The sequence below is a fragment of the Oculina patagonica genome, chromosome 2, assembly GCF_052425735.1.
Source record: "Oculina patagonica isolate OP01 chromosome 2, crgOcupat, whole genome shotgun sequence".
Lineage (NCBI taxonomy): Eukaryota > Metazoa > Cnidaria > Anthozoa > Scleractinia > Oculinidae > Oculina > Oculina patagonica.
The window spans coordinates 14,804,819-14,865,766 of NC_135759.1; the positions used below are offsets into that span (position 1 = coordinate 14,804,819).

The window sequence follows — 60,948 nt, forward strand, 5'->3', positions numbered from 1 at the left end:
TTGATAAAGCAAATTTATGACGGCAAGAACAGACTCGGATTTCAAATTCAGTGTTGTAACTAGACTTGCTGAAGCATTATTAGTTCAATCAATCTTGGAATATTTATGATTTCAGATAATCTTAAACACAATCTGTGATGGATGGAAAACCCAATTGCATAATCTGTAAAGAGCCACTCGACCAAGGGCCTGACTCCGCTATAGTTACGCTAGGAGAGAAAGGCAGTGCAAGTGTTAACAGAGCAAGTTTAGAGCGTAATGATAGTACTATCTGCACCGTACCTGGGCAACAAGTTCACCAATATTGCCGCAAAATCCATTGCAACCCTAACAAAATAGCCCAAGCTAAAAGAGAGGCCGCCCAAACCCCAGACACGAGTATTTCCCACTCCAAACGCCGTTCAGCGGAAAAGAGCTTCAGTTTCAGCGGTGATTGCTTTTTTTGTGGAACGCCTGTCAATGTTGGGGAGCAAGGGAATAAAAAAGAGGTATTTAATGTAACAACCCTAGACATTAAGGATACTATATTGGCGACATGTTGTGAAAGACAAGATGCATGGAGTGACATTGTACAGGCCAGAATTATGCATGTACATGATTTACCTTCCGCTGATGCAGTGTATCATCAGACATGTAGTGTCAATTTCCGCACAGGGAAGCAAATTCCAAAGAAGTTTGTGACTGATGAACCTACGCACAAGAAGAAAAAAGTTGGCCGTCCGCAAGATGAGGAAAGAACGGATGCGTTCCTGCGAGTAGCAAGGTTTCTTCAAGAAAATGACGATGAGCAGATTAGTGTGAGTGACCTTATTGACTTAATGAATGATTTTATGGCGGACTCGGAAAGCACAGCGTATGGCCATACACACATGAAGGCAAAGATCAAGGAGCACTTTGGTGATCAAATAATAATCACTGAATTAAATGGAAGGGCTAATGTAGTCACGTTCAGGAGCACAGCAGAGACTGTTCTTCAAGAATTTCATGCTCATCAAAAGGATCATCCTGAACAGGAAAAACAATACATCATAGAAACTGCTGCCAAGCTCATTAAGAATGACATCAAGTTAGTAGACACTTCAAATGAGCACTATCCCACCGTAAATGAAATTGAAACTGAAGAGAAATGCCTCAACTTCCTTCCTGCCTCTCTCAAGCTTTTTTTAGAAGGGATCCTGGCAGGAAAAGATGTCGGCCTTAAATTGGCATCTATTGGACAAGCCATGATGCAAGCAGCCCGCCCTCGAGTTCTACTTGCACCACTTCAGGTTGGAGTGGCTGTACAGCTTCATCATCATTTTGCATCACGTTTCCTTGTTGACTCCCTCCACCGCCATGGATTTTGTTGTTCATATCAAGAAGTGCAGAAGTTTGGACAAAATGCAGCTGTAAATCAAGGAACTGATATTCCCAGCCATACTTCCGAGTTTGTTCAATATGTTGCAGATAATGTTGATCACAACATAAGAACCTTGGACGGCAACGATACGTTCCATGGCATGGGGATCATAGCCGCTGCTACCCCTGGAACAACGCAGAGCCAACTTGTTCCAAGGAGACGAGTTAATGCAGAAGATATTTCCACAGCAGGATGCATCCAAATACAGCACCAGGGCTTAGCAAGCCAGGAAATAGAGATCAAGTACAATGACATAGTCATCCAGAAAGCCCGCGATCCAACAGCCAATCTTGATATTCTATGGAAGACGTCACTCTTATTTGGTTTCTCTAGACCAGCTTGGTCTGGTATGATGCAGTTTGTTCATCGTGGTAACCACCCAGGTCAGTCCTCTGTGACATTCCTCCCAATGATTGACATGAGTTCAAGTGACCCTACTTGCATCTTCTCCACATTGAAGTTTGTAACTGAACATGCACGCAAGCATAACGTAACACCAATTATTACTTTTGATCAACCACTGTGGTGGAAGGCTTTGACAATCATTATGTCTGAACCTCTGGGAAGTGACCTTCGTGAAATAGTCCTGCGTCTTGGTGGATTCCATACTGAGATGAGTTTTCTCGGCTGCATTGGCAATCTCATGGCAGGATCTGGATTAAAAGAGCTTTTAGAGATGATTTATGCACCAAACGCAGTGGAGCACATCTTTACTGGTAAAGCTATCGCTCGAGCAGTGCGTGCACATCTTCTTGTAGATGCAGCTCTTAACACACTCTTGCTATCCAAAGCTCTTACAGTTCCCATTCCAGGAATGCAAGATACACCAAATGAGTCAGCGGCAGCTGAAGATGAAGATGAAGATGAAGATGTTGCATCAAACACGCCATCTACTGCAGATCCCAGACAGAATCCTGACCTTCAGGAAGCTCGTGCCCTGTATGATGAGTTAATGAACAAAAAAAAGTCAGCAGAAGAAATCAGTGCAGCTGATGTTCTAGACAGGATAAAAGGCCATCTCCAACAACAGAGGGATTTCATGAAGGACGACCGCACAGCATCGCTCTGGCTGCAGTATATGGATATGGTAGACATCCTTCGCATGTTCATAAAGGCTGAGCGAACCGGTAATTGGAGACTCCATCTACAAGCTTTGTCAGAGATGCTTCCCTATCTGGCTGCCTCAGGGCACAATCTGTATGCTAAAAGTGCCAGATTGTACTTGCAATCAATGAACAGCCTTGAGAGTGAACATCCAGATGTATACAGGAAATTTGAAGCTGGGTTCCATGTAGTTAGAAGAAGCAACCGCATGTGGGCAGGACTCTCGACAGATCTTGTGATTGAGCAAGTGCTAATGAGAAGCGTTAAGACAAGTGGTGGTCTTACAAGAGGACGTGGGATGACGGAAAGACAGCGACTAACTTGGTTGCTCTCCATGCCTGCCTGTGCTGAGATGAATCGTGTCATGTTGGACCTCACAGGTGTAAGTTACAGCACAGGAGAACAGAACAAGGATATGACCAAGTCTAGGCAAGCCCGCGACATGAAGGACACCCAGAGTTTGCTCTTTTCTCTAGCAGAAAGAAACCCTTTCACACCTCATCAAGATCTGATGAACATCATGAATGGCGTCCATGCTGACAGTTCCGTGAATGTGGAAAATGCTAAGGAGATTGGACAGACCATCTTAGAATCCATGACAGGAAAATCAGCTGTGGAATTCAAGTTTAAAAGAAGTAATCAGGTCATCACACTTAGCACAAAGTCATCTGTTAAAATTGATGGAGAGAAGATCCAGGTGGATCCGCAGCTGTTGTTTCAGCGTCTAATAATTGCCAGTAAATCACTGGATGACATGGAAGCCATGTTCCAGCATGAGCTATGCAGCTATCCAACAGCTCTGTTTGATTCCTCGTTCATGCTGCTTCAGCCACAAAAGCCAGTACTAGCAGATGCTATCTGGGCCAAGCTTCCTTCCGATCCTGCTGGGCCAACCGGTGAAGTCCAATATGTGTTGGATGGTGGTGCGCTTCTTCATCGCATCCCGTGGCCACGCGGATTCCCTACATATAGGGACATCTGTGATTTGTACTGCAACTACGTGACTCGGAAGTATGGTGCGGCAATTGTTGTCTTTGATGGTTACACTAGCAGTTCCACAAAGGATATGACACAGCAGAGGCGAGCAGGAGGGAAAACAGGGACAACCGTCACATTTTCTGATGATATGAAAGTTACCATGAAGAAAGATCAGTTCCTGTCAAATTCAAGCAACAAGCAATCCTTCATCAATATGCTGAGCAGCTATCTGCAGAAGAGAAATTGCCAAACACATCACTCCCAAGCAGATGCTGATCTCCTCATAGTACAGACATCTGTGGAAAGCGCAAGAAGGATAAACACCGTGCTTGTCGGGGATGACACCGATCTTCTTATCCTATTGTGCTATCACACGGAATTGGATGCATTTGAGTTATTCTTTCAGCCGGAGCCAAAGGCCAATTCGATAAAACGGCGGGTCTGGAACATGAAAGTGGTGAAGGAGACGCTTGGTGAAGAGGTATGCAGCAACATGTTGTTCATCCATGCAATCCTTGGATCTGATACCACTTCTCGCCTCTATGGTATTGGTAAGGGCGTCTCACTGAAGAAGTTCTTCGCCAGCCAGCATTTTCGAGATCAAGCACAAGTGTTCAACAACACATCTGCCTCCAAGAAGGATGTTGTCGCAGCGGGTGAAAAGGCACTGGTTTGTGTTTACAATGGCAAGTCTGACGAAGGACTGGATTCTCTTCGATACCGACGGTACTGCGAAAAGGTAGCCACCAACACTTCGCAAGTTCAGCCACAGAGCTTACCTCCTACATCAGCAGCAGCGAGATATCACAGCCTACGTGTGTACATTCAAGTCCAACAGTGGAAGGGGGTTGGAGAAACCATGTCAGCAGAAGAATGGGGATGGAAGGTCAGTGAAAGATTACTTCTTCCTATCATGACACACTTACCTCCAGCACCTCAAGCCCTCCTTCAAATTGTGAGATGCAACTGCTCCACAGACTGCAGCAGCCTTAGATGTACCTGCAGAAAACACAACCTAGAGTGTTCAGCTGCTTGTGGTCAGTGTAGAGGCTCAGGTTGCACCAACTCTGTCCAGCCGGATGACTGTGAAAGTGAAGTTGATGACGATGATGATGATGTTTGATTCATGCATCCTTCCCAATTGACACTGTCTGCTAAGGTGTCTAGATTATAGCTTTACTTTATTTCAATTAAGCCGGTGATGTTTCCATCAATGAAAAGTAAATGAGGAAAGTTGTTTTGTATTTAGTCTTGTTGTCATGCTGATTTTTAAAGGCTTATTTGTAAAATTAGAAAAGTACTAGGCAAAAGGATTATAATTCGTGATTCATTTGTCCTACCCAGTTGAATTAGAACTTGTGAGGATGTCTGGATCATTATCTTTCTTGTTTGAATGACATTAGTAAATTTGCGATAAAAGAAATACATCTAAGAGTAGGTTATTGTATGTAGCCTTGTTTTCATGCTGTACCAATAGCGGTATGATGTATAAGTAAAAAATTAAGTCACTTCCCCTTCGTAGATTTTTCTAGACTTTTGATATGTTGATCGGGACACTTTTCTGAGATGGATAGTGAAGAAATAAATTCTGTTGCAATTTGTGATGGGTCTTATCAATATATTGACTGGACTACCTGAAGGTAAACAAAAATTGGTTCGAGTTAGCGGGAGGTTCGAGTTATCGGGGTTCGCGAGTAACCGAGGGTAAAATTACAGTAAATGTGTGACGGAAATCCAGGGGAAATCGAGTTTGGTTTGAGTTTGCGAGGGTTCGAGTTATCAGGAGTTGACTGTACCAGAGTCTCCTTTCACGATACATTTGTATGGCGGGTCGCTGGGTTCGGAAGGTTCGGACGCCCATTGTCTGAAAAGGTCTGGTAAGATAAGATAAGAACTTTAATAGTCAGCTCCTCACAGGGCTTTTCAGTAACTATTTATAGTTACTGAAATAAATTCTAATACTAAATTCTAATATTTACAAATAAAATTGAAATTAAATTAAATACATTGTAATGATTAAAATTTTTAAAGAAGATGATTCCTAAGGTTTGCTTTACATGTAAAAGAGTTTAGAGATTTGACGTTTCTGATTTGATTTTCAAGGCAGTTCCAGAGGTTTACGACTCTAAAGGTGAATGTTCTTTAGCCTGCTGCGGTCCTGAACAGCGGAATTTGTAAGCTCTGGTGCTCAGTGGCGGGTTTCTCGTCCATGAACATCAGACCTTTTACAAAACTTGTTGCTTTTAAGCTGGGTGTTAAATTATTTAAACATTTTTACGTTAATACTGATTCTCTAAATCTCCATTATTCCGCGGAATAATATAGCATATGACCCGCTTGTAAAGAATTTGTACTTGCGTTGTACTGGCGTTTCGTAAACCTTTCGCCTGTATTCCACTCTTTTTTAGTTTTCAGACTAGAACAAATGGCAGAGCGCGACTTAAGTGTCATGGTCAGAAAAAATCAAAGAAATCAAAGAAATATTGGCCACAGCCAAAAACTCATACTTTGTCAGTTTGAGGGCCTAGGTATGTAACTGAAAGATATGAAGTTAGTTTTTCGAAATATTCAAATTTACGGCAGAAAACCACGAATAACGGTAATCGTACCGGAAGCTCAAATTTCACTTCTCGACAATCCGAAATTTCACGCTTTTCAGCTTCTTGCTACCCAGACGTTTCAACCGCTGTAAACCTTTCCTTACCTTAGTTGCATAGATTGACTCTTCCTTTATTGAAATATAGTTAGTATTTTTATCTCTGATTATTTCTGAGCCAGCTGAGCCTCGATTAAGTAGACACATTTTTCTCATTTAGGAAAAAGGCTAAAATAATCCAAATTCAGTGAGGAAAAAAGCTGACCGGTAGTGCTTCAAATCTTCTGATATTTTAGCCAAAGAGAGTCCAGTCGTTGAATTTTAGGTTTATGGTTTCAAAAGTGTAGGATCTAGTAGCAGTTTTTAACAAAGCTCGATCAAAGGTCGACAAAATTACAATTCCGCGGCTTTGAAAAGAACAACTGAAACACGTGACACGAAACACGCAATAGAGTAATTTGTATATTTTTTGGGCAAAGACAACACGGTAAAATTAGCTTTGAAGTTTTATACGTTTGAGACTTTAGGAAAATAGTATTTATCCTAAAGATTGCCTACAATAGAAGAAATACCAAAATAACAGCACTTGAACTCTCCCTGATGTTCGTCACGCACGAGCGACTTGGAGCGGCGAATGACAAAAATATTTTCCATTGATTCAAAGTAAGCCATATTCTGAAAAAAGAAAAATCTATTTTCTTTAAACTTTGCCCACAAATCTGTCTTAACTAAAAAACGAAACAGCTTTCATATTTGCAAGTATCGTAAGATATATATTTTTTTTTATTCATTTAGACCACAACCGGCCTATTTTTAGCAATGGGACAAGTGAAAATCGAGTCACCGCTTCAAAAATTTATGCTCTAACTTTAGAAATTGTCTTAACTCTCCTGGAATAAATTGGACCTCTACCTGTATAAAGTACACAATTTTGATTCGTTTAAAAGAAACTATTAATACGAATATTTTTGATTTGAAGTCTACTTGGCCATTGACGCGAACGGCTCAAAAAAATGGCACATTTTCAACGGATCACTGCGCAAAAGTCCAACTACTTCCGCATTACATTTGTTTCCATACCAACTAAAAAGAAGTCAAAGAGTATGGAAATGGAAAAATATGTTGTGGTTTAAGCGAGCTTTTAGTGCAACCAGGCGGCAACTTGGCTTATGTTGCGAACATGTTTTGTTTACATTGCAACAGCGGGCAGTTGCTCAAGCGAAAAGAATTTAGCATAAACAACACAATATTTCGTAAACATTGTAACTTTACAAAACTTTATATCAGTTCACACAATAAAACATCATTTAAAACTCGAAAACCTTAGCAGCTAGCGAGTCAGCAAAAAAAAATACTGTCGCCTACCTACAAGCCGATGAGACAACAAAATTCATTGTCAGGTCCGCCATGGCCATGTTATTGGATTCCACATTTCTTTCTGGTTTTCGTCAACCATAGTATCCGCAGAAAGTTTCAAACGGTAAACATAACACACATAACATAACATTGAACATACCACATGATTGTGATAACTTAAACAAATGAAAGAAAGTTGCGGGCAACACATCCCAAGAAATCAAGCGATCACAACAGATCGGCTTGAACAGTTGATTGAAAGTTGCGTCACGCAATCTAACCTGAATCCAACTGCCTTATGGGCGAACTGAATAATTATTGTCCAAGAATCGGACTGTCCAAAATATGGGCTGTAAATATTTTTGACCGACGTATTTGTTTGATATCTTGTTTTCGACCACTTCCTTCCTACATCTGGATGCTTCCAAATTTGAAATTTTAGGCTCGCTTTTCAAATACAAAAAAACCCGCTTTTTCAAAATAATAAATTGTTCTGAAAAAACGATAAAGGTAAGTAAGAAAGAAATAAAAAGTGGAACAAAAATAGGTCTTTGCAAACCACGCCGCCACGCACTTGTCATCCATACTTTGTTGTTGTTCTCGCGAAGCATTATCAACTTACAAAACAAATGGAGGAGTTGCGCTTTTTGTTTCACACTTCAAAGTATAGAGGAAGTTGCGGCAATCGAAGGGGATAACCGAGCTCGTTCGTCTTGGAGACTGCAATGATCTTATAGCAAACCATTTAATTTCGTGGCATTTCTGTTAGAGCACGAACTAGTTTTTGCAAGAGCAGGTGTATTTGGATTGTCTTCATCAAAGAAAGGCGAAATTATATAAGTCCCAAGCATCGCCATTCTAGTTTTTCATAGGAAATATTCAAAACAGCACGGGCCTTTCTAATATCCCACTCACCGTGGTGATAAAAAAGCCATTAGAAGCAGAGATGTGCTAAATGTGCACATGGCCGACAAGATCAGGTTTCTAAACGTATCTCACATTACGGTAGTATAAGCTTATAGATTTCCTTTAATGGCTGAGTGGAAAATTTTTCTAGGCAAAAATGTCTTGTTCACTTTTTCGTTGGCTATATTTTTAGTGTGGCCAGAAAATGTGCAGGGTTTTTCTATCCTTCTGATAATTTCCACCCTACTTCTTTCTCCGTAAGAAGGAATAGATGATGAGGTCAATTGAGCTCTATTACACCCCCCCCCTCCCCCCTTAACGAACCCGCCCAACCGGGGAATGAAAAAACCCGTCCGCGAATAGGACTGTTTGAGTTTTCTTTTAGCTAAATACGTTTTCAGCTTAATACGTAAGCTTCGTTTCTAATAAACATACCAAAATGGTGCACACGAGGACATATACATCTGTTAAAAATATTTAGAGCCGATATTTTGGACAGTCCGATTCTTGGACAATAATTATTCAGTTCGCCCATAAGGCAGTTGGATTCAGGTTAGATTGCGTGACGCAACTTTCAATCAACTGTTCAAGCCGATCTGTTGTGATCGATTGATTTCTTGGGATGTGTTGCCCGCAACTTTCTTTCATTTGTTTAAGTTATCACAATCATGTGGTATGTTCAATGTTATGTTATGTGTGTTATGTTTACCGTTTGAAACTTTCTGCGGATACTATGGTTGACGAAAACCAGAAAGAAATGTGGAATCCAATAACATGGCCATGGCGGACCTGACAATGAATTTTGTTGTCTCACCGGCTTGCAGGTAGGCGACAGTATTTTTTTTGCTGACTCGCTAGCTGCTAAGGTTTTCGAGTTTTAAATGATGTTTTATTGTGTGAGCGGATATAAAGTTTTGTAAGGTTACAATGTTTACGAAATATTGTGTTGTTTATGCTAAATTGGTTTCGCGTGAGCAACTGCCCGCTGTTGCAATGTAAACAAAACATGTTCGCAACATAAGCCAAGTTGCCGCCTGGTTGCACTAAAAGCTCGCTTAAACCACAACATATTTTTCCATTTCCATACTCTTTGACTTCTTTTTAGTTGGTATGGAAACAAATGTAGTGCGGAAGTAGTTGGACTTTTGCGCAATGACCCGTTGAAAATGTGCAATTTTTTTGAGCCGTTGGCGTCAGATGGCCAAGTACACTTCAAATCAAAAATATTCCGTATTGTTTGTTTCTTTTTAACGAACCAAAATTGCGTGCTTTATACAGATAAATGTCCAATTTATTCCAGGAGAGTTAAGACAATTCCTAAAATTGGAGCATAAATTTTCGAAGCGGTGACTCGACGTTTTTTCCTATTTTCAGTTGTCGCCATTGCTAAAAATAGGCCGGTCGTGGTCCAATTGAATGTAATTCTTAAAAAAAATATTTCTTGCGATATTTGCAAATATGAAAGCTGTTTCGTTTTTTAGTTAAGACAGATTGGTGGGCAAAGTTTAAAGAAAATAGATTTTTCTTATTTCAGAATATGACTTACTTTGAATCAATGGAAAATATTTTTGTCATTCGCCGCTCCAAGTCGCTCGTGCGTGACGAACATCAGGGAGAGTTCAAGTGCTGTTATTTTTGGTATTTCTTCTATTGTAGGCAATCTTTAGGATAAATACTATTTTCCTAAAGTCTCAAACGTATAAAACTTCAAAGCTAATTTTACCGTGTTGTCTTTGCCCAAAAAATATACAAATTACTCTATTGCGTGTTTCGTGTCACGTGTTTCAGTTGTTCTTTTCAAAGCCGCGGAATTGTAATTTTGTCGACCTTTGATCGAGCTTTGTTAAAAACTGCTACTAGATCCTACACTTTTGAAACCATAAACCTAAAATTCAACGACTGGACTCTCTTTGGCTAAAATATCAGAAGATTTGAAGCACTACCGGTCAGCTTTTTTCCTCACTGAATTTGGATTATTTTAGCCTTTTTCCTAAATGAGAAAAATGTGTCTACTTAATCGAGGCTCAGCTGGCTCAGAAATAATCAGAGATAAAAATACTAACTATATTTCAATAAAGGAAGAGTCAATCTATGCAACTAAGGTAAGGAAAGGTTTACAGCGGTTGAAACGTCTGGGTAGCAAGAAGCTGAAAAGCGTGAAATTTCGGATTGTCGAGAAGTGAAATTTGAGCTTCCGGTACGATTACCGTTATTCGTGGTTTTCTGCCGTAAATTTGAATATTTCGAAAAACTAACTTCATATCTTTCAGTTACATACCTAGGCCCTCAAACTGACAAAGTATGAGTTTTTGGCTGTGGCCAAAATTTCTTTGATTTTTTCTGACCATGACACTTAAATGATATCTCATATTGATTTTCGAACCTACTTTTTTAATATTGTTGCCATCTAGTCTAAAACTTAAGTTTGGTGTTGTTCTAAATGGGTATATATTTTCACTTTCTATTTAGCAAATGATTATCAAATCAATATGTCCTAAAACAATTCGAGCAGAGGGTTTCACCCACACAAAAATTCATTCATTACGCCCACTGTACAAGCAATGGGCGTAAAAAAATTGGTGAGTATTGTGAAATATCAGTGTTTTACCACAGTTAGCTGTAAGTGATGACGCGCGCTTATCAACCTGCATTTTGCTTTTTACTATTTTTGTCCATCTTTACCATTCCAAGCATTTGGGGAATCAGCCCGCGCGCGGACTTGCGCGTGCAGCACGCACAAGGTTAAATGACGAAACAGTCGAAATAGAATGTCGTCACAAACGACTGAACTCAATTTGTTCAGAGTCAGTCGACACAGATGGATATAAAGATGAAAAGCGAAAGGTCTGTCCTTTGCAATTTGTTTATTTTCATTTGTCTCTTTATTCCTTTTATTTTAACGAATGCGGTGATGTCGTTTGTGGAGAAAGCTTGTGTGTATGTTCGAAGCGATTTGGAAAAGTTTAATGATATTTACGGAGATAACATGCCCGCCGAGCAGCACATGGATCCCGCATTTATAGAGTACATAAAAGGCGAGAAAACAGTAACAAGGTATGTACTGTCCACAAAGAACAGCAGAGATCGTTGAAAGTCGCCGTTTCAAGAGCACAGCTCAACAAACCAACAGTAAGGAGACCTACAAAGGAAAGAAAAGCACATCAACTAGCAAGCAAAGAAACAAACAAAAGAAGAATGAAAATTCGACCACCTCCAGTGGATGAACTAATCTTAAGAAGCTCCATTGCGGTTTGCAGAACAGAGAATGTTGACCAGAAATTTACAGAAGCTCTTCGGGAAGAAGTTTCTGGCATAAAAGTCGCAAACTATCGAGAACACATCAGCTACGAAAGAGTTAAAAAGAAAAAGCAAGATCCACCACCACTGTCTTTGTATGTTGAATGCTGTGGTACATGCGTTGTTATTCGTGCCGCAGAAAATTCATGAATATGTTCAACGCGCACTGGGAGAGTTCAGTAATTATTACGGAGATAGCATGGCGGACTTGCCTTATACGGAGCCCGCTTTTGTGGCTTATAATAATAATAATAATAATAATAATAATAATAATAATAATAATAATAATAATAATAATAATAATAATAATAATAAAAATAAAGATTTATATAGCGCCATATCCATGGCTAATGGCGCTTTACAATAAAAATGTTATTAAAAAGTGAAATTTACTTAAAATATTTACATCAGTGATAAAAGGAAAAACTAACAAATAAAATAGCTAAGCTGTAAAAATGGAAATAAAAACTAAGAATCATTAAAACCTTTAAATGAAAAACTAACTCATTAACTAACTAACTTAACTAATTAACTAAGTGACTAACTAACTGTCAGACTAAACTATCTAATTTACTGGTTAACTGACTAACTAAAAGTCTAATTATAAAATTTGTTAAAAAGGTATGTCTTTATACAAGTCTTAAAATCTGATAGCGAGCCGCTCTCTCTTATATAGTTCGGGAGAGAGTTCCATAGGCTATAGGTGCTACAAAAGAGAAGTACCTTTGGCCATAGCTTACTAACTTCACAGATGGTATATATTTTTAGTAAGTTTTTAGACGAGGATCGTTAACTCCTGGTTGGTGTATAGGGCTCTAGCATCTCAGTAATATAAATTGGGGCCTGGCCGTTAAGCGCTTTGTAGGTTAAGAGTAGTATCTTGTAGCTTACCTCAAAGGTGAAGAAACTGCGCCCTCTGTTTGCAGCCCGCACAAAACATTTTTCAAGTCAGGTTAAAGCCACGTTAGAACATTGCAGTAAACAGCGAGATCGTAGAGAGGAGCCAACATCCAGAACAAATCGAGAAAGTAACCGACGAGGAGCAATTTACAATAACTCAAGCAATAAGACGTTTTTCCTCTGTCTTCCTATAATGTCCTCTAAACTAAAAACCCACATAACAGGAATACATATTTGTGATCAACTTTGACCATATTATAGGAAAGGAGTGATTGATTGACATGTCAAAAAGATAAAACATTTGTCTTCAAGAATTGTCAGATGTCGGATATTTTCAGATTTTTCTTATACGAATGATCAATTAATTAATTGGGGGTCGTTAATTAGTAAAGAACTCATTACGTTCAACCGCGCATCGCACGTGAAATGACGTTACCTATAATAGAAAGCACACGATTCATTTTCTCGGACACGATTTGTATGTTTGTTACCCATTTTGATAATAAATGGCCTGGAAAACTATTCGTCAGAGGAAAGACTCTGTCATGATGAAAAGATTCCAAAAAATTGAAGGCTAAGGAATTTTTTAGAGTCTTTATCTAAATATTTTCCCCAGGGAACCATGCCCCTTTCCGACCAGTTGACAAGGTATACAACTCTTCAAAAGGTAAACCCATTTGAAAGGGACGTTGAGCAAAAATAAGCCCAGGACGGCACATTTCCGAAATTCTACGGTGAAATAGCTTAAAATGTAAAAGTAAAGTCAGTGAAATTATTGCTCAGAACAGTCGTGATCAAAGATCTAGTCTCCACCATTGTGAAAAGCAAAACGTAATCTATATGTGGATAAGCACGTGTCCCCTTCTTCAACGATCGAAGCCAATTTAGAAAATCTATGTTATAAAAAGAAATCCCTGCCACCACCCCAGATCAAAACCGTAACCGCTAAGCCCGCGAAAAATAGCCGACGCTATCCCTGTACCTGAACAATGCGTGAACCTTACTTAGGCCTCATAACTGCCTTTACCAAGCCTGATTTCATCTAATAATCAGAGCACAGTTTCTACCTGGTGCAAGACTTAAATAGAGCAGATGTGGCATTGTCCATTCCTAAAAGCTTGGTTACAAATGATTGCACCTTTCGTTAAAAATTACATCGACCAAAATACATTGACCGTTATACGAAAGTGAAATGGGGCGGCACTTACTTCTCAGAAGGCTTAACATGACTGGCGGCGAAAACTAAACAAGAAACAGAAACTGGCTTTTAAATGCTAGCCTTAAATGCTAGCCTAATCAAATTGTAAAAAGGTTTCGAAGAGGTGATTGGCCTCTTAGAGAAATCAGCTGCGAAGGTGAAGACCGGTCGTGGTATAAATTGCCTCAAGGGCACAATAATTTCCTTTGGCACGGTGTATATCAAAACCCAATAAACATTTGTGTGCAGCATTCTTGTGACAGGGGTGGGGAGGCGAGCTCCCTCCCCTCCTACGAAAAAGACGGGTACGGAAAGCATGTGGGAGGCGACCGGACAAAAGAGCGAAAAATGTTTGCTACATAGTGCATCATTTTTTAGTGGAAAAGGTACGGGTTCAGATCCATCCGGATCCCCCTAAAAATTTTTCGTGTTGTCCTCTGCGCAAAGGATGGAAACTTCTTTGATAGAACTGAGAAGTTACACGTTTTCTTGTTTAGGGACATCTATGTAATTTCTTTCTTTTCTGCTTAAAAACCCAGTGCTACAGTCGAGATTTTTTTCCTCTAGCCGTTTTTGAAAAGCAAGGATGGAACGAGAACTAAGTAATCTGCTAAACACACATACTACAAACTTAATTTTAGAAGGGAACGTTTCCTACGCAGTGTAAAAAAAATTTCATGGCTCTGAATGCTTTAACAAAATAAAAGTTTTGTCTTTTAAAGAACGAAAGAATCGAGTTTGGTTAGAGGAATCTAATTATTGTACTACTTACAACAACAACAACAACAGTTTAATAGCATTGCAGTGCTAAAAATAATTACAGTGTAAATATTTCGGAAAACATACCATACACATTAATCTATAACTTAATTCGATGTAGTAACTATATTCTGTGCGTAAGTTTGGACCTATCAGTCTACACTTACTTGTCATCATCCACGCGAAGCCTTTGAACAGCCACAGGCTTCCACGAGTTCTGGACACCTTTCATCACAAGGTGAGAAACTATGTCTCGTTGTCAAAATCTGTTCTTCCTTCTAACAAGGATGTCGTATTTCTTTGTGATCTCGCAAACCAACAATGGAAAGCAAAAAAAGTTCATCTCCAATAAGCCAAGAAACACATTCTAAAAAAATATCAAACACCTCTGGAAATGTTATTTTCTCGTCCACTCATGGTTTGTATCAAATTATTTCAACACAACAAAACCAGAACAGAAGGCTACAAAAGTTAATGTCTTGTCAGCATTCTAAAAATGATTTTAAAAGATACATGTAACTGTAACCAAACAAAAGTAAAGATCTTCTTTGCTTTGGGATTTCCACCTTGGGCGCCATGACAAGCATAAAGTAGTAAACCTCAAGCATGATGCAATTAAACCAATTAACTTAACATTATTTAATCAGTCTCACTCGTCACTAGTCTTTTTCAAACCCTTCTCTTGCGTTTTTGCACTTAAATTACCTAATAATATAAAACCCCTTTTCGAAGTAGTTTTGTACAATAGTAAATACTTAATAAAAATTTATCATGGAAATACCCGTTGATCAGATTAACGGGGTTCCACTATAGTTAAGAGCAAAGTAGGTCAATTAGCTACAGTCATGTGATTATTGTAGTGTTCAAGAAGTAAAGCTCGACTACCTAACTCCTCCTGACAAATCCAACATTCAAAGTAGCCTGGCTTTGAGTTGAAAGGCATCTCTCTTGTGTGGGAGATTTCATGTATTTTTAAATTTCCTCCTTGGCTAAAACGCTTGCCACACTGTTTGCATTCATAAGGCTTCACACCAATGTGGACTCTTTCATGTCTCTTTAAATGTTCTGCTTGATTAAAGGCCTTGCGACACCGTTTGCATTCATAAGGCTTCTCGCCAGTATGAACCCTTTCATGAGTCCTTAAACTTCCCGCTCGCCTAAAACACTTGCCACACTGTTTACATTCATAAGACTTCTCACCAGTATGAACTCGTTCGTGTCTCTTTAAATTCTCTGCTCGATTAAAGGCCTTGCGACACTGTTTGCATTCATAAGGCTTCTCACCAGTATGAACCCTTTCATGAGTCCTTAAACTTCCTGCTTGGTTAAAACACTTGCCACACTGTTTACATTCATACGGCTTTTCACCTGTATGAACCCTTTCATGTCTCTTTAAATGTTGTGCTCGATTAAAGGCCTTGCGACACAGTTTGCATTCATAAGGCCTTTCCCCTGTGTGGACTCTTTCATGAGTCCTCAAACTTCCTGCTTGGCTAAAACACTTGCCACACTGTTTACATTCATAAGGCTTTTCACCAGTATGAACCCTTTCATGAGTCCTTAAAATTCCTGTTTGGCCAAAACACTTGCCACACTGTTTGCATTCATAAGGCTTCACACCAATGTGGACTCTTTCATGTCTCTTTAAATGTTCTGCTTGATTAAAGGCCTTGCGACACTGTTTGCATTCATAAGGCTTCTCACCAGTATGAACCCTTTCATGAGTCCTTAAACTTCCTGCTCGGCTAAAACACTTGCCACACTGTTTACATTCATAAGACTTCTCACCAGTATGAACTCGTTCGTGTCTCTTTAAATTCTCTGCTCGATTAAAGGCCTTGCGACACTGTTTGCATTCATAAGGCTTCTCACCAGTATGAACCCTTTCATGAGTCCTTAAACTTCCTGCTTGGTTAAAACACTTGCCACACTGTTTGCATTCATAAGGCTTCACACCAATGTGGACTCTTTCATGTCTCTTCAAATGTTGTGCTCGATTAAAGGCCTTGCGACACTGTTTGCATTCATAAGGCCTTTCCCCTGTGTGGACTCTTTCATGAGTCCTCAAACTTCCTGCTTGGCTAAAACACTTGCCACACTGTTTACATTCATAAGGCTTTTCACCAGTATGAACCCTTTCATGAGTCCTTAAAATTCCTGTTCGGCTAAAACACTTGCCACACTGTTTACATTCATAAGGCTTTTCACCTGTATGAACTCTTTCATGTCTCTTTAAATTTTCTGCTCGATTAAAGGACTTGCGACACTGTTTGCATTCATAAGGCTTCTCACCAGTATGAACCCTTTCATGAGTCCTTAAACTTCCTGCTTGGCTAAAACACTTGCTACACTGTTTACATTCATAAGGCTTCTCACCAGTATGAACTCTTTCATGTAGCCGCAAATGTCCTGCTTGGATAAAATACTTGCCACAATGTTTACATGCAAACGGCTTCTCCCCTGTGTCAGTTTTCTTTTGCTTCCTTAGTTTTGACATTTCTAAAAAATTTTCCGCACGCCTCAATTCCTGGAAATAGAAACAATGAAAAGTGAAAGTGGTTCCAACATATAACATCAGCTTGTCACGAAGGCATTTACTCCTTTATTACGGCAAGTAAATAATCTCTAGTCATACAGTGCCTGGCCACTTAATAGAATTAAAAGAGCATTGTAGTCTGAAATTCTATTTCCATCGCGTTATTTCAATAGATCAAGCAAATCACTGTGCATGTAGAAGGGTCATTGTTCTCCACACAAACAAAGAATAACGGACGCTATTAGTAATTTTATTCCCATTCCCTACTCTGTTCATCCTTCTAAAACAGTTGTCACTAAAATGGTACCTGCTTGTAAATTTTCTGTTTTATTCAAAGCCGTCTTGATCACCTCTTTTAGCTTTAAGTCGAAGGTAAATTAATATTTTGGTAATGACATTCTTGTCAGGTATATACAGTCTAAGGTGTCATATACTGTATCGAGTTTTGTGATAAAAGTATTGCATATGACATGGTGGATTGCCAACGAGACCCTTAGTACTGAGGTGGCTATAACTATGTCACATCCAACAAGCGTGAGTGAAAAAAAGGTAATATTTCCATCGTGACAAGGTGTTCCATACCACCATAGCTTATCCTGGTTTCTGTAGAATTAACAGACTGGGAGTATTTCTATTCTTCCTTGAATGAAATGCTAGTTCATCACAAGCTTATAGCCCTACCCAAGTATCAAATTTGCCAGCACTTATGTATACAACTGGCTGGAGAGAGGGACTGTTGGACTTCCCCACATAAACAGACTGCTGGGTTGTTGCTTTATTTCTGCGGTGTTCTTGCTTAATTTCTTTGTATAAAGAATTTCAAAAAAAAAATTCAAAAAACAACTCTTCCTTTAGACAACCATCTTTTTGATGGTTGTCTAAGAGTCAAGTGAATCATAAACCGTTTCTCTTAACCTAAGGGGAGAGGGGGAGGGTTATTAAGTAATATTTAATGTTTATGTGAGTCACCATGGTACATTCTAGGAAGGTAGTTTATTGGTTCTTCAACAGTACTCACCAAAAAAACTAGTCTATTGTGAAATTCATATTTAGAAGCTATGTAATTAAGGGTCACAGTCAGTCACTGTATAAAATAAACAACAAATCAATAAAGTTAAATTCTGTAACATTTCTGCAAATTTAAACATCATGCCAGCAAATTGAGGCCAGCAGTTAGCAATAGACTATAAAAAATGTTAATAAAAAATATGGCAAAAATAATATATTACATTGTGACTGTTATGTTGCTAAGCATCAATCAGACTTTAACAAAAATTCAAAGATACTTTCTAGACTATTTTTCTTGTATGTTTCTAACTTTCCATTCTGTGCAAAAAATCTCAGTAAATCTCTGTCATGTAGATAGATTAACCTTATAATTGAATGTCTGTTAACATTAAAATTATAACTTTTATGACACCAATGTACAACTGTTAAGATTAAATGGCATTAAGAAATCATGGTATGCCAAGCTTGGTAGAAATATGAAAAAGATGTTAATAAATCAGGAACAACTGTCCTGCAAACTACTCAGTTGAAAAAAAAAATCAAAAAACTCAGACAAAACCATATGTATGACCTTCTGCACACTGACTGAGCCAATACATGTACCTCAAAACAAAACAAGGAAGAGGGTGGTGGCCTAATTGTTAGTTGCCTGGACTTTGAAACAGGCGGTCCAGGTTTGAGCCCTTGCTGGGATCACTTCATCATAGTCCCTTAACTCTCCACCAAGGAGTATAAATTGGTACCAGTGAATTTATTGCTGTAGGTACCCTTTTATAGACCAACATCACATCCAGTCACTTAATGCTACAGAAACCGTGATAAGCTCTGGCCTGATGGGCCACTAGGATAAAATGCAGACTTCAATTTTTGCCAACATATGAACTTTTTTTTCCAATTATAAGAAGAACCAAACTTGATTGTGACATGCTGAAATTTGCCATGTTCAATTTTATTCCAACAAATATACTTTCAAATTTTAGTCAATCAATGAAAATTGATGATAATGATGGAAATTGACAAACATTAATCATGTAAAAAGTCAAAATTTTCCATCATTTATTGGTCTCCGATTTCCAAATATTAGTTGATTAATAATCATTGAATGTTATCGATTGATATATTTCATAAAATTGACAATTGTACATGTATTTAATGTCAGAAAACATTCTACCAGGATATCATCGACCTCATTCCCAGGGCCTCTCTCCTTTTCCTCCCATGTTGTTGAGGAGAGAGACCCTGGTTGTGGCTGGTCAGATGACCAACAAAAATCTTGGTTAAAAAAGTAAGTTAGTGGGGAGGGGTAACAGAGTCTTTTTTCGTCCATGTGACAAATCTACTATGCCAGGGACAGAGGGTTTAAATAATTGTTCCCTCCCGTCAGCAGGCTTTTTTCATCGGCGTTAGGTTTCCAAAGTAAAGAAGAAGAAGGGCCTCCCTTATTCTAGGGTCTGGATGGTCGTGCCCCCCCCCCCCCTTATCTGAAGGTCTGAATTCGCACTGGAGATTGTAGCAAAAATCTGTTCATAGAAGGAGTGAACCGAACAGCGTTTCTTCTTGCCGTGGCCAAAGCGCTGCACAGAGAGTCACTGCCTCGAGGAAATTCTCCTCATTTAGTGTGTAGTCAATTAAGTTCTTACTTCTCACAAAGAGTTGTACAGGAATACCAAACACGCAATAACATTTTCAACTTCGCAACGAGTTACTTGAATTTCAACTTTAAGCCATAAATTTTCTCACAGAAACTAATAGAAATTCAAACAGTGTACCTACAGCGAGGTTTTCCAAAGTGCTAAACAACGAAAAAACAGAAAAGCTAACTTTTTTTAACCTGATCTTGTTTTGAAAAACAAGATTACGCAATCTATCCCTAGCAAGCGCGCACTGCAAATTACAAACTGACTGATTGGAAGCATTTTTAAACAATTACCTGCCTTTCTTCGTCTTCATCGAGATGAACTAGTGTACAGCAAAAGTTGTTTGAACTGTGCAAACGGCAAAAGAAAAGGTTTACCGCTGATTTATTGCAGAAAAGTTTTGAATTTCGATGCGTTCGTGAGCAAAACCCAATTCAGCGCAGCGACATCAAGTTTATGTTTTGAGCCAAATAGTCTGTTTCACTTTTAAGATAATACCGACGTTGTATCCAAAAAAACACAACACTTTCTGAAGACAACTGAATAAGAAAACACACTTGGACTATCAGCTGCCTTTTTGAACCAAAATCTTCAGACAGTTTTGTTTGAGGCCAGCAGTTAGCAATAAACTATAAAAAAATGATAATAAAAAATATGGCAAAAATAATATATTACATTGTGACTGTTGTGTTGCTAAGCATCAATCAGACTTTAACAAAAATTCAAAGATACTTTCTAGACTATTTTTCTTGTATGTTTCTAACTTTCCATTCTGTGCAAAAAATCTCAGTAAATCTCTGTCATGTAGATAGATTAACCTTATAATTGAATGTCTGTTAACATTAAAATTATAACTTTTATGACACCAATGTACAACTGTTAAGATTAAATGGCATTAAGAAATCATGGTATGCCAAGCTTGGTAGAAATATGAAAAAGATGTTAATAAATCAGGAACAACTGTCCTGCAAACTACTCAGTTGAAAAAAAAAATCAAAAAACTCAGACAAAACCATATGTATGACCTTCTGCACACTGACTGAGCCAATACATGTACCTCAAAACAAAACAAGGAAGAGGGTGGTGGCCTAATTGTTAGTTGCCTGGACTTTGAAACAGGCGGTCCAGGTTTGAGCCCTTGCTGGGATCACTTCATCATAGTCCCTTAACTCTCCACCAAGGAGTATAAATTGGTACCAGTGAATTTATTGCTGTAGGTACCCTTTTATAGACCAACATCACATCCAGTCACTTAATGCTACAGAAACCGTGATAAGCTCTGGCCTGATGGGCCACTAGGATAAAATGCAGACTTCAATTTTTGCCAACATATGAACTTTTTTTTCCAATTATAAGAAGAACCAAACTTGATTGTGACATGCTGAAATTTGCCATGTTCAATTTTATTCCAACAAATATACTTTCAAATTTTAGTCAATCAATGAAAATTGATGATAATGATGGAAATTGACAAACATTAATCATGTAAAAAGTCAAAATTTTCCATCATTTATTGGTCTCCGATTTCCAAATATTAGTTGATTAATAATCATTGAATGTTATCGATTGATATATTTCATAAAATTGACAATTATACATGTATTTAATGTCAGAAAACATTCTACCAGGATATCATCGACCTCATTCCCAGGGCCTCTCTCCTTTTCCTCCCATGTTGTTGAGGAGAGAGACCCTGGTTGTGGCTGGTCAGATGACCAACAAAAATCTTGGTTAAAAAAGTAAGTTAGTGGGGAGGGGTAACAGAGTCTTTTTTCGTCCATGTGACAAATCTACTATGCCAGGGACAGAGGGTTTAAATAATTGTTCCCTCCCGTCAGCAGGCTTTTTTCATCGGCGTTAGGTTTCCAAAGTAAAGAAGAAGAAGGGCCTCCCTTATTCTAGGGTCTGGATGGTCGTGCCCCCCCCCCCCCTTATCTGAAGGTCTGAATTCGCACTGGAGATTGTAGCAAAAATCTGTTCATAGAAGGAGTGAACCGAACAGCGTTTCTTCTTGCCGTGGCCAAAGCGCTGCACAGAGAGTCACTGCCTCGAGGAAATTCTCCTCATTTAGTGTGTAGTCAATTAAGTTCTTACTTCTCACAAAGAGTTGTACAGGAATACCAAACACGCAATAACATTTTCAACTTCGCAACGAGTTACTTGAATTTCAACTTTAAGCCATAAATTTTCTCACAGAAACTAATAGAAATTCAAACAGTGTACCTACAGCGAGGTTTTCCAAAGTGCTAAACAACGAAAAAACAGAAAAGCTAACTTTTTTTAACCTGATCTTGTTTTGAAAAACAAGATTACGCAATCTATCCCTAGCAAGCGCGCACTGCAAATTACAAACTGACTGATTGGAAGCATTTTTAAACAATTACCTGCCTTTCTTCGTCTTCATCGAGATGAACTAGTGTACAGCAAAAGTTGTTTGAACTGTGCAAACGGCAAAAGAAAAGGTTTACCGCTGATTTATTGCAGAAAAGTTTTGAATTTCGATGCGTTCGTGAGCAAAACCCAATTCAGCGCAGCGACATCAAGTTTATGTTTTGAGCCAAATAGTCTGTTTCACTTTTAAGATAATACCGACGTTGTATCCAAAAAAACACAACACTTTCTGAAGACAACTGAATAAGAAAACACACTTGGACTATCAGCTGCCTTTTTGAACCAAAATCTTCAGACAGTTTTGTTTGAGGCCAGCAGTTAGCAATAAACTATAAAAAAATGATAATAAAAAATATGGCAAAAATAATATATTACATTGTGACTGTTGTGTTGCTAAGCATCAATCAGACTTTAACAAAAATTCAAAGATACTTTCTAGACTATTTTTCTTGTATGTTTCTAACTTTCCATTCTGTGCAAAAAATCTCAGTAAATCTCTGTCATGTAGATAGATTAACCTTATAATTGAATGTCTGTTAACATTAAAATTATAACTTTTATGACACCAATGTACAACTGTTAAGATTAAATGGCATTAAGAAATCATGGTATGCCAAGCTTGGTAGAAATATGAAAAAGATGTTAATAAATCAGGAACAACTGTCCTGCAAACTACTCAGTTGAAAAAAAAAATCAAAAAACTCAGACAAAACCATATGTATGACCTTCTGCACACTGACTGAGCCAATACATGTACCTCAAAACAAAACAAGGAAGAGGGTGGTGGCCTAATTGTTAGTTGCCTGGACTTTGAAACAGGCGGTCCAGGTTTGAGCCCTTGCTGGGATCACTTCATCATAGTCCCTTAACTCTCCACCAAGGAGTATAAATTGGTACCAGTGAATTTATTGCTGCAGGTACCCTTTTATAGACCAACATCACATCCAGTCACTTAAGGTGGCTCGATCGGATTTTTGAGCGACGATACCTCTCAACTTTGAGCAACTTGTACGTCACCGTAAACAATCTGACTGAAAATCGATCAGTACAGCTGTACAAAAGAAAGATGAAAGTTTCGAATGAGATAAGTTTCATCGAATTCGGAGTAACCCTAGCAACATAATGACGTCACCACCCATTTTACACGAGACCGATTTTCTTGTAATAGAGGGATAATTTTGAAAAAAAGGCTTCTAGATCTTGGACTTGACATAGTTTTCTCAAGGTCTGCAAAATTTGAAGAATTTCTATGAGAGCGTTTTCGAGAAAATTTTAGATGAAGTTTTCAGGTGCTAAAATACAACAAAAACAAAGCAGTCTTAAAACACTATTGAGAAAACGTTCACAAGGCCCGATCAAGTAACATTTTGGCCTTAAGTGAATCTTGTACTTTCTAATTACCTTGGGAGAAAATCTCAGAGAAATCGTTTTATTTGATTTCTTGAAACATCGGCTTGAATATGAACTGGTATGAAGTGTTATTTCGCTCTTTTGTCGAAAAAGGGCCTTCGCTTACTAAAATGATCGCAAAATAAAAAGCGCTCGATAGAATTTTTTTAAACTTGGCAGTCAAAAAGAAGAATAAGTTTGTAATGAAATGTCTTATTTTCAAGATAATTGAAACATCTTAAGGCAGTTAATTCAAAGCCTTAATTCAGGTAAACATTGCGCTGTTTTTCACCCTACATCGGAATCGCTGCCTCATTATCTGTATCCATTGTCTCAAGCCGCGTGCATTTGTAAATTCCAGTAGATCATGAACCACTAATTATTTATTACTGGAGATTTTCGTGACAATTCTGCCTTGGCCTTGAAACTGTTAGGAGACTGAAGATAATACAAGTACTTTACTAGCCTATTCCTCGTTGTTATTGCATTTTGGCTTGTTAAATTAGCTTGTTTCTGTTCAGTTTTCGGAAAAAAGCGGCTGTTTTACATATTCAAGATGTGCTGAAATTTGCAAATGCACGGGGCACGACACAATAGAGACTTATAATGAGGCAGCGATCCGATGTAGAGTGAAAAACAGCGCAATTAATGTTTACCTGAGTTAAGTCTTTAAATTAACTGCCTTAGAATGTTTCAATTATTTTGAAAATTGGACATTTCATTACAAACTTATTCTTCTTTTTGACTGCCAAGTTTAAAAAAATTCTATCGAGCGCTTTTTATTTTGCGATCATTTTAGTAAGCGAAGGCCCTTTTTTGATAAAAAGAGCGAAATAACACTTCATACCAGTTCATATTCAAGCCGATGTTTCAAGAAATCAAATGAAAGGATTTCTCTGAGATTTTCTTCCAAGGTAATTAGAAAGTACAAGATTCACTTAAGGCCAAAATGTTACTTGATCGGGCCTTGTGAACGTTTTCTCAATAATGTTTTAAGACTGCTTTGTTTTTGTTGTATTTTAGCACCTGAAAACTTCATCTAAAATTTTCTCGAAAACGCTCTCATAGAAATTCTTCAAATTTTGCAGACCTTGAGAAAACTATGTCAAGTCCAAGATCTAGAAGCCTTTTTTTCAAAATTATCCCTCTATTACAAGAAAATCGGTCTCGTGTAAAATGGGTGGTGACGTCATTATGTTGCTATGGTTACTCCGATTTCGATGAAACTTATCTCATTCGAAACTTTCATCTTTCTTTAGTACAGCTGTACTGATCGATTTTCAGTCGGATTGTTTACGGTGGCGTACAAGTTGCTCAAAGTTGAAAGGTATCGTCGCTCAAAAATCCGATCGAGCCACCTTAATGCTACAGAAACCGTGATAAGCTCTGGCCTGATGGGCCACTAGGATAAAATGCAGACTTCAATTTTTACCAACATATGAACTTTTTTTTCCAATTATAAGAAGAACCAAACTTGATTGTGACATGCTGAAATTTGCCATGTTCAATTTTATTCCAACAAATATACTTTCAAATTTTAGTCAATCAATGAAAATTGATGATAATGATGGAAATTGACAAAAATTAATCATGTAAAAAGTCAAAATTTTCCATCATTTATTGGTCTCCGATTTCCAAATATTAGTTGATTAATAATCATTGAATGTTATCGATTGATATATTTCATAAAATTGACAATTATACATGTATTTAATGTCAGAAAACATTCTACCAGGATATCATCGACCTCATTCCCAGGGCCTCTCTCCTTTTCCTCCCTTGTTGTTGAGGAGAGAGACCCTGGTTGTGGCTGGTCAGATGACCAACAAAAATCTTGGTTAAAAAAGTAAGTTAGTGGGGAGGGGTAACAGAGTCTTTTTTCGTCCATGTGACAAATCTACTATGCCAGGGACAGAGGGTTTAAATAATTGTTCCCTCCCGTCAGCAGGCTTTTTTCATTGGCGTTAGGTTTCCAAAGTAAAGAAGAAGAAGGGCCTCCCTTATTCTAGGGTCTGGATGGTCGTGCCCCCCCCCCCCCCCTTATCTGAAGGTCTGAATTCGCACTGGAGATTGTAGCAAAAATCTGTTCATAGAAGGAGTGAACCGAACAGCGTTTCTTCTTGCCGTGGCCAAAGCGCTGCACAGAGAGTCACTGCCTCGAGGAAATTCTCCTCATTTAGTGTGTAGTCAATTAAGTTCTTACTTCTCACAAAGAGTTGTACAGGAATACCAAACACGCAATAACATTTTCAACTTCGCAACGAGTTACTTGAATTTCAACTTTAAGCCATAAATTTTCTCACAGAAACTAATAGAAATTCAAACAGTGTACCTACAGCGAGGTTTTCCAAAGTGCTAAACAACGAAAAAACAGAAAAGCTAACTTTTTTTAACCTGATCTTGTTTTGAAAAACAAGATTACGCAATCTATCCCTAGCAAGCGCGCACTGCAAATTACAAACTGACTGATTGGAAGCATTTTTAAACAATTACCTGCCTTTCTTCGTCTTCATCGAGATGAACTAGTGTACAGCAAAAGTTGTTTGAACTGTGCAAATGGCAAAAGAAAAGGTTTACCGCTGATTTATTGCAGAAAAGTTTTGAATTTCGATGCGTTCGTGAGCAAAACCCAATTCAGCGCAGCGACATCAAGTTTATGTTTTGAGCCAAATAGTCTGTTTCACTTTTAAGATAATACCGACGTTGTATCCAAAAGAACACAACACTTTCTGAAGACAACTGAATAAGAAAACACACTTGGACTATCAGCTGCCTTTTTGAACCAAAATCTTCAGACAGTTTTGTTTGAGGCCAGCAGTTAGCAATAAACTATAAAAAAATGATAATAAAAAATATGGCAAAAATAATATATTACATTGTGACTGTTATGTTGCTAAGCATCAATCAGACTTTAACAAAAATTCAAAGATACTTTCTAGACTATTTTTCTTGTATGTTTCTAACTTTCCATTCTGTGCAAAAAATCTCAGTAAATCTCTGTCATGTAGATAGATTAACCTTATAATTGAATGTCTGTTAACATTAAAATTATAACTTTTATGACACCAATGTACAACTGTTAAGATTAAATGGCATTAAGAAATCATGGTATGCCAAGCTTGGTAGAAATATGAAAAAGATGTTAATAAATCAGGAACAACTGTCCTGCAAACTACTCAGTTGAAAAAAAAAAAATCAAAAAACTCAGACAAAACCATATGTATGACCTTCTGCACACTGACTGAGCCAATACATGTACCTCAAAACAAAACAAGGAAGAGGGTGGTGGCCTAATTGTTAGTTGCCTGGACTTTGAAACAGGCGGTCCAGGTTTGAGCCCTTGCTGGGATCACTTCATCATAGTCCCTTAACTCTCCACCAAGGAGTATAAATTGGTACCAGTGAATTTATTGCTGCAGGTACCCTTTTATAGACCAACATCACATCCAGTCACTTAAGGTGGCTCGATCGGATTTTTTAGCGACGATACCTCTCAACTTTGAGCAACTTGTACGCCACCGTAAACACGTGAGCAAAACCCAATTCAGCGCAGCGACATCAAGTTTATGTTTTGAGCCAAATAGTCTGTTTCACTTTTAAGATAATAACGACGTTGTATCCAAAAGAACACAACACTTTCTGAAGACAACTGAATAAGAAAACACACTTGGACTATCAGCTGCCTTTTTGAACCAAAATCTTCAGAAAGTTTTGTAAATTTCATTGTATTTCGCCATCATGTACGGCGCCATTATGATTTGTAAGAAACCATTATTTTTTATGTCCCTTCCATATTCTGGAGAAGGATTTTTGCTCATCGTGACAAAATTAGTTAAAAGATCCACCCCTGCTGCAGTATTTTTTACCGTATGTGACCAGCTGCAACCAGGGTCTCTCTCCTCGATGACAAGGGAGGAAAAGGAGAGAGGCCTGGGAAGGAGGTTAGGATATCATATTCTTGGTTGGCAAGTGATGTCATTGCCCCCATGTTGGTTGTCACTAACATGACCACCAACATGGCAGCCACCCGGGGGGGGGGGGGGCACTCCCATACAAGAGCTGTATAGGTATGTGCCGCTGTGAAGGGTATAATTTTCAAGCAGTTTAGTCTGGGATAGGGTATAGAAATGAGAGAGTTTTGGTCTAGGGAAACTGATTGGTGGTTTGACGAATTAAGTTCAGTTAATAGGAATAGAAACTCAGAAGAGAACAAGGCTCTACTTAAGGTAAATAAAATCATTGCGGCATCGTTGTTGACAGATGGTTTTCCATTAAAACACTGATAGTGATACAGTTCTAAAAAATGCAAGTCTGGGATAGGGTAGGGATTTTCGGTGTCTAGTCCACTATAGGGTTGCAAAAATCAGCTGAACATGGTCTGGTATAGGGCAAGGGCTTCAAATTCCCAGCGACACACCCCCACCCAAAAATAAACAGGGTACCCCCCCGCCCCTCCCCCCCAGGGACAGCCATGCCACTATCATTTGAATCTCTCAGGGTTGGTTGCAAACCTTAACCATCAGTTCTGTTAGCTACATGTGAGAAAATATTCAGAGCCTGTCACACTGTCCCCAATTAGCGTCAAGATGTTTCACTTCAATTTCCTCCACAGGAGTAGTAAATTTACAGATTGTGGAAAGATTTCCGTATAGCCCCATACTCTGCATACGTAATTATGCATACAAACTATTCCCTATAATCCTTCACTTTAATACGAACGGCAGTCTTGAAGAGAACTTCACAAAGTTGTATGTATAATCAAGTATGGGGTTATACGGAAAACTTGCCAAGATTGTAAATGAAAGAAGCAAACGAGAAGTTTCATTCTCCAACAACACTAAACTGGGCGAGCTGTCCTTAACCAACTGCGTAACCCCATACTAAATAATGCATACAATTTGTCACTCTCGTTCTATTCGTGAGTGTCGTTCGTGTGTGAAGGATTGATTGTGTGGAATAATGTGTATGCATAATTAAGTATGGGGCTAGCCACAAGCTTATAATTATAAAGGATGCTATCGATGTTCAATAGGGTGCAATCGCTAAATATAACGATCGAGGCTCAAAGCCTGATCTAGTTTAGGAATTCTAGCACCCGAATACATCTACTAAGCAACAAGACATTTCTAATGTTATCTTACCAGCACTAGAAGAAGCCTTTGCTGTTTTATACTTGATCAAAATTCTTGTGCGGGCAACACAGATCGACACGAACGACGCTTTAGGTTACGTGACTGATAACGCTAGTTCCAGTCTGCTAGCAAAAGAAATATCTCCGCAGTATTTGGATTGGACTCCGGGATTTCATCTTTCGGATCTTTTTCTTGTTCCAGTCTACCGACCACCCAGAGCAAGAGAGCTGTCTTTTCTGTATCAAGCGGTCTACATACCTTTTCTGTGATAATAAGCTCTTGTTAACCAAGCAAGAGGTCTGTATGGGAGAATTTCCACTCACGGTATTTGTTAGTGTAACTTTCTCATCGAAAAAAGATCAAAAATCACTTCCGCTCGCGATTTTACGTCCGTCTATTTAGGTCCATCCAGGTTTCAAACTCCATTCAGCCTTTGAAATTTCATGGCTTTTTTTTTTTCAAACATGACCTTTTCCATGACTTTTCCATGTTTTCCATGACCTAGACTTGACCTTTTTCTTGTAAATTTTCAAAAATCATCTTGATTTCTGGCACACTTTTACCTTTTTTGCAAAAAATAAAAAATGAAAAAAGAACACTGCTTTATCAATACCATTTTCCATGACTTTCCACGGCCCACACTTTTAAAAATTCCATAACTTTATTTGTATCCGGTAGACAAATGTTATAAATCGCTTTCAATCTATATATGACTTTTCCACTTCAGGTTTTCCTCAATATACGGATACGATAATAAAAAGACTGTCATACAAGTTTGCTTGCCGTTGACTTAAAACATCACTCTTTACTTAAGTTACTCCTAAAAGATACAGCTTTTAAATACTTGCTTCAGGGCGAGGATGACAGTGTATTTTACCAAGGGATTAAAACATAGATAAGATACTGAGCGCGCTCTGCGTAGGACGTCACAGGCGTTTGTATTTTACATCCCCCCTCGGGTTAAAAAATTTCCGTCCTGTTCTATGACGGTTTATATCATGGTATTTGTAAGTAACAAAACGTTTAACGCAAAGACTAATGATCTCAAGTTCCTTAGAAGAAACTTATTAACGCATTCGAAGTCCTTGTTGAGCATCACAAGCACGCAAGAATTTTTAAGAACACGAGAGAACTACACAAAGAACTACGAGGTGTATATCGCACTTCTTGACTAGTGTTATTCAAAATTGCCAATTGTTTATATAACCCAATTTTCACGGCCCTTTTCTGATAATCACAAACTCGTCGCCCGTGACTCGACATCACTAGCAGCTGTCAAGTTTCTTTCACTCTTACAAATGGAGGACCTCTGTCAAAGATACTTTGCGGCATTTCAATTGTTTATTTTCGTTATTACTGTATATCGATTTTTTTACTGTCTTTTACTTTTGTACCTTATGCAACAACGTCCCCCTTGAGACTTGTTAGCACTGCGTAAGGAAAGTGTACTACATGTGTAACATCATTGAAGTGGGAGACATAACGACTCTATTTAACATAATTAGTTATCTTGACATTTACCAGTCAATATCATCACTACAGTGTAGTTTGGTTTATATGATGCAACAAAACTTAAACATGAAGACCTGCAGGTTTGCTTCACGGTTTGACCTTTGGGTGTCATAACAGCAATAAACAAACTTTGTCACGGTGTTTTAAGTTCGGTATTTGCAATCGTCTCAATCGTCACCAATCTTAAATAAATATAAATAATAAAACATTTGTATAGCGCCAATATCCTAAAAGTTCAAAAGCGCTTTACAGAAAAATCGCAACAATTTTTACACCTTTTTATTTTTTTTATTAGTTAAAACTGATACATCTTCAGTGTTTTTGTAGCTTAGAGCCTCTTATTAGAAGGTAATTTTTTACATGACAAAAATGACTGCGTCTGCGTTCGCTGGCTACGTGTAACATGGCATAGATTTTGTACGCAACAAAACTAAATAATACATGCTTACAACGCAAACAAGCTTATAAAGTAAGTAACAATACTCTATTTCATATGATTAGCGTAGTGTTCGAGAAGTAGAGCTCGATTACTTAACTCCTCCAGACAAATCCAACATTCAACGTGGCCTTGTTCGAGTTCTTGCGGGTCCGATGTTGCCGTAAATGAATAATCATTTTTGTTGCATTAATTTTAGTACCTTTATCGACTGGATCAGTGCTACAGTTTACATCTTTGGGTATCTTGAAGTTCTTGTAGCTCAGTTTGCATTTATAAGAATTCTTTTCCGTGTGGACTCTTTCGTGATTCCTCAAACTTCCTAATTGGTTAAAACACTTGCCACACTTTTTGCATTCATAAGGCTTTTCACCTGTGTGGACTCTTTCATGAGTTCGATATTGTGTTGCAGTTCTGAAACATTTGCCACACTGTTTGCATTGATAAGGTTTTTCATCCGTGTGGACTCTTTCATGCGTTCGAAAATCTCCTCTTTGTCTAAAAAACTTGCCACACTTTTTGCATTCATAGGGTTTTTAGCCTGTGTGGACTCTTTCATGAGTTCGATAATGTGATGCCTGTATAAAACTCTTGCCACACTGTTTGCATTCATAAGGCTTTTCACCCGTGTGAACTCTTTCATGAGTTCGCAAATCTCCTCCTTGTCTAAAACACTTGCCACACTGTTTGCATTCATAAGGTTTTTCACCAGTATGAACTCTTTCATGAGTCCTCAAATTTCCTGCAACGTTAAAACACTTGCCACACTGTTTGCATTCATAACGTTTTTCACCAGTATGTACTCTTTCATGAGTCCTCAAATTTCCTGCACTGTTAAAACATTTTCCACACTGTTTGCATTTATGAGAACTGCCGATATCTCTTGTGTGTTGTCTTTCATGGGTTATTAGATTCGACATCTTTATGTGTCCAGACCTGGGAATAAAAGAAAAGTTTAAAACAATTCAACAACTTGTCACAAGGTACTTATAGTGTACCTTCTTATGTTGTATGCATGGCTATGGGTATGCAGTGGCTATCAAGGGTGTAATGATCTGTTTTTCCGAAACACAGTTACTTAGATGATATTAATTTAGTTGTCCTGCTAACCCATTGTAGAAGAGTCATCAACGTACGAATGCGTTTATTTTGACGGGCAGTGGATGGGGAGGGGGGGGAGGCACCTGGTGAGATTTGAGGGGGAGCATGCAAAAATTATGCGTTAGTGTTAAAATTACAGCAACTACATAATAATAATAATACTGTACATAGTGCAAAGTTCTGCCAGAAGACCTAAAATGAGGCTCTCAAAATCTAATTTTATTTAAACACGTGACACTTAGGAGTACAATAAGTTCTCGTTACAATGTGTATGTGTGTAAAAATAAACATTTTATATAAATAGAAATAAAAAAGTAAATTTAAAATTCTCTAAAACGTTATTAATATCATCTAAGTAACGTTATTCTCTGCAAATGATATTACCCTAGGGAAGCATGCCCCTAACTCAAGAAGTCTGTTATTTTTACTGAGAAAATGGCCAAAACGGGCTCATACAGTGTAAGTGGCGGTAGTACGCACGAAGAGCATTCTACATTTTCAACATTTCCAAGGAAGACTTCTGTCAGTATCCCATACCAAAATAAATTGATGTTAATTAGTCCAACAGTTCTGATTCTAACCAACAGTGTTAGTGTTTTAATTATTTATAGTATTCTCATTATTCTATTATAATATGTTATTTTATTTTAAATTTATTTAAGGACTTAGAAATCTATAGGCCATTGCTGATTACCCTTTGCCACTATTTCAAAACGAGTCTACGTGTGAAGCCATTCATGTGAAAATGAGTTTCACCTACAGGTTCATTTTCATGAAAATCAAACTCATTTTCATTTGAATGGCTTTGCACGTAGACTTGTTTTAAAACAGAGGCAAAGGGTAACTCGGAAACGGCCTATTTTATTTATTTATTTTTCTTCATTTTCATGTATTTATTTACTCGGTTTCATTGGCATCACTTGCTAGAGGCCTCATAATACCAGGGTAAATAAAGTTTGCAAGTTTTCAAGTTTCAACCACACTTTGTAGGATAGCAGATACATTGAATTATTGTGCTTCCAATAAATTATCACATAACAGTGCAATGTTACATTAGGTAAATGTTGAGGGGGTATCACCCCCCCCCCCCCCAAAAAAAAAAAAAAAAAAAGTTAGGATCATGGTGAAGGGTGGTGGATGACAGGGAAAAAAATCCAAAGAAGAGGGGATCATTCTATATTACAAGCAGTATACACCAAACCACATGGTGAATTTTAGAAATCCTTGCTTGTGTCTTTGCGTTAACTTCAGAAAACTTTGCATCAACTATTAATTTAAAACTAATCTGGAAATCTACAGAAGTCTTTGGGTAAGCTTCAGAAATGTTTGGAAGTCTACAAAGCAATTTCAGGAAATCATGGAGGGTTAATTGGATGGACTTTGGAAATCTTTGAAATACTTTGGGTCAACTTCAGAAATGTTTGAAAATCTTTATATCAGCTTCAGAAAAACATGCGAAGTTTTGGGTATGAAGTGGAAATCTTCAGAATTCTTTGTGATGATCAACTTCAGAATTCTTTGGTAGAACCTGAGATTATTTCAGAAACTTTAAACCCACTTTCAAAATCTTTGGAATATCTGGAAAAAATTCGGGAGACATACATCAATATTTGTTGCCATGGAAATGTAGGGAGCACTATGGTGTACAATTTGGAATTACTAATTATACTGCTTGACTCCATTTAAACCTACTACTATCAAAATGTCATTGCATTTACCAGTTTGCAGAAGTTGCTCCCAGGATTTGGTGGTGACAATCAATAATTATTCGATTGGTCATTAATAAAATATTATAACATATTTTGCTTTTCATTTTAACGATTGTATCATAGAACCGTTTATTGTAAATAGTTTTGCGCCAATAACTAATAATAATAATAAAAATTGTCAGTCCATTGGTCATTGATAAGCTGATACCAATCAATATTAATCAATCAATAAATCAAACTTTATTTACCGAGGGTGACACGTCATAGTTTTTCCAATGTAACGACATGTCAATCATCATTTGGTGTCACTCAATCAATTTCAAATCATTGATATTATTGGTCATGCCTGAAATTTATTTGACATGGAATATTTGGCAATTTTCTTAAAAATTAGCAATGGCATATTGCAATACTGCATTTTGATTGGTTAACACAGGCAATGGTATATGAGCTCATATACATGTATCATTGACCACAAATTTGGTAGCCGATACGCGTCAACAAAAATAGCTGGGAAACTCAAATATTGCAATTTATTGGGCGATTTTAATAAAACAATTATTCCACTCGTGCTTGTTGGATATGAGATCGTTATAGCCAACTTGGCGCTACGCCCCTTGTTGACTATCTACCATCTCATATCCAATGCACACTTGTGGAATAATTGCTCAATATATATATCTCAAGTTTGTGATTCTGTCTCCATGCAATAAAGAACATTAATGACTCCTGTTTCACAGTATAGTTTAGGGAGAAAGGGAAACCCTGTTTTATAGCAAAGTAATGTACTGTTACACTATTGTTATAGGGACATCCTCAAAGAGTGACCTAGGGGCAGTTAGTGGGGGCAAGGACAGTCAAAACTGCAGGAAAAATAATTGGCAAAGAAAAGTTGGAGTGAAGGCAGGTGACTTCTGTAAAGCAAACGCTCAAGGATGGACAAGGATTTCTTTTCAACATGCGTAATGTCCGAATTTAGATGGCAGAGAAAATGGCGGAGGCTGACTGGGATCCTTTAAGCCCAACCTAGGCATTAACTGAAGGAATCTTCACAGTTTCAATGCTACCGGTAGATTTCCACCCGATGAAATCATGCTTTTTCCTAATAGATGAGAACATCTGGACTGTATTGAGAAATTGGGACTTAAATTAATGCGAATTTTTGAAATTCATGAAGCATTAATTTACTATAATAAGGTAATTTACATCAGCAAGCTGAAAAAAGCCAGGAAAAACATTCCTGATGTCAGAAAGAAAGAATTTTCATGATCCACCAGAGAGATTTGGTTTGGACCAATCAGGATATCAAAATGGTGGCTTGTTTACCTGCGCAATGCATTGGCATTCTTTTGGTATAATTTTTTTAGCCATGCGCCAAAAAATGCATGCAGTGCAAACATGCTCCAGTTGGCCGAAAAAAAAATTAAAGAGTACAAGCTAGCAATTGTACCTTTGATACTTTATCCCAAAATAAAAGGCTCAGAAAACTGAAAATTTCAAGCTCACATCAATCGCTGATATCATTTTTTTGCGATTCTCTTCTTTGGACAACTGGAACTTTTCTGCACTGCTTTTTTTTGGTGCAGCCAATGCATCACAGGTAGACAAGCCACCATTTGTGATAAAACTACAAAAATCTTTTGAAATTTCTTTCTTTGTGACATCCAAACTGATTTCCTGGCTTTTCTTTGGTTTGCTGATGTAAATTGAAATGAAAGTATGGCCGATACAACAACCACCGTATGAGAACACATGAAAGTAATCTTGAAGTTACTGTATGCTGATTGGACAGAATAATACAAAGGCAATACAAAGGAATTTTTCTGCCCAATGAGGAGGTAGAATTCAGAGAGCTGTTTGGAACTGGCATGGTAAGGCTCTTTCCCAGGGTAAAATAGTACTGTTTGTACAGTTTAATAAATAAACTTCAACTGTGACCTTACAGCAATAAACAGTGGGAATGATGCCAGAGAGGAGGCATTCTACCCTGCATGTAGAATTGCACAGGACTATATTGTACATGTTTTACTAGTTCTTTCAGCCTTATTGCGGTTTTCAGAGAAATGCGAACTCTGAAATTCAATCCTCGACCACCGGTTTACATTTTTTGCTGCCGTCAATCATCTTAGTGGACCTCTTGGGAAACAGTAGTTCACTTCGGCCAGGTCAAAAGGTCACGTCTGCCAGTTGTGATTGGAAGATTTCGATCCATTTTGTTTGTTTCTGTTTGTCATTGTTCGTTGGCAGTGGCAATAATTATGATTGACAGCAGCAGAAAGCTCAATCCTTAGTTGGATTTTGAATTTCAGAGTTCGCATTTCACTAAAAATCGCAATAATATCTGATCGAAATTAGTGTTTGATTGGGTTCGACTGAATTTTGGTTCAATTTTGTTCGATTGAATACGCCGGGGACATTTCAGTCGCAACCAAGATGGTAGCCAGCGTAGCTTGGCGTTCCAGTCAGTCGGGGAGAGCGAGAAATCGCGCGACGGCGAGAGAGAAGGAACGCGCTCTTTCTTTCCTTTTTCCCCCGCCGTCGCTTTTGCTCGCGCGCGATTTCTCGCTCTCCCCGACTGACAAGAACGCCAAGCTACGCTGGCTACCAAGATGGCGTCGTCGAAAACTTTGCAAGGTTCCAAAACAGCGTGAGTGTTTCACTTCGATTCTCCGATGCATTAAATTTTTATTGGATTGTGACTCGACGATCATACGATCTGTTTCACTTTTCAACGAGCTAATTCAGTTGAACTCAAGCAAAAATGCATAGTAACGATAAAAGCTGCAAGCACACTATCGATATGATGTTACAGCGCGATCGCTTAAAATATCAAGAATCCTAATATCTGGGCCAAGTATCTTAGCACCAAAGGAATTCCCTATGTACAAAACGCCATTTTAAAGTTTTCTTACCTTCACAAGGAGAATTCTTTGCTATTTACTCGATCAAAACCAACACTTCTGCAAGCTTCCAACACAGACGCTCTTTCTTTGTGCCTGCCGCGCGCGCGATGCTTGAATACGCTGACCTAAAGCATCGCAGGATAACAAATATTTGGACTGGACTTGGGAACTTAGGAGCTCGCAAGAAAGTCTGATCGGAGGAAAAACCGGGAGTCGGAGAGCTTTTATTTTTTTCTAAAAAAAATTGAATTTCCAAACTATTTCTGTGATTCAGTGCTTTAAAAATCGAGGCATGGTGAGTAGGTGAAAGACAAGCAAGTAAAGCTTTGCTTTGAATGTAAAACGCGGGAATTCTTTTATTTTATTTTCTTTTGGTTTGCGTTAAATGTAAGTTATTCGGTTTGTGTACTCAAAGATTTTAAGTTTGTAGACTTTCTCCATAAAATTGCATCAAACGCCCTGTAAACACTGTAATCGAGCCTATTGGTTTCAGTTTTGACGAATGCTCGAATTGCGATCGTGGCGAATTTATGTTCTGATGACGTTATTGTTTCAAATGTATGGGGCAAAAATGGCAACTTTCTGTTCGATAAAGCCAACATCAAGGTAAATATTTTATTTTTACACCATCTAAGTTTGTTTACTTTATCGCTTTAATCGCCTTGTATCCTTATTCGCTTAGTTTTGATTTTTTCGCTTATGTTTTGTGATGAAAGACTTAAGTTTTTAGGCAAAGAAAAAGGTGCACACGTCATTGGTAACCGTCTCTAGTTCTACCGTTCGTTGTGTAACCTTCAAGCAGATGAATGTATTTACGTACTTTTATATTTTAGTCCTCATAGTATTTATTGGAAATTTTGTACGTGAACGATTTGATTATTAGAGCAATAATCATCCCGTGATGCAAGGACCAATCAGCGAGCAAAATATGGAACAGTTATAGTGAATGCTAAATATCAGTGTTTTACCACCGTTTACTACAAGTGATGATGCATGCTTATTAACGTTTATTTTTTAGTTTATAGGACAAAACACTTTTGCTTTCTACTATTTTTGTCTAGCATTTTCATTCCAAAAATTCGGGGAAACAGCGCGCGCGCGGATTTGCGCGTGCAGCACGCGCAAGCAAATGACAAAACAGACGTAATAGAATTTCGTCACAAACGACTGAACTAAATTTGTTCAGATCAGTTGGAGACAAATGGATACAAAGATGAAAAGCGAAAGGTCTGTCCTTTGCAATTTGTTTATTTTCATTTGTCTCTTTATTCCTTTTGTTTTAAGAAACGCGGTGGTGTCTTTTATGGGGAAAGCTTGTGCGTATGTTCGAAGCGAGTTGGAGAAGTTTATTGATATTAACGAAGATAAAACGCCCGCCGATCTCCCAAAATACGCCCAACTGAAAGGAACGTTGAGCAAATATAAGCAGAGGACCTATTTTCTAAATTTTACAGAAAATAACTGAGAACATGTCCCAGTTCAAATGAAACTATAATTTGACTATGTACGTTCATCTTGACCTTTGTGGTAAATAAACAAAAAAAACTCTTGTCACAAGGTCTGAAAAATTTGTAAGTGAAGCTTTCGACTGTACCGCACAGTCTTCATCAGCGATTGAAGTCAGCTCTCAACGTCACGTGACAACGGGTGCGGGAAGATCGTCGCCCCCGTCTCTGTTCAGCGTTGGACGTTGACGTCTGAAATGGATGGCCTCCTTGATTTTTCTTTTCAGCAGGCATATCATACAACGTTGCACAATAAGTTTTTCGAGGGCGTTGTAATTTTTTCAACACTTCAGCATTCTTAAAGAGGGTAGATGGCGGGAATCCAGTAGTAACTGGGCGGGGGATGTCCACTAATGAACAATATACATGAACTGGTACCATTCTTCAAAACACCCTCACCAATCGTACCAGTGGTAAAAGATTACGATTTGTCAAATAATCTTTTCGATCCGTACCACTGGAACAAATGGTAAGCTCCTCAATTGATCGGTATAGCATTTGTTACTGTATCTAATTTACCGGGTGGGGCCTAGTGCCAAGCCGGTTCATGATCTGACCCGCGTTTTTTTTTTCTAGGTAGGGCATTGAAAGTCACGCACGTTGATTGGCTTAAAACAGGGCATCTTCCATCAGCCACGTGAAATAGATCTCTTTTCGTTTGTTTGTTGTCCCATTAAAGACCACGTGATATCACCCTTGAGAATTATCTCTTTCAAAATAAAACAAATTCACGTGGAAACGAATGAATAATTTTCAGATAGACAAAGGATCAATTCTCTGGAAAACATTACATGATATGAAATGGGCAATTTACATACGTAGCTAAACGGGTCTATTGCCTGGATGGAGAAAGGGGGAAAGGACTGAGGGACTTACTTGCCACTTGAGGGATTAAAATTACGTGCGATATACGCATTTTACAAGTGTTTGACTCGACAAGAAATCCTCGCTGAGACCACAGAGCACGTAATAAGACACGTTATATTTTATGTGTTTTTAGTATTTATAGAAAAGGAAACAGACACCTCTAACATCTTTACATTCAAGGTCTTCAAAGCGGTCAATTGAGAATTTGACCTAACTGAGAGCCGAGTATAGTTTGCTATTTACTCGATCAAAACCAACACTTCTGCAAGCTTCCAACATAGACGCTCTGACCAAAAGAAACGCGGGACGAGAACGAATGGAAAATATATTTGGATTGGACTAGGATAAACACTGATCCAGGTTTAAAACTTTATGGAGGGTTCAATTTCTCATGCACAATTGTGTCTTTATTGCTTAAGATTTATGGTCATTTGTGGAGTTTGAGATAAGTCGATGTCATAAATGGAAGACAGTGAAAAAAAACCCAAAAACCTCACTAAGAAGTAAAAAAACTGACATCAATATTCATACAACTCCGGAATTAGCTTAATCGTGCTTTGAACAACCCGGCCCTGCAGAAGGATCCTGGGTTCTGGGAACTAAAATGGGAGGGTGCTTGCCGCCATCCTCGGAAACCCAGGGGCGGTTGGCTGGGGCGACACGAAGGCCGAGCTGGAAAATCGATTCAAACGGGCGAGCGAAAGAGCTCGTTCTCGTTTTCCTGTTCGGTTTACTTCGTTTCGCCCCGACCCAGCCTAGTACCCAGGCGTTCCCTTCCCACTTATCGATTTGGCGCGAAATTCGTGAACCTGTTCCCAGGCCCTTACGTGGACCTCGTGCTCGCCCGAGAGAGCAGGAGAACGCCTAGGGACTAGGCTGGCCCTGACCAAATGCCCCCGGGTTTCCGAGGATGACTATATTTCCCCCTTCTCCTCGCCCTTTTCATAAGAGTGGTGCACATAAAATGTTTTTAAAACAGGTCTTGAAATACACCGTGCAGAAAAAAAAAAATAAGTGCGCCATGGAACAATTTCTTGGTAACCATAGACATGCTGTAGCTCAACGTTATTTTCTTAAGAAAATTGCAGGGATTTGTCAAGTTAATAAAAAAAGTGTGCTAGTAACAGCTAAATTGCTAAACTTCAGGTATTGTTTAAACGGGGCTTCTCTGTACATGTGGTTTGCGTAATTGCGATCAAGTCTATTTCACTTTCAACTTTTTTTCTTACAATTCGTAATGACCGTAATAGATTGGCTCAGTTTGGTTATAAGATGAGCAAAACCTTTTAAATTCAGTTCAGTTCAGCTTTCATTGGACGTTCCCTCTTAGATATAACAAACGCTAGCAAAACTCCGAGACTCCCAGACGGTGGTTTTCAAAATTCGAGATTCCGAGGTCCTTATAATTCAAATAAATACGGTCAATACAAGATTCAAGCTAATTTTGGTGACCATTCTATATCCTCCATATTGGCGGATACTGAAAGACGAAAAACATTTGCCACTCGAAGGCGTTGCATAGCTAGTATCGAATTTATTTTAGTTTCTGTGAGAAATTTACAGCCTTTGTTATCGCGTGTTCAGTATTCGTATACAACTCTTCGCGAGTAGTAAGAATTTACACCCTAATCAGAAACAGATATATGTTTGGTGTCCACTTAGTTCGAAAAGAATAGTTGAATCGCGATACAAAACTAATTGCGATTTTAAGACGGAAATACTGCATTATAAAAAAGGCGTTGGGAGAAAACATATTCTTTGTATTGGGCTCCGTCGCTTTGCCACCCCGCCAAATACGAACTATATTTTCTCCCAACTAGCCGTCAATATATACTAGTTATGCAACGCTTTCGAGTGGTATACTATGGAATATCCCACGAGTCACTTGTATTTTCTCGGTATACACACGAGCCTTTAGGCGAGTGTGTATGCCAAGAAAATACAAGTGGTGAGTGGGATATTCCATAGTATACCACGAGAAAGTGTTGTGTAACTATTTTATACCATGCCATAGAAAATACGCTTACTAAATTTCGTCGAGAATACAGTCGCAGCGCACTATGGGAAGGTTGGGTTGAATACCGTCGAATATACAACGGCTTTCCTGTATTCTGATTGGCTGTATTTTCTATGGCATGGTATAAAATGCGGTATTGCCGTCTTAAAATCGCAGTTAGTTTATACAACAGGGCCATTTAGTAATTTAAATTTTTATAAATATTGTAATGCGCAAGTGAAAATCCTTGATTGATACTTGCGCAATATAAGTTCATTAATTATTATTATTATAACGAACAAGGATGTCCAATTTCTTTGTGATATCACCCACCAACAAATAGAAGCATAATAATAAGCCTAGAAAAACATTCAAGGAAAATATAAATCAGACACCCCTTTAATTGTTCTTCGCTTGTCCATTGGTGGTTTATCACATAACTTTAACACAACAAAACCGGAACAGAAGCCCACAAAAAAAAAGGGTCTAGTCAACATTCTTAAAAGATGTTTCAGAAACATGTAACGGTAACCAAACAGAAATGAAGACCTGCCTTGCTATACGATTTCGGCTTTGTGTGCCATGGCAGTCATAAAGGAGTGACGTCACACATGACGCAATTAAACCATTTAACCTAACCAGCCACGTTTAAACAGTCTCAATGGTCACCGAACTTTTTTTAAACATTCTCTTGTGTAGCATTCTCCACTGTAGTTAAGAGCCAGGCTCAATTAGCTATAGTCATGTGATTATCGTAATGTTCAAGAAGTAGAGCTCGACTACCTAGCTCCTCCAAACAAATCCAACATTCAAAGTAGCCGAGCTTGAGTTCTCGCAAGTCGGATGCTGCCACAGCACCCTTACACCCTTTTCCTGTGTGGACTCTTCCATGTGTTCGTAAATTTGATGCTTGACTAAAACATTTTCCACACTGTTTGCATTCATAAGGCTTCTCACCAGTATGAACTCTTTCGTGAGACCTTAAATCTGTTCTTAGTCTAAAACGCTTGCCACGCTGTTTGCACTCATAAGGCTTTTCCCCCGAGTGGACTCTTTCATGCATCTTTAAAGATCCTCTTTGGCTAAAACACTTGCCACACTGTTTGCATTCATAGGGCTTTTCACCTGTGTGGACTCTTTCATGAATTCGTAAATGTGTTCCTGGACTAAAACACTTGTCACACTGTTTGCATTCATAAGGCTTTTCACCTGTGTGGACTCTTTCGTGAATTCGTAAATGTGTTGCTTGACTAAAACCCTTGCCACACTGTTTGCATTCATAAGGCTTCTCACCAGTATGAACTCTTTCGTGAGTCCTTAAACTTAAAGCGTGTCTAAAGCACTTTCCGCACTGTTTGCACTCATAAGACTTTTCCCCCGAGTGGACTCTTTCATGTATCTGTAAAGGTCCTGTTCTGCTAAAACACTTGCCACACTGCTTGCATTCATAAGGCTTTTCACCTGAGTGGACTCTTTTGTGAATTCGTAAATATGTTGCTTGACTAAAACATTTGCCACACTCTTTGCATTCAAAAGGCTTTTTACCTGTGTGGACTCTTTCATGAATCCTCAAATGTCCTGCTTGGTTAAAACATTTGCTACATTGCTTGCATTTATGAGACTTTTTACTTGTGTGTTGTCTTTCATGGGTCGTTAGTTTCGACATCTCCTTGCGTCTACCTGGAAATAAACAGAATGCGAGAAACGTCCTAAAACAATTCAACAGCTTGTCACAAGGTTGTTACTTTTTACAATGTAAAGTACATGGGTAATGGGATTTGAGGGGGGGGGGGGGCATGCAAACAATGAATGTATCAAAATACAAAGTTTTGCCAGAAGGTCTACAATGAGGCTCTGACAATTGAAAATTTCCCAGGAAAGCATGCCGCTAACCCTACTACGGGTTTTTTTACTGACAAAATGGCCAAAACTGGCCTTTAACACAAGTGGTATAAGAGCATTCTACAATTTCAAAATTTCAAGGGGAAAATGCCCTCAGAATCTCCTACCGAAGTTAATTGATGAAGTTTAGTTCAACAGGTCTGATTCTCACTTACAGTGTTAAAATTAACCTCAATTTGTAGGATAGCAGATACATACTAGTTATGCAACGCTTTCGAGTGGTACACTATGGAATATCCCACTTGTCACTTGCATTTTCTCGGTATCCACACTCGCCTTTACTAGCAATGGTAAATTGCAATTCCTGAGTTTTGATTGGTTAACAGGCAAGAGTATATGAGCTCATATACCACTGACCACAAATATGGTAGCTGATGCGCGTTATGAAAACAGCTGGGGAGCTCAAATATCTACTATCTACCATCTCATATCCAATGGACCCTCGTGGAATAATTGTTAAGTATACCACAAGAAAGTGTTGTGTAACTATTTTATACCATGCCATAGAAAATACGCTGACTAAATTTTGTCGAGAATAAGATCGCAGCGCACGATGGGAAGGTTGGGTTGAAGACAGACAAATATACAACGGCTTTCCTGTATTCTGATTGGCTGTATTTTCTATGGCATGGTATAAAATCTATTATCGTGTTTCCAATAATCATCACATAATAGTGCAATGTTACATGAGGCTTAGGTTGAGGGGGTATCACCACCCCCCTCCAAAAAATTGGATCACAGTAAAGGGTGGGGGAAGACAGGGAAAAAAATTCCCAAGAAGAGGGGATCATTATTACAAGAAGTATACACCAAACTACATGGTGAACTTCATTCTCAGAGACCCAGGGGCAGTTAGTCATGCCAAAACAAAGTAAACTCGGCCAAAATCGGAGTGGCAAAAGTTTTCAAGAAGGGCTGAATGATGCCCTGGGAAACGAGTCTCTCCAGACCATTTCCAAACGGCTTTGCTTATGTTGGCTCCTGATTGAGCAGAAATAATCCTTTGTATTATTCTGCCCAGTCAGCAAACAGTAACTTTAGTCACTTTTGTGTGTTCTTACACAGCAGTTGTTGGATCTGCTATACTTTTATTTTAATTGCCACCAGAGAGAGCCGAAATATGTTGGGAAATCATTTCTGATGTGAAAGAAATATATTTAGAGATCCACCAGGAAATATTTGTTTGGACCAACCAAAGGTATTGTAAATACAGTTGAACCCCGCTAATTCGAACTCGGTTATTTCGAACCAAAACCCATTTTCCTTGGATTTGCCCTTCAGTCATTTACCATCAGCTATTTCAAACTCCTGCTAATTCGAACTAATTTTTGTTTCCGCTTACGGTTTTAAATTAATGGGGTTCAACTGTAGTGGCTTGTTCACCTGTGTGATGCATTGGCGGCCATTTGGCATACTTGTCTGGCCCGTGCAGCATGAAAAAAATGCACGCAGTACAGAAAAATAATTCCAGTTGGCCAAAATATCCAAAAGGAAATAAAAATTGAAATGGACGATCAATGGAGCTTGTAGGTCTCAATTTTCTGACCTTTTTATTTTGGGTTAAAAGTTTAGAAAGTAGTTTTTTCTGATACATGTATCATTTTAATTTTTTCAGCCAACTGGTATTTTCCTGCACTGTGCACATTGTTTTCTGCACGGGCCAGGCATAATCAAGTACACCAAACATCGACCAATGCATCGCACAGGTAAACAAGCTACTATTTACAATACCTCTGATCGGTCAAAACGGAAATTTCCCTGTGGATCTAGCCTGCGTAGCTGGTGGGATTCGCGACCAAGTGTGTCAGCGAGTGTTTTGTTTACGGTGAAAGTTGGAGACGAGCTACAAAGCCACAAGGGAATTGGGGAGGAGTCAAGTTGAAAGTTGCAGCTGTGCTGCTCACGCACGCAGGCTTCGCCCGTGATTTTTCTCGAACCGCACTAATCCTGACAGCTAGTAAGGCTACTGTGGATCTTGAAATATATTTCTTTCTGACATCCAAAATGATTTTCAGACTTTTTTCTTCTCTCTGATGTAAATATAAAATAAAAATTGTGGCCGATGCAACGACAACTGTGTAAGAACACACAGAAGTGACCCAAAGTTACTGTTTGCCAATTGGGCAGAATAATACAAATAATTTTTTCTGCTGTTTGGAAATGATCTGGAGAGATTCGTTTCCCAGAGGCTCTTTCTCGAAAACTCTCGCCGCTTTGAGTTTTTCTGGGTTTACTTTGTTTCGCCCCGCCTAACTGCCACTGGGTCTCCGAGGATGGGTAAACTTTGAAAATCATATCTTGTGTCTTTGGGTTAATTTTAGAAAAAAATCTTTACATCAACTTCAAATCTAATTTGGAAAACTAAAGAAGATATTGGCTCAACATCAGAAATGTTTGAATGTTTACAAAGCATCTTCAGCAACTTCCTGATAATTTGGGCAAACAAATTCTTTTGTTTTGCCTTTGTATTTTTCTGCCCAATCGCAAAACAGTAACTAAGGGGGATTTTCACAGTGGTTGTGGTATTGGCCATACTTAGATTTTAATTTACATCAGCGATTTGAAAAAAGCCATGGAAAGCCTTTCTTCTGAATAAAAGTAGAACATGTGATCACTCTGACATCACAAGGCCCTCATTACGGTATAAGGAGGTACACGTACGCTGTTAAGATAGGTACATATAAACTGCATTTCAATGTTTCAAACAAACTTTGTACAGTTTTAAAACATAGGCACGCTAAGCGTGCAGGAGTTACTTTTTCAATTTATGGGGTGGCTTGGGCTGAAACTGGGTGATTGTCCTGTTGGGATGGTTTATGTCAAGGGTTGAGCTATTTGTGTATGGCAGCCCACGGAGTCACTTTTTGCACAAAATTTGCTTGCAAACAAAATAATTTTCACGTGCATTTTGATACATCAGAACTGTTTTATTCAATACGTAAATTTTCATCATTTAATTGAAAAAACAAAAACTAATTCAATTATCAAAATGTCACAAAATGGCACGTTCTTATTCTGTTTAAAGCGGTTATTTTGTTGCTAGCTTTCTAGTAACCATTTCCTTTCTTTTGTTTGTTACGGAATACTTTTGGCTTTTTGCCAAACACTGTAACATGATATTGTTGTTTTTCTCACTTTTGTAACATGACACCTTTGTTTTTTAAAACGAACGTAACACGATACCCTTGTTTTTCTAGAAAAAAGCCACGTCTCCCGTATAGACATTGAACGAAAAGTACTATAATAAACGAAGTAATAAACAAATCAAATCAAAAACCACTTTCTTCGGGAAAGTTCTTTAAAGCGCACTACACCTGGAGTAATTGTTTCCTGTCAGAACTGTTCAACCAAGATTTTCGTTCATTCACAACGTAAATTCAATTCAACAAACAAGAACTAATTGAGTTATCAAATTGTCACGGAATGGCACGCTCTTAAGTCTGTTTTTGCTATCGATCGTAGTTGCTTTTAACAGCAAAGTTAATACTTGTACCGGTTCATTAAATGTTTGAACGAGATGTTTTACAGTTGATTTTTATAGTTTACTTTTGCCGCCCGCTTTGCGAAGTTTGTTGGGAAATTGGAAACTTTGTTATGAAATTGTCAATTACGTTGCGAGTTTTGCGAATATAATTGCGAACTTCGATACAAAGTTCCTAACTTCGGCCCGACTGAACTTTTCAAGTTTGGTAGAGGAGAAACAAGACATGTTGCTCGAAAGTCAGCGATTTCTGTACTAGATGATTTTAGAACTGGTTAAGGAAGGTTCAAGTAGCTTGAAGTGCAAGACAACGTTTCGCATCAGCGATCACGCAAGTGATTTGCCGATAAATAAATTTTATGCATGTAGAAATTTGGTCAAATTTTAACTTTTCTGTATGAAAACACATATTTAACGATTTCTGTAAGGCATAATCTTCACTATCTTCAATTTCAAGTCTTCTGCGTTTGTAAACCGGATGAAACTGGATGGTTTACCCATATATAAAATTGATTTTAATCGAAGCCGACGCGACGCGACAGGGAAGACTAATTTGTTCGAGACATGTTTACCGCTCGTGGAACATAAACGTTTTTCATTTTTATGACATATGTTTCCAACAGTTTAGCGTAGCAAAGCCCTTTTTGATAACATAATTACAGAAGGTTTTAATAAATTCGGGCCGAAGTTGGGAACTTTGTATCGAAGCTCACAATTTGATTCGCGAACTCGCAACCTATTTGGCAACTTCGTAACAAACTTAATTTCCCAACGAACTTCGCAAAGCGGACGGCAAAAGTAACGACAACATTATTCTTCAAATCTACATTGTGCAAATGTTATATGTAATTTTTACTACGGTCAGGAAAGCTAGCCTCTCCAAACGTACGCTCGAATAAGAAGAATAACAAGTTAGTGTTGGGCCTTTTGCTCACGGCGTATGCGTTGTAAGTAGGGGAGCGTTACGAAAAACGTTTTTAATCCAGGGTTAATTCACAACTCACCAATTCCGCCTCCTACAAATCTAAAATCTTCGAACGAAATCGCTCACTACAACTGTGTCAGATTGCTTCCCCCTTATAAACTACAATTTGATTGGTTCTGATAGTACCTGAAATCTGATTGGTGTGACAAACAAACATACTTCACTGACCCACTGACTGACTGACTGAATGATTACACGGGAACATCATGCCGACTAAGAGCTATTTTTGAAAAAATAACTCAAAAATTCAATTACCGGTACATGTACATGCCTTACAGCAATAAACAATGGGAATGATGGCAGGGAGGAGGTATTCTACTCTGCATGTAAAATTACACAGGACTACATTGTACATGTTTTACTAGCCCTTTCAGCCTTGTTGCTTTTGTAACAATACCAACAATTTTCTTTACCATTGTGTTAACCTAGCATATATCTGACAGTACTGCCACTGACAACCAGGGACTGAGGATTACTGAGGATTATTCATTTTCTTTATTGGCAAAAAAATCAAGTTATAGTTTTATGACTGTAGTTGGATGATCCTTGCTAATGCATTCGCACTGATTTTCACACTATTGCGGTTAACTGCAAGTCGCCTAGTTCTGTTATTTTATTTGGTGGTGAGCTGTTTTCTTACAGCAAACAAATCATTCTTTACTCTTGCCATAGCTTAGCAAATTGACTCTGTAATATATTGACTACTGTTACATAACCGGAAGTTGTGTTGTTCAGCCATATTGAAGCTGTGTTGTTTTAATACTTGTTTAGAAGCTATCTTTATTGATATGCTACATTTTGGCGACGAGGATCTTACACTCTACATGCACTAATACGCATGAGAAACCCTACGAAGCCTTGATTTTCTCTGTGTGAGGAAAAAGTGTGTTTTTGACATTAGTCGGCTGGCTAAAGTTCGAGTCGTTCAACACGTGCAGCCTATCGGAATGGCGGCAAATGTACTATTCGGTCGTGTTGGCGAATTTGTTCAAGAGAGAGAGACTTTTCGCTCATATGTTGAAAGAATGGAGATGTTTTTCCTAGCGAATAACATCCGAGAAGAAACAGGCGAGGGAAACGAGGATGCCAATCTCGCCGTAAGAGAAAGAAAACGTGCTATTTTTCTGACTGAGATTGGACCTGAAGCATATTCTACCCTGAGCAATCTGTTGGTGCCAGCAAAACCAAGAGACACTCCTTTTGCTGATATTGTAAAGGCACTTGAGAGACATTACAATCCAGCGCCATTAGAGATTGCGGAGAGTTTTCATTTCGGCACACGCCACCAGAAACCAGGTGAACCCATCAGTGACTTTATTGTGGCATTGAAGAAGCTATCAATTCATTGCAACTATGGAGAGTTTTTAAATCGAGCTCTGAGAGACCGTTTTGTGTGCGGATTGAACAATCCCAAAATCCAGAATAAGCTGTTGAATACCGAAGATCTTACCTTCGAGAAAGCTTGCCAGATAGCAAAGTCAATGGAGATGGCAGAGAAGAATACCCAAGAATTCCGCCCTGTCAGTGCAAGTGTTGACAGCGAAGGCATTGTGAATAAACTGGAAACTGTGAAAAAACTGGAGACTGTAAACACTAATGAACCTTCATGTTATCGATGTGGTGGTAAGCATGCTGCACCAAAGTGTAAGTTTAAGTCAGCAACATGCTATAAATGTAGGAAAATCGGTCACATTGCATCGGTGTGCCAAAGTAAAAATGTAGATCAGTCTAGAAAGGGTAAAGGTAATGTTCATACTCTGTTAGAACCACGCAAAGAGTGTGGTGACGATGACGAGTTGGGTATATATTCCTTGTACGCAGTTGGTACAGATAATCCTACCAACAAAGGTTATACTGTAGAAACAACCATTAATGGTGCACTGTGTGCAATGGAGGTAGATACTGCTGCCGATTACTCAATAATGAGTAAGAGTATGTATACTCAGAAATTCAGTAATTACCCACTTTATCCATCAAAAGTTGAATTGAAAACCTGTACGGGTGAAACCCTTGCAGTGTGTGGGGAGATGAAATGTGATGTCGTGTACAAGGGCCAAAAGTATACACTGCCCATGGTTATAGCTAACTATGAGAATAAGCCTACTTTACTGGGTCGAAATTGGCTCAAACATGTGAAGCTTGAGTGGGGTGAAATATTCAGTGTAACAAGTTGTGAATCAACTAGTGCCAAAAGGCAAATTGATGATCTTTTAGCTAAACATAGTGAGTTATTTGAAGAGAGCTATGAGGGTATGAAAGGGTTGGAAGCACACATCACTATGAAAGATGGTGCAAAGCCCATATTTATCAAACCACGAAGGGTCCCCTATGCACTGAAAGATGAAGTAGAAAAGGAGTTGGATAAACTTGAGAAGCATGGGGTGATAGTAAAAACGGTCGGTATAAAACGCAGACCATGCAGACTGCAGACTGCAGACTGCAGACCGTGCAGACGGTGCAGACCGAGTAACTTTTTTTCTTCTTTTTTTACATTGTGTTTCACAAAACTTTTCACCGGTCGGTATAAACGCAGACCATGCAGACTGCAGACTGCAGACTGCAGACCGTGCAGACGGTGCAGACCGTGCAGACTGAGTAATCTTTTTTTCTTCTTTTTTTACATTGTGTTTCACAAAACTTTTCACGAACGGTTTCCGAAGTTCGTTTGAAATTTGCGAAGTTCGCTACGAACTTTAGGGGGAATTTCATTATGTAGTTGTCAATCAAATTAAGAACTTCGAAACGAAATTGTGAATTTCACGTGCAGCGAAGTTGAAAGGTTGAGGAGTTCGCAAGTTGAGAAGAAGTTCGTCCAGTTTGTTTAATTTGGTGAAATGAATCCGTTCACGATACAAGGAAAGGCAATTTCAAGTCCAGGAAGGCAGGAAATCATCTAAAGTTGGCTTCAAGGTCAAGGATTATTTTATTTAGCTTCCAGCTTGTTGAGTTTTCTTCTACGTCAGAGAGCGCGTTACACTGTAAACATTGGAGTTATGCTTTGGGAATACAGTACAGGGTTTTCTTGAGAAATCCCCCAAAAATTTTTACACTGTCCTTAATAATAAAATATAAGTAATTCGTAAATAAATACACATTTCAATTGTTCCAAAGCAAGTGTTGTTTATTAGTAAAAAAAAATTTAACCAAAGCTTATTTTTTTGCAAATATAAATTATTTCAGAGGAACAGAGTTTCATATCACGAACAGACAGATGGCGTGACTTGCGTGTTGTGTAAACACAGAAGTATAACAAACACGGAATTGAAAAGTTCTGGTTTTCCGCAGATTTTCCAAACTGATGTGTATTCAAGAAGGAAAACGTTTTTTTCTCTTAAGAAGATTTTTACGGCACACACAAACAGTATTTTTATATGTAAACCGGTTCATCTGTTGAAATTTTTTCCTTCGAAACTGCACACGGCAGAACTTGTAATCTATTTTTAGTCGGGTGTCGGGTGACATTGGGAAAAACTTTGTTGTAACATTCACAAACCATTTTCAGGGCAGCCTCGCTTTTTGACCTTTTTAGTCCGTTGATGTCCTGCCTTCTGGACTTGGGATTGCTTTTTGCTGTACTGGGAACGGATTCATTTCACCAAATTAAACAAACTGGACGAACTTCTTCTCAACTTGCAAACTCCTCAACGTTTCAACTTCGCTGCACGTGAAATTCACAATTTAGTTGCGAAGTTCGTAATTTGATTGACAACTACTTAATGAAATTCCCCCTAAAGTTCGTAGCGAACTTCGCGAATTTCAAACGAACTTCGGAAACCGTTCGTGAAAAGTTTTGTGAAACACAATGTAAAAAAAGAAGAAAAAAGATTACTCAGTCTGCACGGTCTGCACCGTCTGCACGGTCTGCAGTCTGCAGTCTGCAGTCTGCATGGTCTGCGTTTTATACCGACCGTAGTAAAAACTGAAAGATCAAACTGGGCAAGCCCAATAGTAGTTGTACCAAAAGCTGACAAGTCAGTGAGAATTTGTGAGGACTACAAAGTAACCATCAACTCAGCTGTAGAAGATGAACAATATCCCCTCCCTACCCAACAAGACTTGTAAGCTGCCCTCTCAGGATCCAAAGTTTTCAGCAAACTTGATTTGTCACATGCATATGCGCAGTTAAGTGTTGATAACGAAAGCCTTGAGTACCTAACTATCAGCACTCACAAAGGACTCTATTCCTACACCAAATTACCCTATGGGGTTAAATCAGCGCCTAAGATTTTCCAAGCTAAAATGGATATGATTTTGCAAGGGGTAGAAAAATGTGTTTGTAAGCAGGATGACATTCTTATTGGTGGTGTCAGTTGGCTAGCCTGCGAACGCAGACGTATTTCCGGCTGTCGTTTCTCTCCGCCGAAAAATAGCGTCTGCGAACCCGAGCCACAAAACGATTTCCGTGACGTAGAATCTTTTGTTTTCTCTTTGGCCAATCAGATAACACGACAGAATGAAACGCGTGTGCACACCGCGCGGCTCCCTCGCGACACAGAGTTTGATTGAAACACCAAAGGCCAAAGATTTCTCACAGCGGTGAAAGTTACATACAATCTTTGCAGAATAACGTTTTCAGGTTCAAAGAAAAGGTTAATTTATTCGGCAAAAGTGTTTTAGGCATACCTTCATTGATAAATCGCTTAACAAAAATAAATTTGTATGTTTACGTGGACTGTGAAAATAGAAAAGCTGTAGTTGTATCGCTTCCAACATTAACTGAAGTGCTGCAGTCAATTTCTGCAGTTAGAGAACACCTTACAAAATTTGTACCCAATTGGGCAAGAAATTCGAAGAGTTTTTGTCGGTGATGCCCACTTTGTGTCAAACTATTTGCAAAAGATTTTAGCAGCACGTCGAACTCAATTGAAGGTGACAATCTTCCAGTTTACCTTCCGAGAAATTACACAATTAAGTTGCGACTAGCGTCAGTTGCAAGCTCTAAAATTTCTTCAAGTCCGATCCCTTTATAGTTCTAAACCCTTAGGCGTTTCTTGGCTGTTCTAAATTCTAAGGCGTTTTTTTTTTGCACCATCGAATCCCAGAAGTTTGTCTCAAAGGAATAAAAAACATTCGCAGATTTCTGACAGCTCAAATTATTATTTCAAATACATGTATCAACAGCGCTGCGAAGACGAATCTCTGACGAGACTCGCTAGAGAAATCGCTTCTTTAGGTAGACCAAAGTACACCTCTTTCAATTAATATTTTTATTTTATTTGCTATCCTTCTTAGTTTTTCAGGAGAGGTTTGTCCTTTATGTGTAAATATACTAAAGATCATAAATTCTAATCAACACCGGATCTTTCGACAACAAAATTATAAACAAGTATAAAGTGTTTCGTCAAGAGCGAATGTTCGTAACGAAGAATCTCACCTATTTAAATATCCAAGATTCTTTAGAATTCTGGTGATCCATGCACGACAGAATAGCCGCTTCTTTCAACATTTCTTTACTCGGCGTTCAGTTTGTCGTTATTGAGCGCCGGCTATTGCACTTCGATCAGCGACGACGATTCGGGGCGATAAGGTACATTCAATTCTACAAGCGGCAAAACGATGACCACAATATTCCAGTCGGAAGATTCACGAAGACGTCTTCTTCATCTGACTCGAACAAGTACTTTCAAGCGTTAATGTGATGCTGATTTGACTTTTCAAATCCAAACACTTCACAAACTTTCCCATCCTCGAATGATTCTCAGTGTCTGCTTTATCGGCCCTGTTTTCTCCACGAAATTGCGCGATACCCTCGCAGGCTACACGCGTGGCACTTCTGGGTTTTTCTGAGCCTAACTCTGATTGGCTTAAGATTTTGACGTCACGGAAATCGTTTTGTGGCTCGGGTTCGCAGACGCTATTTTTCGGCGGAGAGAAACGACAGCCGGAAATACGTCTGCGTTCGCAGGCTATCAGTTGGCAAGAAAATATCAAAATCCTAGCTGAGGTCCTGGAAAGGCGGCACAAATATGACATTCATTTGAAATTGCCAAAGTGCGAATTCCTGAAGACAGAAGTTGTCTACTTAGGCCTGAAAATAGATGCTGAAGGCCTACATCCAGTTGAAGAGAAGGTGGATGCTGTAAAGAAAGCACCAGTACCACAGAATGTAAGCGAGCTAAGATCTTTTTTGGGTATGGTCCAATACTACCACCCATTTCTACCAGATTTAGCAACTACACTAGCACCATTACATGAGCTCCTAAAAAAAGGTGTCCAGTGGGTATGGACAAAAGAGTGTCAGCAAGCATACGAAGCTTGTAAACAAAGTCTCACCAGCGATGCACTTTTGGTGCATTATGATGGGAACCGTGAACTAAGACTTGCATGTGATGCGTCCAGTTATGGACTCGGAGCTGTCATCAGCCATGTGATGGACGACGGCCAGGAAAGGCCAATTGCCTATGCGTCTCGGACACTGAGTTCAAGTGAGAAGAACTATGCACAAATTGAGCGCGAAGCGTTGTCAATTGTTTTTGGTGTAAAGAAATTTCATCAGTTCTTATACGGGCGTAAATTTACTTTGATTACTGATCACAAACCATTGTTGGCAATTCTCAGTCCAAAATCTGCTATCCCAACACTAGCGGCAGCACGGATGCAGAGGTGGGCCCTAGTACTCTCAGCATATGACTATGAGATTGAGTACAAAAGATCTGAAGACCATGCTAATTGTGATGCACTTTCAAGGTTACCACATGGGAATTCCACTGTAGGAAGTGAGAGTGCAATTTATAGTGTGAGTGCAATTGATGATGATTTTCCAGTAACGGCAGAGGATATAGGAAAGGCAACACTTGTGGACCCTGTACTGAGTAAAGTACATCAATTTGTGATGTCAGGTTGGCCAGAGAGTTGTCCTGATGAGACCCTGAAACCATATCATAACCGAAGGAATGAGTTGTCCTGTGAACAGGATTGTGTTCTTTGGGGTTCTAGGGTCGTTATTCCACCGATCTTTAGAACCAAGATGTTGGGGCATGCAGCTACACTGGGAGCACCCTGGTATATGTAGTATGAAAGCAATTGCTCGTACGTGTATGTGGTGGCCAAAAATGGATCAGGAAATTGAGGAAGAAGTGAGAGTTTGCACAGTATGCCAAAATGTTAGAAATGCCCCACCTAGTGCACCCCTGATCCCATGGAAGTGGCCAACCAGACCATTCCAGAGGATCCTATTGCATCTTCCACAGTTGAAAGTAGCACGCCACTAGTTTTGCGAAGATCTCAGAGGGTTAGAAAACCTGTTATTAAACTTGACTTGTAGCAGTAGATTATGCCTTAAGTAGAAGTACATTGCTAGTTTTTTTAGGGGGAAGCAGTGTAATATATTGACTACTGTTACATAACCGGAAGTTGTGTTGTTCAGCCATATTGAAGCTGTGTTGTTTTAATACTTGTTTAGAAGTTATCTTTATTGATATGCTACAGACTCAACATTGGGTAAAATACAAACACACTTTGCAAGAAAATCTTTGCAGGTTATTTTTTTAACCAAATGCATTAAAGTTGAAAAAAAATGAATTATGTAACAAAACGGTATCTGCACAAGCATGCAGAGACATTTTATATCACGAAGAGGTACGCATGGTGAACTCATGTACTAAGTATAAAAGGGACTTGTAGTTGGAGTGTGAGTGATACTCGGACGGTACAGTTGTTACTTGCAGTGTTAAAACAATAAAAGTAATTGTGGATGAAGACGACCGGTACAATAAGTTATTTACCCGCTCAGGGTCAAGCAAATAAGAGTTTCCAGTATAAACTTTTACACCATTCCTGGCATTGTATGTTTGGTAATCAAACCCAATCCAACACCAATCGTTCGACTGGGTGCGGTAATCCAACAAAAATTGAACACAATAAAATTTGATTAATCCAACAAAATCAAATGATCGACAGTCGTACTCAATTAAACCTTCGTTTGTAAAACTCCTGTTTGTTTGTGTATTTTGTGGATATTTTGTAGGTGCACCACTGTCTGTGTTGCAGTGAATGAAATGGTGCAACTGCTTACTTTTGTTTGAGTATTACAGTAACATTCAAGGCAGAAACCATTTCTTTTCCAACACTATAACAATGTAAGCAAAAATACATTTCAGTATTCAACCAGGCGCGACCTGCCTTTAAGCAAATAAGCACAGGCTTACAAGTTGTTCGGACGGTATAATAATTTTTTTAAGTTGTATTAGAATGATTCACATTTATCTAATGTGACTGAATTGTGAGTGAGCCAAATTCGTAGGGACTGTGTTAAGTTCAGATAGAGAAAAAAAAAATAAACCGTTGTGTGCTCACGATCTCTTTTAAACCTTGAATTTGGTCATTTGATTTGTTGTTTTGCAGAGAACGGCAAAGAAATGTACGAAAATGCATGATGCACGTGCAGATTTGCTAATTAAACCTATTGTTTTATGATGGTCTCGTTACTTCTTTGACCACAGCTGCATTTTGTTTAAAATTTAATATTTCTTGTTCACTATGGAATCCTGGCATTTGCCAAATTTAAGCGTCCAGATTGCACCAGATTGCATCTCAGAGTACTACCCCCTAGTAAGTCGTGACTCCAAATGGGCACTCCCGCGCCCCTATTGCCAATATTCTGAATTATGCTATGCCAGGGCATAATTCAAACAAAAAAAGGCTAGGAAAGCCCCCGTCAACTGTTGTTTTGTTCTCTTATACAAAATATGTATAACCTAACGTTGACATTCAGTTGGATATTAGGACGTTTTTCTATTATTCCATTTCATAAAGTTGATTATGATGAGTCATGCATGGTTTACTTTATAAATAGAAGAATTCCCAAAAATCGAATCGGTTTGAGTTCGATTGTGTTCAATCGGTTCAATAATCGAACTCACAGCAAAATAGATGGTCGATTTTGTTCCATTACCGAACCCATCGAGCGATTATAGTGTTTGATTGGGTTTTATTGAATTTTGGTTCGATTTTGTTCGATTTGGATATGCCGGGAACGCCGGGAACGTTTCAGTTCCAACCAAGATGGCGTCGAAAACTTTGCAGTTCCAAAACAGCGTCAGTGTTTTACCTCAATTCCCAGATGAAGTAAATGTTTATACGATTGTGAATCGACGAAGTACACGATTTGTTACTACTTTTCAAGTAAATTAATTCAGTTAAACAATGGTGAGTTAAACAATGGTGAACACGCATACATTACTGCATGCAAGCGCGCTATGGATTTTATCGCGCGATCGATTTATAATGAAGAATCCACTCTCTAGGCCAAGTATGTTAGCACGAATCGAATCCCCTATGTCCAAAACAACATTTTAACGTTTTCTCACCTTCACAAGGAGAATGCTTTGCCATTTGCTCGATCAAAATCAACACTTCTGCAAGCTTCCAACCAGCTAGGACTCGCCTAGGAGACAACACCTTAATCTTGACAATGCTGACCAATAGCACCGCGGGAGGACAAATATTTGGACTGGACTCGGAGACTGAGGAGCGCGCAAGAAAGTCTGATCGGAGAAAAAAACGGAGTTCGTTGAGCTTTTTTTTTCGAGAAAGGAATTTCCAAGCTATTTCTGTGATTCTTTGTTTTTATAATCGAGGCATGGATGCGGTCTTTTCACCGAGTTTTATACAATACAAATCCATGTTTTAATTGCTGTAATAAAATGTGAAAAAAGGTTCGAGTTATCGGGAGTTGAGAACAAATGACGGTTATGACTAGAAATTAGGAAAACTTGTTTACTATTCACACAGTCGGCATCTTAAACCATTTTAAAAAGTATAGAGAAGCCGAGTGGTAATGGAACAACACATTTCTAAATCAATTTAGTAGAAACTCAGCTGTGTTCTATTGGAAATCCGCGAATCTGATTGGTTCTCCCACTGTTTTCTATTTTAACAATAGAGTGTTTCTGTCGAGGAACTATCGGCTGATAGTTGCCCCGCGGAAATTTGATGTTCTTAAAACAAATATTAGCCCGAGAAGCGTAGCTCTTTAAGCGGTAAATTTTCTTGATTTTTGTCTTCAAAGTGCAGAATATTGTAGGTTTTGGACTGCAATCCTTTAGAGTTTCTACTAAAACAATTAGACTACTCGCCCTCGTTTTCTATGAGCGATAGTCAACTCGGCTGCGCCTCGTTGACTATTTGCTCATAGAAAACTCGGGTTCGTAGTCTAATTGTTAAGTATAAATCAGAACGTAACGTTACGTGAAACAACTAAAACAAAACAAAGCAAAACAGCAGAAAAAGTCCAGGTACTGCGAACTCTCCTGGTTCCAAATTAAAGTTAACAACGTCGGGCTACGCCACAGAGGTTATGCGATTTACATTTTTTGAAAGATAGTTAATGAAAATCGGTAACAGCCTCTACAAACAAACTTAACGTCTGTAGCACGTCAATGACGTGACACAGTTAAGATCCGAAGTTAAGAGGCGTTTTGGGGGCCGCTCTGACTCGTGTTCGTTTTTATTTCAAAACAAATTCTTGGACTACAGTACACTGCTTTTTTCGACTTGTCACGTATTGACAGACATGGTTCGAGTTATCAAGGGTAAAAGATAGAAAAAATGACCTGAAGGTAAACAAAAATTGGTTCGAGTTAGCGGGAGGTTCGAGTTATCGGGGTTCGCGAGTAACCAAGGGTAAAATTACAGTAAATGTGTGACGGAAATCCAGGGGAAATCGAGTTTGGATCGAGTTTGCGAGGGTTCGAGTTATCGGGAGTTGACTGTACCAGAGTCTCCTTACACGATACATTTGTATGGCTGGTGCAGTTCACTGGGTTTGGAAGGTTCGGACGCCCACTGTCTGAAAAGGTCTGGTAAGATAAGATAATACTCCCCACAGGGCACGCGCAAGAATCAGCACGCGCAAGACAAATGTCGAAACAATCGAAATAGAATGTCGTTACAAGCGACTGAACTCAATTTGTTCAGAGTTCGACACAGATGGATACAAAGATGAAAAGCGAAAGGTCTGTCCTTTACAATTTGTTTATTTTCATTTGTCTTTTTATTCCTTTTGTTCTAACAAATGCGGTTAAATCTTTTGTGGGGAAAGCTTGTGCGTATGTTCGAAGCGAGTTGGAGAAGTTTAATGATATTTACGGAGATAACGCGCCCGCCGAGCAGCACACGGATCCTGCATTTATAAAGTACGTAAAAGGCGAGAAAACAGTACTTACGTTCTAATTCGCTTCACTCAACCGAACGTAAATTATTTTACCCTTAAATTCCCGTAAACAATCAGGCAAACAAGAAATATGGGGGGGGGGGGGGGTGTACTCCCTATAATGTTCCTATAATGGCCTATACAAGGAGGCTCCGCCCGAAATTAAAGGGGGACCTTTTTCAGGCTTCAGGTGTATATAAAAGGTTAGGGATTTCACAAGTTTAGGAATACAAACAGACGCAACTCATGGCTGTACCGTCTTAATTTATTAAGCGCTAAATAAAAAATGACAATAAAACTTCCTGTTTAGGGTTCCAAGTGGTCATAAGAAGTGTACTCGACGAGGACCCACCTTGTGTAAGAGGTAGGGGAGCTATGGAAGATACCACCTGTCTGGACAAAATGTATTGAGAAAATTGAGTTGAGACTTTCATATTAGGTGTGCATGAAGCTTCCCTTGCCTTGCTGGAAAAAAAGGCACAAGGAGGTTTGAATCTTTTTCTTAGTTTTTACTCCTGATAGAGTGGGGGCTTTACAACCCAGACACCATCTTTCAAGGTGTGGAAAGGGGGGGGGGGGGGGGCACATGAAGAGACCACCTGTCTTTTTGCAGAGTGGTGGGTTCTGTCTGAGTACAATAGTTTTGAGCATTTCCCTTCAGTATATCTCATGTCGTGTAGGTATTTGAAAGGGAAACCTTTTTCAAATACATGGTATACGAAAGGGGTGCGTTTTCTGTCAAAATGGTATATAAAAGGGTAAGGGGATGGACCTCGTGGCGGAAAAACGTTTACGAGTACCCCCACCCCGTGCCCCATATTTTACCGTGCGGAAACCATTTGTGGTCGATTGGAGCCAGTGGCATCACTGGTAAAGATGAAACAAGAACACTACAAATGTATATACCTAGTTCTCACAGCAATCACAGCATTAAATTGAAGCGGCATTCAATTACTGATCAGCTTGTGCGAGTCTTAATGAATTATAAACTAACAAAAATTCTGGGCCGTAACTAGACCTTTGGCATAGACGAGGCAATATCTTGCTACGAGGTTCTGGGGACATGCCCTCCATAAATTTTGGAATCCTAGAAGCTCTGAAACTCTTTCTTGAACATTTTTCATAAGGCATTTCTTGAAAAAAAAAAAATCTTGTACAACTGGGGATTATTTTTTCCACTAAAGATATTTTGTTTTTAATTTTGGGTTAAAATCTAGACGAGGCAAATGCCTCGTCTTGCCTCTTGCAAGTTACGGTCCTGATGAAACCACGAAGAACGAGAACAAAATACACCAGGCGAATTAGAAACGACTAATACAATGTAAACCGAAAGAGAGTTGTTATATTCGCAGAGTTCTCTTAGATTTGAAAAGCAGAAATGTCTATAATTCATAAAAACAAGATTGTATATAAGATTACGCGTACATTGACCCGAGATTGGCCTGAGTTTCGTATATCGAGCTGTGAATGTTACGCTGCAATGTTGTTACTGCCATTACGTTTACACTTGCTTTCAACCTCCTTCTATGGGTATACTCTGCAGATCGCCATTTTGAAAACTGGTCGCTGAGAAGATCCTGGGAACGAGGTTGACCCGCTTTTAGTGTTACGGGCATAGCGGCTTTCTATCGACATTCATCTTTCGACGCGCTCAACAAGCAACACGGATCTAAATCCGCCAATCACAGCCCACTAGCATGGCCTTCTGACCTTCTGTGCTCATTAACATGAAACCAACAACGGTATGTATCGGTTTTGATTGACTCATTTTAAACAGCACTTCAAAAGATGATGTCAAAAGATGGATGTAGAAAAAGCTAGTGTACATACATACTTTTACATACATATACATACTTTATTTGAAAAAACAAAGGTCTATAATGATGGCAGCCTAGGGCTGATGTGGACCTCTAAAACTAAGTTACAGATATAAAATAGAAAATAACTTATACAGATTCTTTAATACGACTCTAAATACCACGCAACTTTTATCAATCGACAAAAGGAGTTAATTTAATTTTATTTTTAGTGGATAAATAAAGTTCTAAAGGGAATAATTTATTAGGGGTGCAGAGTCTAACTTTTTCTTTATTTTAGCTGTAAGCTTTTCAATTTTCAATATCGTTGACAGTCTGCATCGAAAGTCAGTCCCCTGCAAGCAATTACAAGACACGAAAGGGCGATTAACTTTTTCTAATAACTAAAAAAAAAACGGAAAAAAAACTAAAACTTTTTATAGACATGTTTGGGCATGACTCGTGCCATCTTCTTGGTCTTTAATTGTCATAGTTAGGTTATCACAGTCTTAGCTTTTAAGTTTAAAGACCAATTTTCGTCAGCCAGAAATTACAGGAAAAAGTGCAAGAAATCAAGCCAGCCATTGTAAACCAACAATGTTTAGTTTCTAAATATCAATGTGGCCTGTACGATTCGGGCTATGTTGGTTGCACTCGGGGCCACTTGCACCACCGTGTTGACGGACATAAACAGAAATCGTCGTCCATTTACAAGCACTGCGTGGACGATCACAATGTTTCAATGCCTGCGTCTCTGTTCCCGTGCTTGCAAAATGTAAGAACAAAATGGACTGCTTAATCCAGGGCGGGAGGGGGGGGGGGGGGGGGAGGAAGCCACTTCCCATACATTCTCTCAGATGAAATCTGAGCAATGCTCTCACAACTTGCAAAGCAAGCATCGGGGCGGTAGTTAGGGCTTTCCACAAGTTGCTCGGCAACTTTTTGGCAACTTTTAATATTTCGAGCAACTTTTTCTCCTTCGAGCAACTTTTTTCCTCTCGAGCAACTTGTTACATT

At 38.8% G+C, this 60,948-nt stretch overlaps 2 protein-coding genes and 1 pseudogene across 3 annotated transcripts in view; 2 read left to right on the plus strand and 1 right to left on the minus strand.

Annotated features, from left to right (window-relative positions):
- LOC144643108 (uncharacterized) overlaps positions 1-5,106 on the plus strand; it is a 6,104-nt gene extending 998 nt beyond the window's left edge. The window contains exon 1 of the mRNA XM_078502252.1: positions 1-5,106. This exon is cut by the window's left edge and continues 998 nt beyond it. Within this exon, the coding sequence (XP_078358378.1) occupies positions 138-4,604 (4,467 nt within the window). The 5' untranslated portion in view covers positions 1-137 and the 3' untranslated portion in view covers positions 4,605-5,106.
- A 10,129-nt stretch (positions 5,107-15,235) lies between these two features.
- Positions 15,236-56,352, minus strand: LOC144642168 (uncharacterized; annotated as a pseudogene). Its single transcript, XR_013568707.1, has 4 exons — positions 56,292-56,352; positions 41,482-42,295; positions 30,654-31,404; positions 15,236-17,020 (listed from the first exon to the last, which is right to left on the minus strand). The product of XR_013568707.1 is annotated as an uncharacterized LOC144642168 (transcript).
- LOC144638095 (uncharacterized) lies at positions 47,921-52,139 on the plus strand. Its single transcript, XM_078497243.1, has 2 exons — positions 47,921-49,383; positions 52,105-52,139. Exons 1-2 carry the CDS (start codon positions 47,931-47,933, stop codon positions 52,137-52,139), a joined length of 1,488 nt encoding a protein of 495 aa, XP_078353369.1. The 5' UTR covers positions 47,921-47,930.
- Positions 56,353-60,948: the final 4,596 nt, after the last annotated feature.

Excerpts from the sequence above, each read along its gene's own strand:
- LOC144638095 (XM_078497243.1), top strand. The coding sequence starts at position 47,931 with ATGGCGGCAAATGTACTATTCGGTCGTGTTGGCGAATTTGTTCAAGAG. Across the intron at positions 49,384-52,104 it reads GGTGATAGTAAAAACGGTCG|CGCTGCGAAGACGAATCTCT; the intron begins GTATAAAACGCA and ends ATGTATCAACAG.